Below are 72,089 nucleotides of genomic sequence, written 5' to 3'. Positions count from 1 at the left end.
TTTGCTGGGTAGAGTATCCTAGGGTTGAAGTTATTTTCATTCAGTGCCCAGAAGATCTCACCCCAAGCTCTTCTTGCTTTTAATATTTCTGTTGAGAAGTCTGCTGTGATTTTGATGGGTTTACCTTTGTATGTTACTTGTTTTTTCTCTCTTACAGCCTTCAATATTCTTTCCTTAGTTTCTGAACTTGTTGTTTTAATGATGAAATGTTCTGTAGACATCTACTAGGTCCATTTGATCTATTGCATATTTTAGATCTTGGATTTCTTTATTGAGTTTTTGTTTGGATGACCTATTGATGATAATGGGGTGTTAAAGTCTCCCACAACCACTGTGTTGGTGTTTATATATGCTTTTAGGTCTTTCAGGGTATGTTTGATGAAATTGGGTGCGTTGACATTGGGTGCATACAGATTGATGATTATTATTTCCTTTTGGTCTATTTCCCCTTTTATTAGTATGGAATGTCCTTCTTTATTTCGTTTGATCAATGTAGGTTTGAAGTCTACTTTGTCAGAGATAAGTATTGCTACTCCTGCCTGTTTTCAGGGGCCATTGGCTTGGTAAATCTTCTTCCAGCCTTTCATCCTAAGCATATGCTTATTTCTGTTGGTGAGATGAGTCTCCTGTAAGCAACAAATTGTTGGATCTTCTTTTTTAATCCATTTTGTCAAATGGTGTCTTTTGATGGGTGAATTAAGTCCATTAACATTAAGCGTTAGTACTGATAGGTATGTGGTGATTCCTGCCATTTAATTGTCTTAGTTGTTTGAAGATTTGATTGTGTGTACCTAACTTGATGTTACTCTCTACTGTCTTGCCTTTTCTTATCCTGTGGTTTGGTGATGCCTGCCTTTTCATGGTTAAGTGGGGTGTCACTTTCTGTGTGCAGGATCCCTTGCAGAATCTTTTGTAATGGTGGCTTTGTGGTCACATATTGTTTTAGTTTCTGCTTATCATGGAAGACTTTTATTGCTCCATCTATTTTGAATGATAGCTTTGCTGGGTAGAGTATCCTGGGGTTGAAGTTATTTTCATTCAATGCCCGGAAGATCTCACCCCACACTCTTCTTGCTTTTAATGTTTCTGTTGAGAAGTCTGCTGTGATTTTGATGGGTTTACCTTTGTATGTTATTTGTTTTTTCTCTCTTACAGTCCTCAATATTCTTTCTAGGGTCTCAGTACTTCTTGTTTTAATGATAATATGCTGTGGGGTAGAGCTATTTTGATCTGGTCTGTTTGATGTTCTGGAGGCCTCTTGCATCTGTATGAGAATATATTTCTAGATTTGTGAATTTTTCTGTTATTATTTTGTTGAATATATTACCCATTCCCTTTGCTTGTACCTCTTCTCCTTTTTCAATGCCCATGATTCTCAGGTTTGGTCTTTTGATGTAGTCGGTGAGGTCTTGCATTTTCTTTTCACAGGTCTTGAGTTGTTTAACTAATAGTTCTTTGGTTTTTCCTTTAATTACCATTTCATCTTCAAGCTCTGAGATTCTGTCTTCTGTTTGTTCTATTCTGCTGGATTGGCCTTCCATTTTGTTTTGCAATTCTGTTTCGTTCTTTTTTCTGAGGGTTTCCATATCCTGAGTTGTTTCTCTTCTAATGTTGTCTGTTTTTGTCCTTGTTCTTTTATCTCTTTATTAATTGTGTTCTTTGTTTCACTTTGGTGTTTATACAGTGCTTCTATGATTTCTCTTATTTCTTCTTGTGCTTTTTTCAAATTCTCTATTTTTGTTGTCTTGGAATTTCTTGAGTGTCTCCTGTACATTTTGGTTAACCATATCCAGTATCATCTCTTCAAAATTCTCATTGATTACCTGTACTATTTCTTCTTTTAGATTGTTCTTGTGTGCTTCTTTGGGTTCTTTGGCATAGTTTATCTTTATTTTGTTGGAGTCTGGATATGAGTATCTGTTTTCTTCATTTCCCTCTGGTTCCTGTACCAGTTTTTTGCTGTGGGGAAACTGGTTTCCCTGTTTTTTCTGTCTTCCCGTCATAGCCCTTGGTGTTGTTATTGTCCCTGTACTGTGTGCAATTAAGTATTTTCTAGCTTGTAATAATAACAATGGTGATATTTTGAATGGAAGGGTGAGAGGAGAGCGAAAGCAAAGAAGTTAAAGAAAGAGGAAAAAGCAAATAAACAAGTAAAGAAAACAAACAAACAAAGTTTCAAAGCTATAAACAGGGAGAGATAGTGTAGTAATCAACAGTAAGCTGAACAGGCGTTAGAGATACAGTGAGAGGATTGAGAAAAAAATAAATAAATAACTAAAAAAATAAAAGAATCTCCAAGTTCAAATGCAATAAAGTTTCAGTCTTAATAATTTTGGTGTTAGTCTTTCAGCCTCCAATCCTGGAGATGGTGTCTCAGATGTAGTTCTGTCATCTCATCAAAGGGGAAGAAAACCAAAACAAAAACAACCAGCATAAAGTTTCCCAAGTTCAAATGCAATACAGTTTCAGTAAGTTTTTCAGTATGCAGTTGTAGTTCAGTTGTTGTCTCATCAAAGGAAGGGAGGAAAAAAAGAGTCTGGAGACAGTTCTGTGAATGGCTATCTGAGGCTGTGGCTCACCTGCCCACTGTTGTCACCCTGCTGTTGCTCAAGGCTTTATTTATGCAGATCTCAGGAGTGAGCTTAACACTCACCTGGCCCCTCAGGCTTTGTTTACTTTGAGTTCTCCACCACTGCTACAAGCTTTTCTCTTTCCAAGCACACTTGGGGAGGTGACACTGCACCAGCTTTCTCAGGCCTGCATGTTTATTTACAGTTAATGTGGGAAGTGGGCCTTCCTCCCTCTCCTGTGGAGTTTTCCTCCCACAGCCGCTTTTACAAGCTTTCCTTCTCCTGGTTGCTGGTTGTGTGCCACCACTCCTGCCTTCTCTGGCTGGCTTGTTTATTTACAGTTCCGTGAAGGATTGCCCCTCCCCCCCTTCGGTGCTCAGGGTGCCCACCCTCTTTGCTATGTGGGTTTTTTGTAGTTATTGCTTATTATTGTTTTTTTTTCTTTTTTCCCTGGGTGGGGGTCAGTCTGTCCAGGGGGCTCTGCTGATCTGGCCCAGGGTTGTCTGTGGGAGTTCCGCATGCTGCTAGCTCACCTTGTGGTCTGCGTCTTCCCAAGCCATCTGGGTGCTGCCGTCTGGTGGCGCGGGAGCCCTTCTGGTTTCTCTGTTTAACGTGAAGTAGAGATTCTGTGCACAGGCTGGGGGTGTGGAGGAGTCAAAGTTTTGCCTCTTCTCAGTGGTTTTTCCTGTAATGTGTATCTCCAGTGTCTCTCCAAGATTTTACTTTAGGAAGCACGCTTTCTGCTTCCTCCCTCTAGTCACCATCTTGGAATCTCCTAGGGATATTTGTATTTCCTGAGTTGTATAGGCAGCACCAGTCTGAATTATTTGAAGATTTAATTTGTCAGTTCCTAAAAGTGGATCACTTAAGAGCCAGATATTTTTAAATCAGTTCTGAAGTAAACATTACAACAATAACCCAATCCAAAAGGAAGTTTTACATGAGAGTTACTATTTCCTTAGCCACTTTTGTAAAGAAAGTGTATCAATTCTAGATTGCATAAGTGTACTGATAAGAGAAAACATAAAGATAAAGTTTGTTGGGGGGTGGGAAGGATGTTAGTATTTTATTAAACATTAGAAAGGAGAATATTAGACATCAAAAGAAATGGTCTCTAAACTGAAGAGAACACCCACAGAGTGGGAAAAAATATTTGCCAGCTACACATCAGACAAAGGATTGATAACCAGAATATATAGGGAACTTAAAAAAACTAAATTCTCCCAAAACTTATGAACCCATAAAGAAACGGGCAAGTGAACTAAACAGAACTTTCTCTAAAGAAGAAATTCAAATGGCCAGAAAACACATGAAAAAATGCTCACCATCTCTAGCAATAAAGGAAATGCAAATTAAAACCACACTAAGATTCCACCTCACCCCTGTTAGAATAGCCATCATTAGCAACACCACCAACAACAGGTGTTGGCGAAGATGCGGGGAAAAAGGAACCCTCTTACACTGTTGGTGGGAATGTAAACTAGTACAACTACTCTGGAAAAAAATTTGGAGGCTACTTAAAAAGCTAAACATTGATCTACCATGGGATCTAGCAATACCACTCTTGGGGATATACCCAAAAGACTATGACACAGGTTACTCCAGAGGCACCCGCACACCCATGTTTATTGCGGCACTATTCAAAATAGCCAAGTTATGGAAACAGCCAAGATGCCCCACCACTGATGAATGGATTAAGAAAATGTGGTATGTATACACAATGGAATTTTATACAGCCATGAAGAAGAACGAAATATCATTTGCTGGTAAATGGATGGAACTGGAGAACATCATTCTAGTGAGGTTAGCCTGGCCCAAAAGACCAAAAATCGTATGTTCTCCCTCATATGTGGACATTAGATCAAGTGCAAACACAACAAGGGGATTGGACTTTGAGCACATGATAAAAGCGAGAGCACACAAGGGACGGGTGAGGATAGGTAAGACACCTAAAAAACTAGCTAGCATTTGTTGCCCTCAACGCAGAGAAACTAAAGCAGATACCTTAAAAGCAACTGAGGCCAATAGGAAAAGGGGACCAGGAACTAGAGAAAAGGTTAAATAAAAAAGAATTAACCTAGAAGGCAACACACACGCACAGAAAATTAATGTGAGTCAACTCCCTGTATAGCTATCCTTATCTCAACCAGCAAAAACCCTTGTCCCTTCCTGTTATTGCTTATACTCTCTCTACAACAAAATCAGAGATAAGGGCAAAATAGTTTCTGCTGGGTATTGAAGGGGTGGGGGGGAGAGGGAGAGGGCAGAGTGGGTGGTAAGGGAGGGTATGGGGGCAGGGGGGAGAAATGACCCAAGCCTTGTATGCACATATGAATAATAAAATAAAATGAAAAAAAGAAAGAATATTAGAAATAATCACAATATTGTCAGGTAAGTAAATATAAATCAAATATACTTTGAGGTTTTGCCCTGTCCCATGTAGTACCTTTTGCTCTGTTTACATATGGATTTTATTGCTGGTTAAATGCACGTTATAAAATTGTTAAAAATAAAAAGCAACTAAGACCAATTGAAATTGATGTTTATTTAAACAAGAGGAATTATTTTAGAACCTGGAAGCATTCCAGACTAAAGACAGTTTACAATGCCTTACTCCACCAACTGTGCAGGTTATATTTGTAGCTAAAATAAAGGAAGTGACATAAAGAACCTGGTTGGCTGCAGTCAGCATTTACCATATATGGGCATTGTGTGCTGAGGCCCTTACCTTATATGGACATGGTCTGAGCAGTTAGCAGTTAGTAAGTAAAAGTGGCTACCCATTACCTCTGTCCCAGGCAGGGAGGGAGGGTGTGTGTGTCTGTGTGTGTATCTGAGTCTATAGAACCCACCCTGTCCCTAGGACGGTATGTGGAGGGGTGTGGTGTCTGTCCCTTGAAGGAGGGTGTGTGTGTATGTTTGTGTGTGTGTCTGTGTGTGTTTGTATAGGGCTCACACCTACCTGAAGAGGAAGAGTGAGGGAGTTGTTTAGATTTGTGGGCAGTGTCCATCTTAGGAGAGAGAGTGTGTGTAAGTGTGTAGAACTGGCCAATCTCCAGGAAGAGCATGGTGGCTTATGGATTCTTGTGTGCTTCATCATTCCAGGAAGGAAGAGGGTAGGTGTGTTTCTGTGTGTGTGTCTCCCACTCCTACCTTTTTCATTGGGAAGAAGGGTGTGTGTGTGTGTGTGTGTGTGTGTGTGTGTGTGTGTGTATAGCACTAGCCTTTAACTCCAGCCTTCAAGAGTGTGAGAGGGGTGGATGGTGTATGTAGAGTCATTTTGTCCTGGATTGGAGAGAGTGTGTGTGTTCGTGTTTGCATATGTGTAGAGCACACCCTGTCCTCAGGAGAAAACTTGAGTGGGGGCAAGTACACACTTGTTTTCACAATCTGTACTGGAAAGGAGGGTGTGTGTTTGTGTGTGTGAGTGTTTTAAGATTAGTGTTTTTACAATGCCCACACATGAAATGGAATCTGTGTGTGTGTGTGTGTGTGTGTGTGTGTGTACATAGACTCGGAATTATATCAATGAAAAGTAGCATGGTGACACATGTCAAGGATACCAAAGCAGTTTTTTGTTTTTCAAAAGCAGTTAGTAGTAACTCCATACTCAGGATGGATGTTAGAGTTACTTAATCTTTTAAAAGAAGTACTGTGGCAGGAAGGCAGGGAGGAGGAAGATAGATAATGAGAGACAATGAGGGAGATAATGAAAGATGAGTGCAACAGTGGAACAAAAAAGCCAGATTTGAGGAATGTCAAGTAGCACCTGGGACAAAACCAGAGAAGGGTCACCCCTCCCAAGAGGTTAAAATAGCCAATGAAATAGTATGTCACCATGTATGGGACAAGCTGCACACCCCATCCTATAACCTTCTCAAAATGGTATATAAGGAAAGTCCCCTTTGTTCTTGGGGCTCAGCCTTTCGATACAAATCCACAAATCCACTGCTGACCTGCTTAATAAACTTGCATCAAAAGCTTTGGTGCCCTATCTCTCTGTCTGAGCCTTCCTACATTTCTGGGGGCTCAGTCTGGGATTGAGAAATAGGTGTTTTCACCTCCTAGTCACTGGCTCAGTGTCCCCGGCCAGTTGGGAGGGCCACCCCTGCCAGGCACCATCGTATGTGTTGATCTGGGAGAAGGGAGCCTCTCTCCCAGAGAAATGAGAAGGCGAGTTTCAGTCACACAAAGGAACCTGGAAAGACTTGGGAATCAACTTGTGAGCCCTGGTCATCAGACTGGTAAGAACCCAGGTTCGAATTTAGGCCTCCCTTAAGTGGCAGAAGGGGAGCTTGATCAATTCCCGGCAGAGATCCTAGTAACCACCTTTTGGGGTGAAATCGTGTCTCTCAGGTTCAGGGAGTGGGGTAGAAGTACTGTGCTGTGAGAGTGTGTGAAAGTGTGAGCCTGAGATGCAGGCCCAGCTATGAAGCAAATGTGGAGTCCTGATCTGTGGGTCTGTGGCAAACTCATCTTGTCTAGGGTGAGCCCTAACAGGGCCTCAGGTCCAGGGTTTACCTGGACTCACTATGGTTAAGAGATGCCTAAATACTCACTAGGGGAGTGGCGGGAGGATGATGTGAGTGGTGTTATTTGTTTTCCCCTGTGTGCCAGAAAGGAGGACTCCTTACTTGCTCTCCACAACCCTCATCCCTTCCGTTTTTGTCTCTGTCTGGATGTCTGGAAATGGGAGGAATGGGAGGAAGTCAGAGTAAGAACACCCCCTGGGGTGCATGCTTAAGAACTTTAAAAAGGGATTTAATGGAGATTATGGGGTCAAGTTGACTCCTGACAAGCTTAGGACTTTCTGTGAAATAGACTTTCCTGCTTTTGGTGTAGAATGGCCCTCAGAGGGGTCATTAAATAAGGTCCTAGTCAATAGAGTTTTTGAAGTGGTTGTACGGGAGCCTGGACACCCAGATCAGTTTCTTGAAATTGACTGCTGGCAGGACACAGTCCTCAGTGAGCCTATATGGCTAAAGCCCCACCTAGAGAAAGCATGTAGGATCATGGTAGCCAGGATGGCAGCAGCTTCCAAGTGCAGGGAAAAATGTAAAAAGCCAGAGAAACCCATATTAGCAGGGAACCCCAAGGAGACCCTACCCCCTAATATGCCACTGTACCCCATTTGCCGCTGCCTTTCACCCCTTCACCTCCAACCTCAGAAGGGGAAGCAGCATCAGATGGGGAAGCCCCAGCAGCAAATATGCCTACAAGTCTGGGCCCACCAGTCCTTGAGACTGTAACAACACTACCTTCGTCAGGCCCCATGAAGTTCATGCTCACTCCAGGCCCACCAGTCCTCACTCCACAGCTCCCTATGAGATTGTTTCCTAGGTCCAGCCAGAAACATTTGAACAGTTCCAATATGGGCCTATAACCTCCCCCCCTGAGCACCTTGCAGGTGCCCCTGAGAGAGGTCCAGGGCCCAATATAATATGACCAGCATAGTCAGATACAAGGAGGAAGGTGGACATTTCTCTACCAGCTCTTTACCACCATAGACCTCCTAAATTGCAAGCACCATATCCCTTCCTTCACGGAAAAGCCTCAGGCTCTAGTTGATCTAATGCAGTCCATCATTGAAACTCATAAGCCCACCTGGACAGACTGCCAACAGCTTCTTCTCACTCTGTTTAATACCGAGGAGCAGCACAATATAAACTTGGCAGCTCTAAAGTGGCAGAAAGATCATGCACCTGCAGGCACTTTAAATGCCCAAGCCTATGCTCAGGGCCAGTTCCCTAAAGAGGACCTTGTTGGGACACTAATGAAGACCGAGATTATCAGTGGCTTGAATGGTATCAGGAGGCATTATTAGGAGGCATGAAGCAAGGAGAGGAAAAGGCCATGAATATGTGTAAGACAACAGAAGTCCTCCAAGGGTCAGATGAGAACCCCAGTCAGTTTTACAAGCGGCTATGAGAGGCCTTCTGACTGTACACCCCTTCAACACAGAGGCAGCTGAAAACCAGGGAATGATTAATGCAGCATTTGTCAGCCAGGCACAGTAGGGCAGGGGGACATAAGGCAAAAATTACAAAAACTTGAGGGCTTTGCTTGTATGAATACCAGCTAGCTTCTGGAGGTGGCCACAAAAGTCTTTGTCAATTGAGATCAGGAGGCCAATAGAAAGATGAAAAGGAAGGTCTAGCTGAACAGTCAGGTGGGCCCCAGCATGCAGGCCATGGCAGAGGAAGAGGCAACCCCAGTGGATGGTAGTCAGCACCCCCAGAATGGCCTCACCCTAGAGAGAAATTAAGGTGAAACCAGTGTGCCTACTGGAAAATTGAATGTCCCCAGTGGCCCAGGACTCCAAGTAGGCCCCCCAGACCAGAGGCAAAGTCCAAGTTGTTGAAGGAAAGTATCCACCTGCTCAGGGGAGAAGCAGCCCCTGGGAGGAAGACATTATTGGGTTGGTCACTTTTGAGGATTATGAGGAGGACTAGGGCGGACTGGTCTCCATCTACTGAGCCCCCAGGAGCCTGTGGTCCAAATGAAGATAGGGGGGCCACACCATTGACCTTCTGGTGGACTCTGGTGTGACCCATTCGGTTGTGACCCAATCTGTGGGCCCTCTCTCACAGAGACATATGACCATTATTGGGGCCATGGGAGATCAGACTCGCCACTCCTTCCTCATACCCAGAAAATGCAATCTTGGAAAGCACGAAGTAAGGCATGAGTTCCTCTACCTTCCTGATTGCCCTGTGGCCTTGATGGGCAGAGACTTGTGCAAACTAAGGGCATAGATAACTTTTGACTCTGACAGCATGGCACCTGAGAGGTGCCTGGGGCCAAGATTCTAACTCTCATGATTGTACAGGAGGAGGAATGGGGATTCTGTACCTCTAGAAAGAGATTCCTGAGATGCCTGAGCTTCCCTTTAATATTTCAGGAGTATGGGCTGAGAACACCCCTGCCCCCAAGACTGGCTCAGAACATACCTCCAGTGGTGGTAGAATTAAAGCCAGGAGCCATTTCTGTTAGCTAGAGACAATACTACATTCCTCACAAAGCCTAAATTGGGATCCAAAAGCATCTTGACAGACTACTAAAGTATGGGATCCTTTGGCCTTGTCAGTTTCCTTGGAACATTCCCTTACTGCCTGTCAAAAAACCAGGGACTGAAGACTTTAGGCCAGTTCAGGACCTCAGTGCAGTCAACTCAGGGCATTACTTTACACCTGTGGTCCCAAACCCATACACACTTTTGGGCCTTATCCCAGCTGAGGCAAAGTTAGGGTCCTGCCTGGACCCTAAGAACACATCGTTTTTGCATCTTCCTGGCCCCATAAAGCAAACCCATCTTTGCCTTCCAATGGAAAAGTTCTATACTGAAGAGAGGGGACAGCTGACTTGGACTTGGTTGCCACAAGGCTTCAAAAACTCTCCCACTCTCTTTGGGGCTGCCTTGGTGTCTGACTTAAAGGCTTTTGCAGCTGACCAGCATGGCTGCACACTCCTCAAGTACATAGATGACCTTCTGTTGGCTGAACCAACTCAGGAGGATGGTATGAAAGGAACTTGCCTCCTTCTCTCCCTTTTGAGGAAGGCAGGATATAAGGCTTCCCGAAAGAAGGCTCAGATTTGCCAGGATACTGTCAAATACCTCAGGTTTCATCTGTCACAAGGACAATGTAGACTGTCCCCTGAGAGGAAACAGGCTTTCTGTTCTATTCCAGCCCCCAAGACACATCAACAGATTAGAGAATTTCTAGGGACTGCAGGTTTCTGCCAGATCTGGATCCCCAATTACTCTGTCATAGCAAAACTCCTTTATGAAGCCACAAGGGGGGAAGAACAGGAACCCATGGTATTTGGAGAGGATAAGAAAAGGCCTTTAAAAAGATTAAGAGGGAACTCACAAATGCCCCTGCTCTGTGCTTGCCAGATTTGATGAATCCCTTCTGCCTATATGTACATGGGAGATTGGGGACAGCTGGGTAGTCTTGACCCAGGTGCTAGGATTCTGGCACTGCCAGGTGGCCTATTTATCAAAGCAACTTGATACAGTTTCCCAAGGCTGGCTGCCCTTCCTGTGCCTGGTGGTCACTGCTGTCTTGGTGGCTGAAGCAGACAAACTTACTTTGGGACAAGAACTCACAATCTGATTTCCCCACTCTGTTTTGACTCTTATGGAATATAAAGGACATTATTGGCTGACAAACTCCAAAATGGTCAGATATCAAATCATGTTATGTAAAAACCTGTGTATCCTACTAGAGGTTGTTAAGACTCTAAACCCAGCCACCCTATTGCTGGTTGATTCAGGCCCCCTGGAGCATGACTGTCTAGAGGGTATGGGTGAGGTGTTTCCAGTTGACCAGACTTGACTGATCAGCCTATCAGTCATTTGGATGTTGAGTATCTCACAGATGGCATCAGTTTTGTCTGGGACAGCACACATTTTGCTGGATATGCAGTAGTGACTCTGGATGCTGTCATTGAAGCATGCCCACTGCTGGTTGGGACCTCTACATAAAAATCTGAGCTCATTGCTTTCATGAGGATGGTCCAGCTCACTGCAGGAGTGTGGGTAAACATCTATACAGATTCTAAACATGCCTTTACTACCATTCATGTCCATGGAGCCCTATATTAACTCAGGAGGAAAAAATATTAAGTAGGGACAAGAAATAATGGAATTTCTAGAAGCTGTATAGGCCCCTAAGCAAGTAGGGCAACAGAAGGAGGAGGCAACAGCTGTTCAGGAAAATTGAAAAGCTGGTAGGGAATCCAAGTGAGCAGCTCTCACAGATGGACAAACCTCAGCCTCACTGACAGCTCCCTTGTTCCCATGCCCTTTATCTGAATGGGACCCACAGTACACACCACAAGAACAGGCTTGGTTTAAGACTGAGGTGGGAAATTTTCTACTGGGCAGATGGTGGAAGTTTGCTGATGGCCATATTGCAATTCCAGAATTGCTAGCTCCCACATTTGTCAAGCAGTTCCATGAAGGAACTCAGGGTGAAAGGAACTCAGGGTGAACAGCTCTTAAGACCACCTTGGCCCAGCATTTTTATGTCCCCAAACTCTCCAGTATAAGTAAAACGGCATGTGAAAGGTGCAGTCTGTGTGCCAAAAACAATCCCCGACAAGGGCCAAGAGCATCACTCCATGTTCAAAGTGTTGGAGGAACTCTTTTTGAAAACCTGATTGTGGACTTTACTGAGATGCCAGGGGCCAGAGGATGTAAATATTTGCTGGAGTTTGTCTGCACCTTCTCAGTATGGGTGGAAGCCTTCCCTACTCAGACTGAGAAAGCTTGGGAAGAGGCCAGGTGCCTGTTAAAGGAAATCATCCCTTGGTTCAGAATACCTGTGTCTATTGGATCAGATAATGGGCTGGCCTTCATGGCTGAGGTGTTACAGTTGGTGGCTTAAGGCTTAGGAATAACTTGGAAGCTACACCTTGCTTGCCACCCCCAGAGTCCAGGGAAAGTAGATGTATGAACAGGACTATAAAATTGCAATTGGGAAAACTATGCCACAAGACCCACATACAATGGGATAAGTTACTGCCCATAGCCTTGCTGAGGATTAGGTCGAGCCTCACCAAATGGACATGTCTCCACCCTTTTGAAATTCTTTTTGGGTGCCCAACTACTTTAGACAAGGGCCTGAGAGGGGATCTTAAGCAAATGGGTGACTTCACCCTGAGACAATAGATGCAGACCCTAAAGTTGACTGTCTCAAAAATAAACAGTTGGATAAGAGAGAGATTCCCTGTTAGCTTGAAAACTCCCATCCACCATTATAAACCAGGGGATGCTGTTTGGATAAAGGAACGGAATGTTAAACTGCTAAAGCCCCACTGGAGAGGCTCTTTTGCTTTTATTTTATCCACCTCACTGCAGTTAGGGTAGCAGAGATTGTTCCCTGGATCACCACAGTTGAGTGAAGCCAGATTCTCTCAAGTGGGAGTGCATCCCTGACCCAGGCTCCCCATGCAAGATCACCCTCCAGAATGCCTGTGCCCTTCCCTGGCAGGACCCTCCTTTCCAGGAGATAACAGGAGACCACAAATGACTCAGTCCTGCTCTAGTCATTCCAGAAGCGGACTAGTCTACACACAGCAGAAGCTTGAGGAGTTGCCCATCTCACCTTTGAAGATGAGTCCCTTCCATGTTTTCTTCTTGCTAATCTTGGCCAGTTCTCTACCTGGGGATCCCCTGGCCTTGCACTGTGGCTCACGTATGTGCACTACCCAAGCAGGAAGTGTTGTTACCAAAACGCTGGTTTTCCACACTTATTATTCTTGTGCAGGCACAGTTATTGGGTCATGCACCCACAATTATACCACCTACTCAGTGTGCTCTTATTATGGTCAGTATATCTGTTTTAAACCCATCTATCACTATTGGGAGCAATAGCTAGAGGTCCAAAACTTCACCAGCACTGGGGAGCTTATTAGGTGGACACAGGTTTACAACCCCAAAAGGCCAATATCTGTATACTTTGGTGTGTGCACTGTAATAGCTAAAAATTCCACCTATTGAACTCAAGGTATTGGAAACACCTGTGGAGGCCTAGCCTGTGAGAAACTTATATGTCAAATGGTAAGTATATGTGCTGGGAAGACAACTGCTCAGGTAATGACACTGTGGAAATATAAACCCCTAGATCAAGATGATGCTCTTTGACCCAGAAGTGGGTTCAAACATCAAAGGGGGGAATGTGGCAGGAAGGCAGGGATGGGGAGGGGAAATAATGAGAGATAATGAGTGCAGCAGTGAAACAAACAAACAAAAATCAGATTTGAGGAATATCACATAACACCTGGAGTGAGACCAAAGAAGGGTCACCTTGCCCCAGAGTTTAAAATGGCCAATGAAATAGTATGTGACCATGTATGGGACAAGCTGCAACCCTCATTTCTGTAACCTGCTCTAAATGGTACATAAGGGAATCCCCCTTTATTCTTGGGGCTCAGCCTTTGGATGCAAATCCACTGAGTTACTGCTGGCCTGCTTAATAAACTTGTTTCCCAAAACCTTCGGTGCCCTGTCTCTCTATCTGAGCCTTCCTACAACAGTACCAGGTTTCCAAAATCATCTAGGAATTATGTTCATCTGATAATTTTTTTATCCTAAAAATATCTAGTTCTGCTAGTTAAAATATTTTGAAAATGGTTAGCTTATTTCTAATTTGGCAAGATTTTAAAATACATTGTGTTGCTCAATTGAAATGTCAGTTGAGGGAGGTAGTGATGGGCATATCAAAGTTTGAGAATAGCCAGGCAAAAATTTAGTGAGACTACATCTCAAAAGACAAACCAGATTTGGTGGGACAGATCTATATGACCAGATATGTGGGAGCAGATGTAGAAGAATTAAGGTCAGAAGCAAACCATGAGACAAAGCATGTGACCCTACCTGAAAAATATTGGAAGCAAAAATGGATGGTGTGTGGCTCTTGTGGCAGAGAGCTTGCCTAGAAAATGCAGGGCCCTGAGATCAAATTCCAATATCATCAAAGATAAAAAGAAAAAAATGAAGTGCATAAAGACATTAAAAGAGTCAATAAAGGAACAAATTTCAAAATTTACTTTATATGTATGACAATACTGGCACACAAAGCAGCAAGAAGAGATTTTTTGTAAGGAAAGTTTATTGAGAAAGAAAAGTGTACAGTGGGAGAATAGAGCCCCCAGGGTTGGAGGGGTGGTGGTCCCAAGAGAGGGTGGGAAATGATGTGATCTGAGGTTTTTATCCATTCTGTCCAGGGAATTGTTCAATCTCTATGCTAATTAGGTGTGCAGAAAGCAGCATTTTGCTTGGCTGTGCCTGTAAAGTTCTGGTTGGTTGTTCCTGATCCTCACACCATCTGTCCTGCCTTGCTTTCTTTCCCCCCTTTAAGGTCACAGGGAGGTCATAATGGAGGTTTCCAGGGCATTTCTCTCTCTGAAGAAGTTATCCTAACTGCCATTAAGGAAAAGGGGCAATGGCCATTCTTTGGTTGCTTTGAATAAGAAAGAGGCATTGGTAGGGGACTACAGGCAGGCCTTTTCACAGAGGCCCATCTAAGGGTCCCTGGTATATGGAGGCATTTATTTGAGGTTCCCACTTTTATCTTAAGAGGTGACAAGGAAATTTATTTGACTGGAAATTTAATTGATGAGTTGCCAGGACCAAGACCAGGATGCATCCTGGAGACATCCAGTTATTTTCTTTTTTTTACTAAAAAAGAGTCAATAAAGGATCAAATTTCAAAATTTAATCTCAGTTTATGGCAATATTGGCACACAGTTAAAGCAACAAAAAGATGTTTGCAAAATAAAGTATGTGGAGGCAAAAGTATAAAAACTATAAAATGTACTTTCTCAAGTATTTGAACCAATTTGGGTTATAATTATATACATGGAAATGTCACAAGGCAACTCCTTGCAGAGCTACCTTAAACAAACAAAAATGCTTATTTCAAAAATGGAAGACAGGAAGGTAGAACAGGTCCTGTCTTGGGGTTGATACCAATGTAAGTAGGGAGGATATAAGGAAAGAGTGTAGGAGGGAGAATGTTGTGGAAAAATATGTACTCACATATGAAAATGGAAAAATGGGAACTGTTGAAACAGAAATAGGAGAGAAATAGGGAGAAGGGGATAAAAGGGAATGTTGGAGGGAGTGAATTAAACTATGAAATATTGTAAGAACTTTTGTAAATGTCACAATGTAGCCCCAGTACAACAATAATATGGTAACTTCAAAAAAGAAAGAAAGAAAAAAGAAGTGGAAGCTCAATGGGCTGGAGCACCTCATGTGCAGCAGCCACTGGGTCCTGGAGTCAGAGCTGGCCTTGACTGAGCAATGACCTGAGGGACCTGGCCGATGAGGCACCATTGAGCCCAGCATCTAGATCCCCCAGAGTAGCAAACCGCAAGTGCCATGGCCCTCAATATCCCCAGCCTGGAGCCCATGCATCCTATGCCTTCCTGTTCCTTGCTATATAGTACTGCAAAGACAGCAGGTAAGGGTGGAGTCACATCCTTGTTCCAATGCATCTTTGAGGAAGAGCAATGATAATTGACCTTCTTTCTGGATGATGTTGTCAGGTAGAATGAAGTGTATGAATTAGATAACTATCATGCATTATCAATAGCAGTGAAGAAATTCATAAACTTTTAAGAAATAACTTCACTAATAGTGGTCAAATACAAGAAAAGATAAAGAGATTAGAATGTGATGAAAGATGAAAAAGATTTAGTTAAATGAGTCAAATTCAAGAAAGGCTTATATAAAGGGAATTTAATAGTAAAGCAGATAAAATTTCTAACAAGTAAGATGGCTTGATATTTGAAAAAATTTAAATGCTATACTGTCTGCTTGAAGTATTTTCAATTTCACAGGACTAAGACTTGTTAATATTGATATTCTCCTTTCTTCTTGAAGCAATGTGGCAACATAGTAAGAACACATAAGTGGGAATCAACTAGACCTAACCCTGGGCCCCTGGTCATTCATCAGTTCATCAGTGTTCCCTCAGTCAATTCTTGAGGTATTCGGTCATGAGCCCACTGAGTCTGTGCCGGCACAATAAAGCATTGCTTCCTTGCCTCAGAGTCCCATGTCTCTGTTGGAGTTTCCCATAACATTTCTTGGGGGCTGGCTGCTGGAATTGCAGAGACTGTTTTTTTTTCACCTCCCTTGTTGCTGGATTGTGTTCCCTGGACCACTGGGAGAAGTGATCCTGCCAGGCACCAACAGACAGCTTGATCCAGAGAAAGGACTTGTCCTCCTGGCGAGTCTGGGTGAAGGCCTTGGACACACAATGGAACCCAGTGAAGCATAGGAACCAGCAAGGGAAGCACCGCCTATCAGACTGGTAAGAACCTGGGTTCAAATTCAGGCCTGCCTTAGGAGGCAGAAGTGGAGTTTGATAAACTCCCAGTCAGTGAGACACCCCAGTAACTGCCTTTTGGTGTGAAATTGTGTCTCTCAGGTTCAGGGAGCAGGTTGGAAGTACTGTGCTGTGTGAAAGTGTATGAAAATGAGAGCCTGAGTCACAGCCCAGCTGTGAAGCAAGTGTGAAGTCCCAATTTGTGGGTCTGTGGTGAACTCATATGATCAAGGGTGAGCCCTAATAGGGCCTCTGGTCTGGGATTTATACAAAGTCACTGTGGCCAAGAGATGCCTAAATCCTCACGACAGGGAGTGACCAGAGAAGGACTGAGTGAGGACTCAGTGTAGGTGCAGCTCCTGGCTGGGTAACTGCATCCAGGTTACCAATAAGGGATATGATTGTTCTTCCTTGTGTGTCAGAGAAAAGGATCCCTTACCTCCCCTTCTGTGTCTGTCTTGCTGTCTGGTAATGGGAAGAGATGGGTGGAAATCACAATAAAATCACTCTCTTGGAGTGTATGGTTAAAAACTCTAAAAAGGGATTTAATGGAGACTATGGAGTTAACTCCTAACAAGCTTAAGGTCCTTTGTGAAGTAGACTGGACTGCTCTTGGTGTAGGGTGGATCCCGGAAGGGTCATTAGATAAAACTGTGGTTAATTAAGTTTATAGGGCAATTGTAGGAAGGTCTGGGCACCTAGACCAATTTCCCTATATTGACTGTTGGCAGGAAGCTGTCTTTAGCTGGCCTACAGGACTAAGGCCCTACCTGTCTGGAATGGGCCTGTAGAATTATGGTAGCTAGGGTGGCCACAGCTTCCAAGTGTAGAGAAAAAGCAAAGAAGCCTATACTGTCTGAGGAACCTGAGGAGATACCACTGCACTATGTGCCACTCTATCCTCCTCTGCCACCAGTGCCAGGTTCTGCACCCCTGCAGGGTAGTCAGCCCCTGGGAGGAAAACATTGTTGGTCTGGCAGGCCTGGAAGGCTATAAGGAGAACTGGGATAGACCAGGCTCCATTCTACTGGTTCTCCAGGAGCCTATGGTCAGAATGAAAATAGGGGGCCATCCATTGATCTCATGGTGGACATGGATGCAGAGCATTCAGTTGTGACCCAACAGTGGGTCTTCTTTCCAACAAACAAATTATTGGGGCTACAAGGGACCGGGTCTGCTGCCCCTTCTTAATGGCTAAATGATGCATCCTTGGGCCAGTCATGAAATAAGGCATGAATTCCTTTATCTCCCTGATTGCCCTGTGGGCCTGGTGGGCAGGGACTTGTTATGCAAACTGAGGGCACAGATAACTTTTGATTCAGATGGCACAGTGCCTTAAAGTTGAGAGGACCTGAGGCAAAGGCTCTAATCCTCATGGTTGCACAAGAAGAGGAATGTGACTCTATGCCCCCGAAGGGAGGCCTCTTGAGATTCCTGAGCCTCCCTTCAAGATTCCAAGTGTGACAATAGCCAAGTTATGGAAACAGCCAAGATGCCCCAGCACAGACGAATGGATTAAGAAAATGTGGTATCTATACACAATGGAATTCTATGCAGCCATGAAGAAGAACGAAATGTTATCATTCGCTGGTAAATGGATGGAACTGGAGAACATCATTCTGAGTGAGGTTAGCCTGGCCCAAAAGACCAAAAATCGTATGTTCTCCCTCATACGTGGACATTAGATCAAGGGCAAACACAACAAGGGGATTGGACTATGAGCACATGATAAACGCGAGAGCACACAAGGGAGGGGTGAGGATAGGTAAGACACCTAAAAAACTAGCTAGCATTTGTTGCCCTTAATGCAGAGAAACTAAAGCAGATACCTTAAAAGCAAATGAGGCCAATAGGAAAAGGGGAACAGGTACTAGAGAAAAGGTTAGATCAAAAAGAATTAACCTAGAAGGTAACACCCATGCACAGGAAATCAATGTGAGTCAATGCCCTGTATAGCTATCCTTATCTCAACCAGCAAAACCCCTTGTTCCTTCCTATTAATGCTTATACTCTCTCTACAACAAAATTAGAGATAAGGGGAAAATAGTTTCTGCTGGGTATTGAGGGGGGGGAGCGGGAGGGGGTGGAGTGGGTGGTAAGGGAGGGGGTGGGGGCAGGGGGGAGAAATGAACCAAGCCTTGTATGCACATATGAATAATAAAAGAAAAAATAAAATTTAAAAAAAAAAAAAAGATTCCAAGTGTGTGAACTGAAGATAACCCCCACCCAGGTCTGGCCTGAAATGTGCCCCCAGAAGTGATGGAACTAAAATTAAGAGTCAACCCCATCAAAAACAGTACTTCATTCCTTGCAAGACACAGGTTAGAATTCAAAAACACTTTAACACACTCTTAAAATATGGGATCCTCTGGCCTTGTCAGTCTTCCTGGAACACCCTCTTATTACCAGTCCAGAAATCAGAGACTGAGGATTTAAGGCCAGGTCAGGACCTCTGGGCAGTAAATTCAGCAACTGTCACTTTGCACCCCATAGTCCCAAATCCATACACGCTTTTAGGCCTTGTCCCAGCTGAGGCAAAGTTTTTTACCTGCCTAGATCTTTTTTTTTAAATTGCTTTATTATTCATATGTGCATAAAAGGCTTGGGTCATTTCTCCCCCCTGCCCCTGAACCCCTCCCTTACTACCCACTCCACCCCCTCCATCTCCCCCCACCCCCTTGATAGCTGGAAGAAACTATTTTGCCCTTATCTCTAATTTTGTTGAAGAGAGAGTATAAGCAATAATAGGAAGGAACAAGGGTTTTTGCTGGTTGAGATAAGGATAGCTCTGCAGGGAGTTGACTTACATTAATTTTCTGTGCGTGTGTGTTACCTTCTAGATTAATTCTTTTTGATCTAACCTTTTCTCTAGTTCCTGGTCCCCTTTTCCTATTGGCCTCAGTTGCTTTTAAGGTATCTGCTTTAGTTTCTCTGCGTTAAGGGCAACAAATGCTAGCTAATTTTTTAGGTGTCTTACCTATCCTCACCCCTCCCTTGTGTGCTCTCACTTTTATCATGTGCTCAAAGTCCAATCCCCTTGTTGTGTTTGCCCTTGATCTAATGTCCACATATGAGGGAGAACATACGATTTTTGGTCTTTTCTGCCTAGATCTTAAAGCACATTCTTCTGCATCTTCTTGGCCCCACAGAACTAGCTTATTTTTGCCTTCTGATAGGAAAATCCCAACCCTTGGGAAAAGGGGCAACTAACCTAGACTTGGTTGCCACAAGATTTCAAAAATTCACCATTTTAGGGACTGCTTTGGTATCTGACTTAAAGACCTTCTCAGCTGACCAGAACAGTTGCACACTCCTTTAGTATACAGATGACCTCCTGCTGGCTGGACCCTCAGGAGGACTGTATGGAAGGGACATGCTTTCTCCTTTCTCTTTTATGGGAAGCAGGGTACAAAGGCTCTAGGAAAAGGCCCAGATTTGCCAAAACACTGCCAAATACCTCAGCTTTCACCTGCCCCTGTGGCAGCAAGGGTTGTCCCTGAGAGGAAAAAGGCTGTATGTTCCATCCCAGCCCTTAAGATCTGACAGCAAGTCAGTTTCAAAGCACTCATAGTGTTATGCTTTTGACTTTAGGGGCTTATATAAAGGGAATTTAATAGTAAAGCAGATAAAATTTCTAACAAGTAAGATGGCTTGATATTTGAAAAAATTTAAATGCTATACTGTTTGCTTGAAGTATTTTCAATTTCACAGGACTAAGAATTATTAATATTGATATTCTCCTTTCTTCTTGAAGCAATGTGGCAACATAGTAAGAACACATAAGTGGGAATCAACTAGACCTAACCCTGGGCCCCTGGTCATTCATCAGTTCATCAGTGTTCCCTCAGTCAATTCTTGAGGTATTCGGTCATGAGCCCACTGAGTCTGTGCCGGCACAATAAAGCATTGCTTCCTTGCCTCAGAGTCCCATGTCTCTGTTGGAGTTTCCCATAACATTTCTTGGGGGCTGGCTGCTGGAATTGCAGAGACTGTTGTTTTTTTTTCACCTCCCTTGTTGCCAGGTTGTGTTTCCTGGACCACTAGGAGAAGTGATCCTGCTAGGCTTTGCCCTGCCTGCCCCGCCCTGATTGTAAGTTCTGTCTCCAGCCTCATTGAGGCCACCGCTGAAAGAAAAATGGCCATGTAATGATGCTATGGAAATATAAACCCCTAAACCAAGATGGTGGTCTTTGACCCTGGGTGGGTTGGAGCATCAAGGGGGGAATAATGTAGGAGGGAGGAGGACCAGAAGAGAAACAGACAGGCATGTGTTCTAATAAAGTAGCAGGGGGAAGGGATGGCATAGCAGAGATAAAACCTAAAGAATTCAAATGTGGAGAAGGTGTTACCCCAGGTAGTACTAGGGGTAGAGGGGCACTTAGCACTAGGGTGAAGTAACCTATAGAATTGCATGTAACCATATATGGGTTAAACCTTATTTTTAAAAAAAATTTTATTGCCTCTGCAACCTGCTTGCAAGGGTACATAAGGTAAGACTCTTTGTTCTTGGGGCTCAGCCTTTGGACATGAGTCCGCTGAGTCTGTGCTGGCACAATAAAGCACTTCTTCCTTGCCTCAGAGTCCCATGTCTCTGTTTGAGATTCCCATAACAATTCCAATAAATGTAGAGGCCAGAAAATCTATCTTAAAATGACTGAAGTTTTTTTTTCTTTTCTCTTTTTCTTTTATCTTGTTTACATTTACTTACATGTGTATACATTGTTTGTGCCACCTCCCCTCTTCCTTCTTCCCCTGTCTTCTGGGCAGGACTTGTTCCACCCTCTTCTCTGATTTTGTTGAAGAGAAAACTAAGAGATAATAAGAAAGACATTGTTTTTGCTAGTTTGAGATTAAGATATCTATACAGAGAGATTCCTAGCGTTGCTTCCATGCACTTGTGTATTGCAACCTACTTTGGTTCATCTTTACCATGACTGAAGCTTAATGAGTTGTAAATTCCACTTTTAGTGTTGACAGACTCATTCCAAGTTTTATAATATTTCAGGGGAAAAATACAAATTTAGAGAAAGTACATGAAAGAGGATGTCCACAGTTAGGTGACTATTATTTTTAATTTTAATTTTCCTCTGCACTCACACCACAGAGTCCAGAAAGAAATGCAAAATGATATCCTTGTTGAATTACATATATCTTGCAAGTTGAGTGTTGACATGGGTGAAATGCCTCGAAGTCCTGAAGCCTAGGATATTGTGACAAAGAACTACATTTGAGTCAGCAGAATTGAAAAGTAACGTCAAAACTATAATTTTGGATTTGTTCTATTTGATTATTCCATCATCTGAGTCCTATGTTTATGGCAAAGAGGGAGAGGGAGGAGGGAGAGGATGGAGATAGAGGGAGAGGGGAGGGGAGAGAGAAGGTTTGACTGCTGAATTTGGTCAGATTTCTCCTGACCTGCTATTCCTAAATTCTTACAATACATCCTAGTAAATTACACTTTGTGAACACATGTCATATGTGTAATTGTTACATTCTGAATGTACCAAATTTGATAATTTAAAAAAAATTTCCATTTAAGGTATCTGTTTCAGGTCAGAAAATGAGAAAATGTAATTGTGTAATGCTCTGAAATGTAAAAAAAAAAAAAGCTGTTAATAAAATTGACTAAGTCCAAAAAAGAAAAGAGAGAGAATATGAATGAGAGATAGAAGTAATGAAAGAGAAAGAGAAAGAAGAGTAAAAGAAAAAGAGAGGATGAAAAAAAAGGGAGGAAGAGAGGAAGAAAGAAAATGTGTGCACATGTGTGTGCATGTGCGTGCATGGGGATGGAAGCCCGCAGCTTATGCATGCGAAGCAAGCACTCTACCACAAAACTATATCCCCAGCTCCTAAATCTTCACAGTCCTAACCTACAATAAAAAGAAATGATCCACCTGGCCAATATACTACTTAGTACATAATTATGAATTATATACAAAATTGAAATAGTTTGATACTAGCTAAAGAAAGTTAACTCAATGAGGATTCTGGAAATTGTACAAATTATTTTACTTATTTCAGCAAAAGTGAAGTATACAAGCAGTTACTATTCTCCACAATGATACAGTTTTCAAAAAAGCTATTGGTTACCATTTATACCATAGCTAATATAACAGAAAATTAGTAAGATGAATCTTTCTACTTTTTACATTAATTATATCTAACAATGGTTCATGTCAAAGTGCCATAAACTTTATTTTGTATATTAGCATTAAAACTCAACTCTCACTGAATCAAAACAATGTTTTGCTAACATTTAACACAGAAATGTACAGGTAATTTGTCTGAACATTATACAAACCTACCATTTAAAAATACAGTTGTCTAGAGGCAATCCTTTAATACCTCCTATAATCTGGTTACAACAATTATTACATATTTTATTAGTGAAATACAAAACAAAAAGTAACCAAATTCTATTTGTTCTTTGTCCCTGTGGAAATGATTTAATCACTTGGATTCTAATTGTCTTTCATTATCTGTATGTATAAATTATACATATTTTAATAAATGGAATTCAAATTTGTAGAAAGACAGGGTGCTGTTTTGATATGATTCAAAATTTCTTCCATAGCCAAAAGTTAATGCACTCATCTATTTTGTAAAATCATATAAATTAGAAATTTGTTACCATAATAACACTTTCTTACCTGGTCATCTTTTTAATTTCTGGTTTAGTTTTGATCTTAAATCAATTTTCTGATGTATATACATTCATATAGTTGTTAAAACTGCCCAAGAATGTCAGAGAGAGGGAAAAATTGCTTTCTTTTAGAATGAATAATTTAAAGTAGGCCCAAAACCATTCTGTGAAACCTAAAACATATGGTCTCCCAGCTTATAAAAAATGGAGTTAAAATTAAATGAAGTATTTTGAACCTATTGAGTAGCTTCCCAGTTAACTTTTCAAATCCAAGTTTGTGCTTTGTCTTCAAATGCACTGGGTTTGTCTTCTCTTGAGTTGCATAGGTAATTTGAAAGGCAAGTCAGGTACAGATTTAGCTGTGTGATGGCACATTGGGTCATCAGGGGAAGGCAAGAGAACTAAGTAGGCCTCTCCAAGATCACGGTGGGTGAAAAGAGGGTGTTCCATCAACATGGTGCAAGGCAGAACATGGATTGTGCCAAAATCTACTTCTGGCCCCCAGCATCTTGCTACCTCAGGCATTCCACTTGCCCCCTTGGACTCTATTTCTATAATACATGCACTGATATTACACTGCAGTGCATGCACAGCAGGCACTCAGTAAATACCGTGGGAATGTTGGAGGGCACACACAGCAAACTGGTTAAGAACAAGGTCTTTGGAGGGATGCTTGTCTCTAGTTCCTTATCCTACTACACACCAAGTGAATGACTGATAAGGGGAAAGTTCTTCTTCTTTAAAGCTTTAGATTTCCCAGTTGTAAAATGAAGGTATTAATATTTCAAGTGGCAAAAATATATAAATATATATTTTTTATAGAAATATTTTTACTGAGTCATCAATGTACAGTAAGTGCTCAATAAATTCTACAAATAACATTGCTAATAGCATTTTACACTTCTCTTCACGTGGCCTTACAAACATGTGCAGGGAAATTAATATGCTGGCCCTCTATAGATAGAGTGACTATCTGGCTCAGTTTGCCCAGAAGTGTCCTGGGTTTGCCACTGAGAGTCTTCCCTGTGAGGAAAACTCTTAGTCCTTGACCAACCGAGACCATTGGTTGCTCAACAAATTTTCTAGAAATCACGAAAAACAAACTGTAAGCCCCCCCTTAGCCTGTATGGTCAGCTAAGAATGGCATGTCCCACTACTCATTATCCAGGGAGTGAGCAGTCATGATAACCTAAATTCTCCCATGTGAAGCTCCTAGGAAAGAGGACGAAAGCTCAGAACAGTGGGGTTTCTGTGCTGTGAACTGTCTTCCTTTTTGAGCCAAAACCTGACTCTGAATAACTTTTTGAACTTGCCTCTATCATTTCTAGGCATTGAGAGACACTTTTGGTGGTTGAATCGCCCTACCTTAAATCCCAGAGGAAGGGTGCAACATTCTTTGTTGCTTTGTGTCTTGATAGATGTGTTTTGGGATGTGCTTCTTTGGTTGCTTTCAGTGTCTTTTCTTTGAGGCATAGCTACATACTTTCTCAAAGGAAAACTTTGCAGATTGATGGCACCCCTGAGCTGGGGAGCTGGGATATACTGACAGTATGAATAAAAGGGACAAATTGACATGGTCTCTAGTTAGATCATAAAATGTATACTTCGTGCATACTTTCTGTTATAACAAATGAATTTGTCTTGATTAGTGAATTATAGCTTTTGGTTAATATCCTCTATGAAAGAGCGCTTTTGAAAGAATTAGTGTTTTACTTTTTTCAGAAGTGTCTTATTTTTTATTGGACATGATCCATGTCCAATAAAAAATTAGTCTTTTATCACATAAAAATTTATCTTTCAAATCTAACTAAATTCTTTTGAATTTAAGAACGAATAAATTGGTCATTTTTGTGCTACTAAATCTAAAGTGGTTTTGATACAAATGCAATACTGCCATAAATCTATGCAAATCTAGGAATCTTTAAATCTAGGAATTAAAGTCTTGGAAAACAAGCCTTATTTCTCCAGAGCCTAGCAGTGACTGGTACACATTCAAATACATGAAGTGGATGCAAGTTGTAAATAATCGTGTATGTAATGCTTAGTTAAGGAGAAAAGGACATTACAGCATAAGGATTTCTGACTGCTGTTATTTGAGTTTTTCTTCAGGCAAGTTCATTGCTTGTGAAATTTTGCGAACAGGGATAGTGACACAGAATGCAGACATAATTAGGGACCTTGTGAGTTTTCTGGACATAGGGAAAGTCACGTTTGTCTTGGAGACGTTGAACAAGGGCGCAATATGACAAACCTGGATGCAGGCATGAAAGCTACTCTCCAGTCCTGGCTGACAGCTTTCGGAACCCCAGGCAGGCACTGTGTCACCTCCCACAGCAGCAGCTTTGCAGCCCAGCTCACCAGGCAGGAACCTCGCCCTGCCCATGAGCAGGTGGCCTGCGAAAGACTGGGCTCCGCGGAGGACCCGCCCCGCTCCCTCCGCCCAGGAGTCACAATGCCTTGTGGGCGGGACTCTACGGAGGCTCCGCCCCCCGCGCAGGAGTCATAATGCGTTGCCGGCGGACCTCTGAGAAAGTCCCGTCTCCCTCCCCCTCCCCCGCTCCCGCTCCCGCCCCCGCCCCGCGAGTCACAGTACAGGGCTCCAGCTGCAAGGGCCCAGCGGCCTCAGGCTAGGCTTTGCGGGAGGAGCCGCCGGTTGGGGGCAGTGACGCTATTGGGAGATAGGGAGGGGGGGAGCTTTGCGGCCAGGCTGCTTCCGGTTGCTCCCAACAGCTTCCCGCCTGCGCGTGGAGTCGCACACTGGCGTTGGTTGTCATGGAGCCTGGCAGACCGACGCCTGGCAGAACTCCCTGGAGCTCGCGGAGGCGGAGCGCAGCCAGGGCGGGTGGAGCCCAAGGAGCCCGACGCCACCGCCCCGCGGGCAGGGCGGGAGCTCAAGGGCAGCCGCTGAGTCCACACCAGGTGAGCCGCGCCCGCGCCGCCCCGCCCCGCCCCGCCCCGCCCGCGGAGGGTCGCATTTAGGGGCCGCCCTCGTAACATTAACACTGTCCCATAGCGGCCACCTGAATTGAGTCCTCCAAATTCAGTTCTGTGGAATTCCCGAATGGTATTCTGTTTGAGTGAGAGGCATTGGTTTAGGAATGTAGTAACCAAAAACGAGCTTGCTACGTTTCTAGTAAATATATATTTGAATATATATTCAAAAAGTCTGAGGTTTTATAAATTGAGAATATATTATAATAGCCGTCAGCATTACTACGAAAACAGATCCCTATCAACCATTTTTTTCAAAACGCGAACCTGCATCGCCATAGCTTTAAAAAGTCATGCGTAAAAATACTGCTTTATATTAAGGTAATAATGAACGTGTCACTACGTTTATGGAGTCCCAAACGTTGTTATACAAGCACATGGTGTACTTTAATCATTTCACCCCTTCTATTACTTCTCTTTCCCCCTCCCCATTTTCCCTTCCTTTTCCACTTCTTTAGTAATCCCCCTTTTACCTTCATGACTTTACTTATTTTTGTTTGTTTTGTATTTTTTTCCCTCTAGTATCCACAGATGACTAGGAAAACAGGTAATAGGTGTCTTTATGGGACTGCCTTATTTCACTTAGCATGATCTCCAATTCCATTTATTTTCCAGAGAAGGGCATAATTTCATTCCTCTTTAAGGCTGAATAATAGTTCAGTGTGTGTGTGTGTGTGTGTGTGTGTGTGTGTGTACTTATATGTATATATATATATATATATATATAAACACACACATGTAGCAGGGAGGAGGACCAGAAGAGAAACAGACAGGCTATTGTCTGATAATGAGGCAGGGGGAAGGGATGACAAAGCAGAGAGATAAAATTTGAAGTGAAATATGAAGGAGGTCACCTAGGACTGGGGGAATAAAATGGCCAATGAAGTCACATGCAGCAATACGCGGGTTGAGCTTTGCTTTTTGTTTCTGTAACCTGCTTACAAGGGTATATAAGGTGGGCCTTTGTTCTTGGGGCTCAGCCTTTGGACACGAGTCTGCTGGGTCTGTGATGGCACGATAAAACATTGCTTCCTTCTAAACTGCCTCAGTGTTCTGTATCTCAGTTTGAGATTCCTGCAACATTTCTTGGGGGCTCATTGCCAGGATTGCAGAGATGGTGATTTGTCACTACTCTTGTCACTGGGGTGCATCCCCTGGACTGCTGGAAGAAGATCCCACCAGGCGCCAATGGATAGCTTGATCTGGAGGAGGGACTCATTCTCCAGGTGAGTTGGAGTGAAGGCCTCCAATGCACAATGGAAACTGGTGAGGTGCAGGGACCAGTGAGGGGAGGGGAGCACTGCTTGTGAGACTGTTAAGAACCCGGGTTCGAATTCAGACCTGCCTCAGGAGGCAGAAGGGGAGACTGATCACCTCCCAGAGACCCTCAAATAACCCTATTTGGGGTGAAAACAGGTCTCTCAGGTTAAGCAAGTGGGGCAAAAGAGTGTGAGACACCTCTGAGAGTTGTAGGGAGGGGGTTGAGCTTTTACCGGGAAATAGCCACAACCAAGGTTAAGGGATGGGTAACAAAAATTCAGTTCCAAAGAGGGAGACTCACAAGAGAACAGATGCATCATCCACCATTCCACTGTATAGCCCTCTGGGTATAATTTAAAATTTTTTAATTTTTTTGAGAGTGCACTCTAATTTTGTGTGTGTGTCAATTTGTTTATAGCACTGGGAAAAATTAAATTTGCTCCTGGAATTCCAGCTTACCTTATGCATGCTTAAGTTAACATTTTTTCTGGCATACTTAATTTATAAAACTTTTCTGTGTGTGTGTATATGTGTGTACATGTAAGCATCTTCAAAATGGTTCTTAAACTGCTGTTATAAGGTAAATGTGATGTTCAAGGTAACAACCCCCCTCCCCCAGGGAAAACTGGTTAGCAGTCTGCAAAAAACTGAAACTAGATCCATATTTATCACCCCATACCAATATTAACTCAAAAAGGATCAAGGATCTTATTATTGGACCCCAAACTCTGAAGTTGGTACAGGAAAGAGTAGGAAATACTTTGGAATTAATAGGTATAGGGAAGAACTTTCTCAATGGAACCACAGCAGCTCAGTAACTAAGAGAGCATAGATAAATGGGACTTCATAAAACTAAAAAGCTTCTGCTCAACAAAAGAAATGGTCTCTAAACTGAGGAGACCATCCACAGAGTGGAAGAAAATATTTGCCAGCTACACATCAGACAAAGGACTGATAACCAGAATATATAGGGAACTCAAAAAACTAAATTCTCCCAAAATTAATGAACCAATAAAGAAATGGACAAGTGAACTAAACAGAGCTTTCTCAAAAGAAGAAATTCAAATGGCCAAAAAAACACATGAAAAAATATTCACCATCCCTAGCAATAAAGGAAATGCAAATTAAAACCACACTAAGATTCCACCTCACCCCTGTCAGAATAGCCATCATTAGCAACACTACTAACAACAGGTGTTGTTGAGGATGTGGGGAAAAAGGAACCCTCTTACACTGCTGGTGGGAATGTGAACTAGTACAACCACTCTGGAAAAAAATTTGGAGGCTTCTTAAAAATCTAGACATAGATCTGCCATATGATCCAGCAATCCCACTCCTGGGGATATACCCAAAGAAATGCAATACAGGTTACTCCAGGGGCACCTGCACACCCATGTTTATTGTAGCACTATTCACAATAGCCAAGTTATGGAAACAGCCAAGATGCCCCAGCACTGACGAATGGATTAAGAAAATGTGGTATTTATACACAATGGAATTTTATGCAGCCACGAAGAAGAATGAAATCTTACCATTTGCAAGTAAATGGATGAAACTGGAGAACATCATTCTGAGTGAGGTTAGCTGGACCAAAAGACCAAAAATCGTATGTTCTCCCTCATATGCGGACATTAGATCAAGGGCAAACACAACAAGGGGATTGGACTTTGATCACATGATAAAGCAAGAATTCACAAGGGAGGGGTGAGGATAGGTAAGACACCTAAAAAACTAGATAGCATTTGTTGCCCTCAATGCAGAGAAGCTAAAGCAGATACTTTAAAGCAACTGAGGCCAATAGGAGAAGGGGACCAAGAACTAGAGAAAAGGTTAGTTCGAGAAGAATTAACTTAGAAGGTAACACACATGTACAGGAAAGCAATGTGAGTCAACTCCCTGTATAGCTATCCTTATCTCAACTAGCAAAACCCCTTGGTCCTTCCTATTATTGTTATACTCTCTCTTCAACAAAATTAGAGATAAGGGCAAAATAGTTTCTGCCTGGTAGTGAGGGGTTAGGGTGGGTTGTGGGAGGTAAGGGTGGGGGTGGGGGAAGGGGAGAGAAGTGACCCAAACATCGTATGCACATATGAAGTAAAAATAAATAAACAAAAAAACTCCAGGGTGTTTGTTTTAAAGATCTCTGTTATAAACTGCTTAAGCCTTTTACATGTGAATATGTAAACATCTTGAGGATGCTTATTATAAAGTAAATGTAAAAATTATTACTCTGTTCTGCTACTTTTAAGAAAACAGGTTTTTAAACTTATTTTAATCAGGTCTCACTAGGATGCAGGCATTCAGGGGTTAACACTCTGGCTTAGACCAGAGGAGGAAAAAAAGAAGAAAGAAAAGGGGGCCCACAGCCTGCAACAGGAATCTTAAAATTTGGGTAGTTAAAAATGACCTTAGCCTGTTTCATTCTGTCATAAATAAAATCTGGGATTTAATTTTCTCTTATAATATATGGGTCTATTAACACATGGGCTTTCTATAAATTGTTTTTATACAAAAAATAATTTTAAGGTTGCTTTCTATTTTTTGCATACAAATATAAGACTCTAAAAGGTTTTATGAGTTATTTTCAACAAGTAACATATATATATATACATATATACATATATATGCATACATACATATATATATATACATAAATACATAAGGTTTTTAAAAATAAAAGGTTAAAAAATACTTTTAAATAAAAAAAAAGATGAAGACAGGCTTCCCCAGGGGATACAAAATAAGTTGTCATAAAAAGATGGAGCTTATAGATGCTTATGTAAGTGATTGACTTAACAGAAATCCAGTTAAATTAAATGTTTTGTAAGATCAAAATTTAATGTGCTAATATTAAACTAAAACTTAATTTTCTAAGCTCATAACAATAAGACTATCTTTAAAATATTATACTGTTCTTAATAACATTTACAAAAACTGTCTTAAAATGGTTTTTGTTTTGTCAAGATAACTATTAGAAATTTTTGGTGCTACAAATCTGTAAAGAAATAGAGTTTATTAAAATACAGACAGGCAAGAGGCAACTGAGCACAGGGAGTACTGCTGCACTGATAGGAGCATTGAGACAGATTTACTTACGCAAAGCAAAGTAAAAAACAAAACAAAAACAAAAAAGGAGCACTACACCTTTTACAGAAAAAGTCTAATTGGAGTATGGTATTATAATTTAAGGAGTCCTCTGAAGGCCACTTCTCTTGGTCACCCAAGGGATATTAGGGCCAGGCCTCAGTACAAAGAAAGATGAGCGTTTGTTTTTTTTTCTTGAGATTAGGGTCAAGGTCCTTCCAACATTTCAGTAGACAGGCCAGCAAAGACTGCTTGGGTACTGAGGCTAGAAGACTGGAGGAGGCAGGTCCCATCTAGAAAAACTTCTCAGACTCCCCTTTCATCAGCGTCCTGACTGGGGATTGACCTGATGAGCGCAGCATCCCTGTTTCATGATTTCCTTCTGACACCTTTGGCCAGGACCAAGGGAAATGTTGTGATTGGTCAGATTGGGTCATCCTCCTGATGCAGTGAAAACCTCTAGGATCCTGCCTTTTAGCCTTGTATCACCCAAAGCAGGCAGCCAAATGGAAGGCTACCTCTTTAACAAAGGGATGAATCACCTGGAGAAGTGCCTGTAAAGTTAGAGAAGGGCATTTAGAGGGAGTCCCAGGGCAATCATAGTGTCACAAAGTGATGACTAGTGTCAATATTTGGAGGAAACTTTTTATGCTGAGGTCAAAAGTGTCAGAAGTTCTAAATGAGAGGTCCTGAGATCAGGGCAATGCCCATTTCTTTGGCTGTTTCTGGAAGATTACATTAGCAGTTCTTGGGGACCATAACTTTAAGATAAGAATTGGCTCTAAGGACTGGGTTTGTCTGTTGGGGCAGCTTGGCTATTTTTTGAGAATTTACTGTGTATGGTATTTACCTTGGTTTTCCCACTCTGCGTCTACAGCATCTTTCTGTTAGCTCTGTAAAGTTGTAAGCCTCCAGCTAGCTCTGTAATGTTTCCTATAACTGTGACTGTATTCTATAGGGGGTGAAGGGCAGACTGTGAAGTATTTAACCCAGCTCCTGACACAGATCATGGCTCAGGGCTTTGAGAAATTATTTCCCCTGAGTCCACTAGCATAATAAACTCCCTGCTTCCTGTGAAAATGGTTTCAGTGACTGTTTCCCTTGTCATTTCCCGCAACAGGTCGGGCTTGGGTGTGAAGCGGGGGTTGGGTGTGTGCCATGGCTGGGTGAGGCACCACCACCCTCCCGCACACCTGGGACAAGAGACCCCCCTCTGCCCAGACATGCCCCTGCTGCCTGCTGCTTTTCATTCCGTGTGTTTGTTCCTCCTCTCATCCTTTTTTGGGGGAGTGGCAGTGGGTCGCAGTTTGTCACAGTGCACAGCCGGCAATGGCAACTCTGGATGCTAGCTGGGTCCTTTCCATGGATTGCCCTAGCTACGGCAGGCAGCGCTGCTCTGTGGGATAGGCTGGTGTCCCTGTGTACACAAGTGCTTCCCCTCCTCCCCTTGTGGGGGTGGGGTGGGGTTAGTGTGTGTGTGTGGTGTATGAGTCTTGCATCAGTCCTTACCCCAACTGGGTTTGCCCCCTGTGCCGCCATTCTGTGTGGTGCCCTTGCCTCGGCTGGTGCCCAGCAGCTGACTCAGAATTGGTGTGGACCATGGGGCATGACAAACTAGGTGTGGGAGTAACTTAAGAAAGTCATAAGAAACTATGGTATGAGCTTCCCATGGGAAGCCAGGGTCCCAGTAAACACAGGGATGGGAAGGTGGACAGAGACAAGGCAGCAAGACGACTCAGAGAGCGGCTGTTCCCAAAGGTCTGGGAAGAATGTTTGCCATCTCTGGTGAGGACAGAAGGGTGACCTGACATCCTAGGTGAGGGAAGGGGAATAGAGCTGAGAAATACATGACACACACTCAAGGGATTAACAATTAGGTGTGCTTTCAGGTCGCTCCCACTGAGTGGTAGTGGAACACTGTCAAACACACAAAATTTCCACTCTTGGGTCGCTGCCTCTGGCAGAAGCGGTTACTGACAGGTGAGAGAAGAAGAACACCAAGTGCTGAAACCAAACAGGCCTCCTCCAATGTAGCATAAGGTGTACCCAAATCAACCCCATGCTTGGTCTTGACTTGCAGGAAGGGAGCAGAGAGCACTCCCAGAGCCGGAATTGCCATGAAGCCAAAGTTGGCTTGGAGCTGTTGGTCTGATACCATGATGGGAAAGTCCCTCAGGAAGACAGGAACAGAGAGACAGGGGGAGTGGCACAGGGAAGTCTCATTCTCAGCAGGGGGTTTCCTGAGCAGGAGTATCCATCAGGGTGCTGGAAGGCCACAGTTGTACCTTAGGCAAACTCCTGCTGGTTTGGCACTCATTCGTACCGACCTTGGTCCAAGAGAGGTGTCTATTTGTGCAGTCATCAGAAATGTTGTGGGCCGGTGTTGAGAGTTCTTGCCTCCATGGATCAAAGAATTGGCTAATGAGGCAGCCTCAAAAAGAGGCTCAAAAAGAAACATTCAACTCAAAAAGAAACACTACACCAGAAGTCAAGACCTCAAGTTTTTTTTTAATTTATTTTTTTATTCATATGTACGTAAAATGCTTGGGTCATTTCTCCCCCCTGCCCCCACACCCTCCCTTACCACCCACTCCACCCCTCCCTCTCCCCCCCCCATACCCGGCAGAAACTATTTTGCCCTTATCCCTAATTTTGTTGAAGAGAGAGTATAAGCAATAATAGGAAGGAACAAGGCTTTTTGCTAGTTGAGATAAGGATAGCTATACAGGGAGTTGACTCACATTAATTTCCTGTGCATGTGTGTTACCTTCTAGGTTAATTCTTTTTGATCTAACCTTTTCTCTAGTTCTTGGTCCCCTTCTCCTATTGGCCTCAGTTGCTTTTAAGGTATCTGCTTTAGTTTCTCTGCGTTGAGGGCAACAAATGCTATCTAGTTTTTTAGGTGTCTTACCTATCCTCATATCTCCCTTGTGTGCTCTCGTTTTTATCTTGTGATCACCGTTCAATCCCCTTGTTGTGTTTGCCCTTGATCTAATGTCCACATATGAGGGAGAACATGTGATATTTGGTCTTTTGGGCCAGGCTAACCTTACTCAGACTGATGTTCTCCAATTCCATCCATTTACCAGCGAATGATAACATTTCATTCTTCTTCATGGCTGCATAAAATTCCATTGTGTATGTATACCATATTTTCTTGATCCATTCATCAGTAGTGGGGCATCTTGGCTGTTTCCATAACTTGGCTATTGTGAATAGTGCTGCAATAAACATGGGTGTGCAGGCGCCTCTGGAGTAACCTGTAAGACCTCCAGTTTTTATTGGAGTCAACAGAGTGGAGATGTTAGTCCTACTCCTTCCACATGTCAGGCGGAGGGAATTTTTGGCCTGGGATGGCCAGATTTTGCCTGTTATTTTAGAGGGGCTCCATTGATTACAGGTTGGTGGAATCCTGCTGTATGTCATGAGCTATCTGTTAATGTCAACAACCTGGGATATAATCTATCAACATCTGAGCCATGATTCTTGGCCATTAGGTTTCCTAACTCCACACTTAGTCCCCATAAATATTTACGTGTGTTCTCTGGTGATTTTTGTCAGGGTTTTAACTACTAAGGTAACTGAGTCATGTTCATTTAAGGCTTGGTTTATTTTGGGGTTGACAGTGAAGACAGCCATGTTAGGACCAGACAACCTCCCCTCATTGTAGATGGCTTACTAGAAACTCCCCACCCAACCCCAATGACTGACAAAGGGACAGTTTTAACCTTTATCTCCCTGGATGGGTGCCAAGGACAGTTGAACATACAGTGACCTAAATACAACTTGTCTTTCTTGGTTTCCCAGCAACGGTATCCCTTAATGACCTTTCTGGTACTTTTCCACTAGCCCCCCTATATCTAGTCCACGTGTGTGTGTGGCAGTGGTCTCTAGCTCTCTTGCTGGTGTCCCCCTTCACAGGAATCCTGCCTGAACAATAAACACTGTGATAGTGTTTGATCTGTCTCTGTGCCTTTTCCATGCCTCTTATTTTCTAGCAGTTTATGTAAAATTTTCTAGATGACCTCATGGTTAAACAACTGTTGTCTTGCGTGATTCTAATGCAGTCAGTACCCTATATGTGTCTGTGACTGGGCTATTTCAGTTTACTAAAACTGTTCTTTCCCCGCCAACTGATGAAAAGAATCTAAGATTTTACTTCAAGAACAACTGAACTAGTATGTATATATAACCTCTATAGAGTGATGATGCTATTGGTGGTTCCTTCTACTAAATATATTTATGTTTTTCAAGTATATTAAGACTTATAAAACACAAAATTTAGATAAACATGGTAACAAAAAGTTAGTGGTACTGATATACTGTTCTGTTAGTTGCTACATTATCCACCAAAATTTTAACCATGGATCTTTTTAAGTTTTTGTCATTACAGTTTGGATCCTTCTGGGGCATTTACAATCAAGTCCATAAAAATGATTCTAAGTGCTTATGTGTCAGCCAGGTTAGCTTTTTAGACATCTGCTTTTTTAATGTATTATCCTTTTCTAAAAGCCCACTGCCTAAAAGCCACTCCTTCTAAGCCTCTTTGTTGCCTAAATTTATCCAGAAATGTCTAGTTGGTACTGACTCCCACCTCATCTGCTCGTTATCCCCCCCACCACATGGGACAAAAACCACCCAACCAAACAAAATCCAGGAAAGAATAAATCCTCATGATGAGGAAAGAAAATGACCAATCAAGAAAGATTTTCAGTCTATGGCCATATCACCCTGAATGTGCCCAATCTTCTTTGGTCTCAGAAGCCAAGCAGGGTCGGTCCTGGTTAGTACTTGGATGTGTTGTGGGGTGGTGTCAAGAGTTCTTGCCTTCACAGGCCAAAGAATTGGCTCATGAGGCAGCAGATTGACTTGTGGGACAACAAGTTTGGCACACAAAGTAGGATTTATTAGAGAGATAGGAAAAGCTGCCCCTAGAGATGGACAGGGAACCTGGAAAATCGGTAGCTTCCTGTTGTTTACATATAGGGGTTTTTTATTTGGTCCTTTTTGTTGGGGAGGGGAGTCAGGATCAGGACTGGAGTGCTCTTTTAACATATCTCTGCAGGAACATATACACAGTCCTGTGAAAGCCTCCTGTTTATTGGCCTTGTGACATTTTTGAGGCATCCCCAAGGGGCCATGACCTATGAAATCTTTACAGGATGTAGGGCTCACAGTGCTGTCATGGGGGATGGGGGCACTGGCTCATTTTTGTCTTCTGATCCCCCAGAACCAAGAGGTGGGAAACAAATCTTCAGAAGAGACTGCTCAGAGACAAGCAGTGTGGAGACAAGGGTGGAATGCTGTCAAAGTTCAAATGGAGTCACTCATGCTAGACCTCTCAAAAATAACCAAGGTTGAGAGGATTGAGGAAATGGTTCTTGTACACATATGGCCATCTGGCGTTAAAGCCCTTCTAGACACAAACTCATATTTTTAGACAGGGTATTCTACTTAGAGACAAAATGACTATTTTTACTGGCTCTGAGCATGTCCTTTGATGCTTAAAGATGGTAGTTTTAATTTTTGTAAGCAATGAGTTTTCTTGGACTTATATACTGATAGTATATTGTTGCCATGGCAATTCTACTCAGTTAAAAGAAAAGAGATACTGTCTTTTTTTTTTCATTTTTCTTTTATTATTCATATGTGCATACAAGGCTTGGTTCATTTCTCCCCCCTGCCCCCACCCCCTCCCTTACCACCCACTCCACCCCCTCCCTCTCAATACCCAGCAGAAACTATTTTGCCCTTATTTCTAATTTTGTTGTAGAGAGAGTATAAGCAATAATAGGAAGGAACAAGGGTTTTTGCTGGTTGAGATAAGGATAGCTATACAGGGAGTTGACTCACATTGATTTCCTGTACGTGGGTGTTACCTTCTAGGTTAATTCTTTTTGATCTAACCTTTTCTCTAGTACCTGTTCCCCTTTTCCTATTGGCCTCGGTTGCTTTTAAGGTATCTGCTTTAGTTTCTGTGCGTTAAGGGCAACAAATGCTAGCTAGTTTTTTAGGTGTCTTACCTATCCTCACCCCTCCCTTGTGTGCTCTCGCTTTTATCATGTGCTCATAGTCCAATCCCCTTGTTGTGTTTGCCCTTGATCTAATGTCCACATATGAGGGAGAACATACGATTTTTGGTTTTTTGAGCCAGGCTAACCTCACTAAGAATGATGTTCTCCAATTCCATCCATTTACCAGCGAATGATAACATTTCGTTCTTCTTCATGGCTGCATAACATTCCATTGTGTATAGATACCACATTTTCTTAATCCATTCGTCAGTGCTGGGGCATCTTGGCTGTTTCCATAACTTGGCTATTGTGAATAGTGCTGCAATAAACATGGATGTGCAGGTGCCTCTGGAGTAACAGTCTTTTGGGTATATCCCCAAGAGTGGTATTGCTGGATCAAATGGTAGATCGATGTCTAGCTTTTTAAGTAGCCTCCAAATTTTTTTCCAGAGTGGTTGTACTAGTCTACATTCCCACCAACAGTGTAAGAGGGTTCCTTTTTCCCCGCATCTTCGCCAACACCTGTTGGTGGTGGTGTTGCTGATGATGGATATTCTAACAGGGGTGAGGTGGAATCATAGCGTGGTTTTAATTTGCATTTCCTTTATTGCTAGAGATGGTGAGCATTTTTTCATGTGTTTTCTGGCCATTTGAATTTCTTCTTTTGAGAAAGTTCTGTTTAGTTCACGTGCCCATTTCTTTATTGGTTCATTAGTTTTGGGAGAATTTAGTTTTTTAAGTTCCCTGTATATTCTGGTTATCAGTCCTTTGTCTGATGTATAGTTGGCAAATATTTTCTCCCACTCTGTGGGTGTTCTCTTCAGTTTAGAGACCATTTCTTTTGATGAACAGAAGCTTTTTAGTTTTATGAGGTCCCATTTATCTATGCTATCTCTTAGTTGCTGTGCTGCTGGGGTTTCATTGAGAAAGTTCTTACCTATACCTACTAACTCCAGAGTATTTCCTACTCTTTCTTGTATCAACTTAAGAGTTTGTGGTCTGATATTAAGATCCTTGATCCATTTTGAGTTAATCTTGGTATAGGGTGATATACATGGATCTAGTTTCAGTTTTTTGCAGACTGCTAACCAGTTTTCCCAGCAGTTTTTGTTGAAGAGGCTGCTATTTCTCCATCGTATATTTTTAGCTCCTTTGTCAAAGACAAGTTGGTTATAGTTTTGTGGCTCCATATCTGGGTCCTCTATTCTGTTGCAGTGGTCTTCATGTCTGTTTTTGTGGCAGTACCATGCTGTTTTTATTGTTATTGCTTTGTAATATAGTTTGAAGTCAGGTATTGTGATACCTCTTGCATTGTTCTTTTGACTGAGTATTGCCTTGGCTATTTGTGGCCTCTTGTGTTTCCATATAAATTTAACAGTAGATTTTTCAATCTCTTTGATGAATGTCATTGGAATTTTGATGGGAATTGCATTAAACATGTAGATTACTTTGGGGAGTATTGACATTTTTACTATGTTGATTCTACCAATCCATGAGCATGGGAGATGTCTCCACTTTCTATAGTCTTCCTCAATCTCTTTCTTCAGAAGTGTATAGTTTTCCTTGTAGAGGTCTTTCACATCTTTTGATAGGTTTACACCTAGGCATTTGATTTTGTTTGAGGCTATTGTAAATGGAATTGTTTTCATACATTCTTTTTCCGTTTGCTCATTGTTAGTGTATAGAAATGCTAATGATTTTTCTATGTTGATTTTATATCCTGCTACCTTGCTATAGCTATTGATGATGTCTAGAAGCTTCTGAGTAGAGTTTTTTGGGTCTTTAAGGTATAGGATCATGTCGTCTGCAAATAGGGATATTTTGACAGCTTCTTTACCTATTTGTATTCCTTTTATTCCTTCTTCTTGCCTAATTGCTCTGTCTAGGAATTCCAGTACTATGTTGAATAGGAGTGGAGATAGTGGGCATCCTTGTCTGGTTCCTGATTTTAGAGGGAATGGTTTTAATTTTTCTCTGTTAAGTATAATGCTGGCTGTAGGTTTGTCATATATAGCTTTTATAATGTTGAGGAACTTTCCTTCTATTCCTAGTTTTCTTAGAGCTTTTATCATGAAATGATGTTGGATCTTATCAAAGGCTTTTTCTGCATCTGTTGAGATGATCAAGTGGTTTTTGTCTTTGCTTCTGTTAATGTGGTTTATTACGTTTATTGATTTTCGTATGTTGAACCACCCCTGCATCCCTGGGATGAAGCCTACTTGGTCGTGGTGAATGATCTTTTTGATGTGTTGCTGAATTCGGTTTGCCATTATTTTGTTGAGGATTTTTGCATCAATGTTCATTAAGGAGATTGGCCTATAGTTCTCCTTTTTGGAGGTGTCTTTGCCTGGTTTGGGATGCGTGTAATACTGGCTTCATAAAATGTGTTCGGCAGTTTTCCTTCTCTTTCTATTTCGTGCAACAGTTTAAGGAGGGTTGGTATCAGTTCTTCTTTAAAGGTCTGATAGAATTCAGCAGAGAATCCATCAGGTCCTGGACTTTTCTTTTTGGGGAGACTCTTGATTGCTGCTTCAATTTCATTTTGTGTTATAGGTCTATTCAGGTGATTAATTTCCTCTTGGTTCAGTTTTGGATGATCATATGTATCTAGAAATCTGTCCATTTCTTTTAGATTTTCAAATTTATTTGAATATAGGTTCTCAAAGTAGTCTCTGATGATTTCCTGGACTTCCATGGTGTTTGTTGTTATCTCCCCTTTTGCATTCCTGATTCTACTAATTTGGGTTTTTTCTCTCCTCATTTTAGTCAGGTTTGCCAGGGGTCTATCGATCTTGTTTATTTTTTCAAAGAACCAACTTTTTGTTTCATTAATTCTTTGTATGGTTTTTTTGGTTTCTGTTTCGTTGATTTCAGCTCTTATTTTTATTATTTCTCTCCTATTTGTTTTGGGATTTGCTCGTTCTTGTTTTTCTAGGAGTTTGAGATGTATCATTATGTCATTGATTTGGGATCTATCAATCTTTTTAATATATGCACTCATGGCTATAAACTTTCCTCTCAAGACTGCCTTAGCTGTGTCCCATAGGTTCCGGTAGGTTGTGTTTTCATTTTCATTGACTTCCAGGAACTTTTTAATTTCCTCTTTTATTGCATCGATGATCCACTCTTCATTAAGTAATGAGTTATTTAGTTTCCATCTGTTTACATGTTTTTTGTCTTTACTTTTGTTGTTGAGTTCTACTTTTACTGCATTGTGGTCAGATAGTGTGCATGGTATTATTTCTATTTTCTTATATTTGCTGAGGCTTGCTTTGTGCCCTAGGATATGATCTATTTTGGAGAAGGTTCCATGGGCTGCTGAGAAGAATGTATATTGTGTAGAGGTTGGATGAAATGTTCTGTAGACATCAACTAGGTCCACTTGATCTATTGCATATTTTAGATCTTGGATTTCTTTATTGAGTTTTTGTTTGGATGACCTATCTATTGATGATAATGGGGTGTTAAAGTCTCCCACAACCACTGTGTTGGCGTTTATATATGCTTTTAGGTCTTTCAGGGTATGTTTGATGAAATTGGGTGCGTTGACATTGGGTGCGTACAGATTGATGATTATTATTTCCTTTTGGTCTATTTCCCCTTTTATTAGTATGGAATGTCCTTCTTTATCTCATTTGACCAATGTAGGTTTGAAGTCTACTTTGTCAGAGATAAGTATTGCTACTCCTGCTTGTTTTTGGGGGCCATTGGCTTGGTAAATCTTCTTCCAGCCTTTCATCCTAAGCATATGCTTATTTCTGTTGGTGAGATGAGTCTCCTGTAAGGAACAAATTGCTGGATCTTCTTTTTTAATCCATTTTGTCAAACGGTGTCTTTTGATGGGTGAATTAAGTCCATTAACCTTAAGCGTTAGTACTGATAGGTATGTGGTGATTCCTGCCATTTAGTTGTGTTAGTTGTTTGAAGATTTGATTGTGTGTACCTAAGTTGATGTTACTCTCTACTGTCTTGCTTTTTCTTATCCTGTGGTTTGGTGCTGCCTGCCTTTTCATGGTTAAGTTGGGTGTCACTTTCTGTGTGCAGAATCCCTTGCAGAATCTTTTGTAATGGTGGCTTTGTGGTCACATATTGTTTTAGTTTCTGCTTATCATGGAAGACTTTTATTGCTCCATCTATTTTGTATGATAGCTTTGCTGGATAGAGTATCCTGGGGTTGAAGTTATTTTCATTCAGTGCCCGGAAGATCTCACCCCACGCTCTTCTTGCTTTTAATGTTTCTGTTGAGAAGTCTGCTGTGATTTTGATCGGTTTACCTTTGTATGTTACTTTTTTTTTCTCTCTTACAGCCTTCAATATTCTTTCCTTAGTTTCTGAACCTGTTGTTTTAATGATGATATGTCGTGGAGTAGTTCTATTTTGATCTGGTCTGTTTGGTGTCCTGGAGGCCTCTTGCATTTGTATGGGAATATCTTTCTCTAGATTTGGGAAATTTTCCGTTATTATTTTGTGGAATATATTACACATTCCCTTCACTTGCACCTCTTGTCCTTCTTCGATTCCCATGATTCTCAAGTTTGGTCTTTTGCTGGAGTCAGTGAGTTCTTGCATTTTCTTTTCACAGGTCTTGAGTTGTTTAATTAATAGTTCTTCAGTTTTTCCTTTAATTACCATTTCATCTTCAAGTTCTGAGATTGTGTCTTCTGTTTGTTCTATTTTGCTGGATTGGCCTTCTGTTTTGTTTTGCAGTTCTGTTTCGTTCTTTTTTCTGAGGTTTTCCATATCCTGGCTGTTTTCTTCTTTATTGTTGTCTATTTTTGTCCTGAGTTCATTTATCCATTTATTCATTGTGTTCTCTCTTTCACTTTGGTGTTTATACAGTGCTTCTATGGTTTCCTTTATTTCTTCTTTTGCTTTTTCAAATTCTCTATTTTTATTGTCTTGGAATTTCTTGAGTGTCTCCTGTACATTTTGGTTGACCCTATCCAGTATCATCTCTATAAAATTCTCATTGAGTACTTGTATTATGTCTTCTTTTAAATTATTCTTGTGGGCTTCATTGGGTCCTTTGGCATAGTTTATCTTCATTTTGTTGGAGTCTGGCTCTGAGTTTCTGTTCTCTTCATTCCCCTCTGGTTCCTGTACTAATTTTTTGCTGTGGGGAAACTGGTTTCCTTGTTTTTTCTGTCTTCCCATCATTGTCCTTGGTGTTGTTACTGTCCCTGTACTGTGTGTAATTAAGTATTTTCTAGCTTGTAATAATAACAATGGTAATATTGAGAATGGAAGAGTGAGCTGAGATGGAAAGCAAGAAGTTAAAGAAAAGGGGAAAACAAATATACAGACAAGAGGGAGAAAGCAGAACAAGGTATCAGACAAGAGAGTTTCAAAGGTATAAACAGGGAGTGTTAGTGTACTAATCGACAGTAAGCTGAACAGACATTAGAGAGACAGAGAGAGGATTGAAAATCAAAGATAAAAAAATAAAAAATAATTAAATGAAAGTAATATCTATATATAAAAATGAATTAAAACAAAATGGAAAATAGAAAATTAAAAAAAAAAACAAAAAACTTCCAAGTTTATATGCAATGCAGTTTCAGTCTTAATAATTTGGGTGTCCGTCTCAATCTCCAGTCCTAGAGTTGGTGCCTCAGATGTTGTTCTGTAGTTGTCTCATCAAAGGGGCTGCATAAAGTAGAACAAAACTACACACACACACACACACACACAAAAAAAGCCCCACCAAGTGTCCGCAGTTCAAATGCAATACAGTTTCAGTAAGTTTTTCGGCTTGCAGGTGTAATTCGGTTGTTCTCTCATCAAAGGTAGGGAGAAAAAGAAAAAAAAGTGTCTGGAGACGGTTCTGAGAGTGGTGTCTGCAACTGTGGCTTGCCTGCCTGCTGCTCTCAGCCTGTAGCTGGCGGCATTATTTATGCAGATCTCTGGGGTGAGCTAGCACTCACCTGGTCCCACAGGCTTTGTTTGCTCAGAGTTCTCCTGTGCGGGAGCCTCTGCTACAGGCTTTCCCCTTTCCAAGCACTGGGAAAGGTGACACTGCCCCCTCGTTGTCAGGCCTGCATGTTTATTTACAGTTCATGTGGGAGGTGGGTCTTCCCCCCTCTCCTCTGAAGTTTTCCTCCCACTGCCACTTTCAGAAGCTTTCCTGCTCCTGCTTACTGGGCGGTGCTGCTGCTCCTGCCTGCCATGTTTGTTTACAGTTCACGTGGGAAGTTGGTCTTCCCTCCTCTCACAAGCTTCCCCACTCCTGGTTGCTGGGCACGCGCCCTGCTCCCACCAGAGGCTCTCTGGCCCACCTGGCTTGTTTATTTACAGTCCCGGGAAGGATTCCCTTCCCCCAATCTTCAGCTCTCAGGGCGCCCCACCCTCTTTCCAGCGTGTCTTAACTGTTCTTATTGCTTATTACTCAGTTTCTCTTTTTTTTCCCGGGTGGAGGTCAGTCTGTCCAGGCGGCTATGCTGCTCTGGCCCAGGCTTGTCTATGGGGGTACCGCGGTACCACGAAGCTCACCTGGTCCGCATCTTCCCAAGCAGTATGGGCGCCGGCCACTGGCGGCCCCGGGGGCCCTCCTCGTTTCTCTGTTTAACGTGAAGTGGAGATTCTCTGCACCGGCTGGAGATGTGGAGGGGTCAAAGTTATGCCTTTTCTCAGTGATTATGCCTGCAAAGTGTGTCTCCAGCGTCTCTCCAAGATTTCACTATAGGAGGGTCGCTTTCTGCTTCCTACCTCTAGCCGCCATCTTGGAATCCTCCCCCGAGATACTGTCTTGGTAAAAAAACAAAAATGTCCAACCATTAAAACCCCATTAGTGGGGATCTTTTGTTGTTGTCTATGCCCACCTCAGTTAAAGTAATAAATATTGCTGCCTGGATCCACCACAGCCAAGTAAAGCCAGCCTCTCCTGAGTGGGAGTGTGTCCCTGACCCAGCCTCACCTTCCAAGATCACCTCTGGAACACCTGCGCCCTTCCTTGGCAGGACTCCACTTCCCAGGAGACAACAGGGGACCACAAACAATGGGACATCAGGCCTGCTCTAGTCACTCCAAAAGCTGACTAGTCTACACACGGAGAAATCTCAAACATGGGACATACCCCTGCTCTCCTCTACACACTTGGACTCTTAGCTTTTGGGTTGGCCCTTACAAGGTTTTTCCCATGTACTAAATGTTATAAGAAAGTCATTGTTGGGACCTCCACACAGCCATACTTTGTATCATGTACCCACCAACAGGTCAGATGTTACATCGGCTCATATACTCCTAGGTTAGCGAGGTTGCTGGTAAGTGATACTAAAAGTCCCAGGGTAAAGAAAACAATGCAGACTACATTTGTCATAAAAAGCAGGGCAATGGGTCTTATCCTAGGAGCAGGGTTAATATTACCCTGACTGGTCCCCCTGGCATTGTGGTCTATCAGAACCATTATGGAGGCCACTATAAAAAGGAAAATGGCCACGCATGTAATGATGCTGTGAAAATACAAACCCCTAGATGAAGATGATGCTTTTTGACTCTAAGTGGGTTCCAAGCATCAAAGTGTGTCTGTGTGTGGAGGTGATGTAGCAGGGAGGAAGACCAGAAGAGAAACAGGCTGTGTTCTGATAATGAGGCAGGGGGAAGGGACGGCAAAGCAGAGAGATAAAACTTAAAGAACTGAGACATGAAGAAGGTCACAAAGTACTAGGGGAATGAAATAGCTAATGAAGTCATATGTAGCCATTTGTGGGTTGAGCTTTGGTTTTTGCTTCTGTAACCTGCTTGCAAGGGTATATAAGGTGAGACAGATCTCTTTGTTCTCAGGGCTCAGTCTTTGGACACGAATCTGCTGGGTCTATGCTGGCACAATAAAACATTGCTTCCTGCTAAACTGCCTCAATGCCCTGTATCTCAGCTTGAGATTCCCACAACACATACAAATGTAGATGTATGTATATGATAATTTTTATCCATTCATCCCTTGTTGAGCAAGAACTACAATTTTGTAAAGCAATGTTAAATAAAGATCCATAGTAGAATGAATAGAGATATATCAGCCTATAAAAATGATCCTTTTCTATTAGAAGTGCTGGTAGGAACAACATTCATAGAGCTGGAGGCAAAACTTGACAAACTTCCAGATCTTTTGTGAACATAAATTGTCAGATCTCTGGGTCATGGTATCATCCATGTTTCACGTTTTGAGATACTGCCATACTATTTTCCCAAGAAGCTGTACAACAATGAATGAGGGATTCAATTCTTCATTTTTTGTCAGTACTTGTTATTTGTCTTTTTGGTTAATAGCCTTCATGGTGCACTTGAAATGAAATGGTAACTCATGGTTTCTCTAAATCTAACTCAAAATTATCAAACTAGCTTGATACTTTCAATGACTCCCTTTGATTATGTGGATTTGTACTACTCCATAAAAGTGCTTCCAAGATAGAAATTTCTTGGGACTACATAGTTCTTAACAAGTTAGCATAATTAATAGTAGCATATTTAGCTATTATTATAAATTTAGTGTCTTTCTAGGGTGAAAGAAACAGAGATTTTGTATACTGGTTTAAAAGACTGTTTTTAAACATACAACAGAACTACCAGCTTCAGTTTTAACTTCCAAGCAATGTTAGAAAATTTACACAGAAACTTAAGGCTTCACTTTAAAAGGCTTTACTTTTAGTGTATCTAAGACATTTTCTCAAATGCTGTGAAATTTTATGTAGCATGTATACACACACGTAAACACTTAACAACAAGATTTTCTATTGTCTGCCCCCTAGGTTTTTTTCTATTTTTAGGTGCCACCAGAATTTGAACTCAGGTCCTCACACTTCCTAGGCACTTACTCTAACACTTGAGTATACCACCATGCCCAGTTGAGATGGGCCTCACAATAATGCCCAGTCTGGTCTTGAAGCATGATCCTCCTGATCTCCACCCTACCAGTAGCTAGGATTATAGGCATGAAAACCCATACCTGGACAGAAGTTACACCTTTATGCTTCGTTTTGTAATTATCTGTAATTATTCTTTGCTTTTTGTTAGGAACCAAAAGCCACAGCCTGACAAGGTTGCTGTGGCTTAGCAGCATTCCAACAAGGTCGGAATCTGCAGGTGCACCATACCTCTATCATGGTGGGAAGGAACACTGAGTGGCTTCTCTTGACTAAAAAGAAGTTTATACTTAGTCAAGGACACTGGCAGTAAAAATGCAGGGTGGAAAACAGAAAGGTTGTAACTAGGTCAGGGTGTTTTTGATGTTTAAGTCTCTTCCTCTTTTGTATAAAGCTGGCTGAGAAAAATAAAATTTTGCCAGTTGGTCATCAGCCTCCTGGCCCTCTTGATATGTGGCTTGTCTTGTCTTGTTCATTCCTGCCCTGAGCCCTTTCAGGTTAAGGACCTCTGTGATCCCGGCAGGTGGCGCTCCCAAACAGGGTCACGAACAGAGACTTAAGGTAAGGAAGGCTCCGGAGTTGCACATAAATATGATTTTAGTTTCAGTTCAAGGATACAGAGCAACATTGAGAGAGAAATGGGTCAACAAGTAAGTAAGGAGCAGGCTCTCTTTACAGAAATTTTATGTTCGATGTGTAATAGAGGTTGTAAAGTGTCTAAAAGTCAGCTTAGATGGTTTTTGTCTTATGTCCAAGAGTGCACTTGAAGTTGTTATAATTGCCTAGAAGGTAACACCCACGCACAGGAAATCAATGTGAGTCAATGCCCTGTATAGCTATCCTTATCTCAACCAGCAAAAACCCTTGTTCCTTCCTATTATTGCTGATACTCTCTCTACAACAAAATTAGAAATAAGGGCAAAATAGTTTCTGCTGGGTATTGAGGGGGGGGAGAGGGAGCGGGCGGAGTGGGTGGTAAGGGAGGGGGTGGGGGCAGTGGGGAGAAATGAACCAATCCTTGTATGCACATATGAATAATAAAAGAAAAATGAAAAAAAAAAAAGAAGTTGTTATAATTGTTATAACAACTATTATAACAACTGGTATAACAATTGTTATAGTTGTTATAATTGTGTTTCATTGTGTAAGTTTTGTGTATGTCTATGGTATAATTAATTTATTAGAGACAAAAATGTAATAGCTATGATAACAATCTTATTAAAAACTGGGGCTGACTCAAAACACTGTTCCTAAAATTGACTCTTACTTCAGCTATCAATCTACCCAAAATGAGTCCAAAAAAAAAAAAAAATAGAATGGGACACGTCTTAATCTACTCGTAAAAGTTTTTAAAAATAATTTATCAATGTACTTGTGGCCACTTAGTTAATTTTTACATGTTCTTGAGCTCTTGAATCTATGCGTGCTTAAATTGACATTTATGGCATGCCTAATTTAAAACTTTTTTACACATGCATGTATTTAAACATCTTTAGGATGGTTCTTATTATAAAATTAATGTAAAGAAATACAAAGCTTCTGTTCTCTTCTCTCCCTGACCTCTTCTGCCACTAATTTTAGGAAAAAATTTTTAAAGGTTATATCAGTCAGGTCTAACTAAATTATAGGCATTATTTTATGGATAGTAATCTTAGTCTGCTTCATTTCATCATAAGTAATTTAAATTCAATTCCTTTATTATTATATCTGTATATTTAGTTATAAATATAATATATAATAAATGTTATATTTATTAATATACCTTTTAACAAATGGTGTCTTTATAGGTTACTTATTGTATAAAAACAACTTAAACTTGCCTTTCTATATAGGTCTATCTAATAAAAATAAGGCTAATTAAAAAAATTTTATTTAAATTTAAATTTAAAATTCTTATAAAGGTTATTTTAAAATACAAGTTACAAAGTGATAAAGTTGACTATAACCTAAGAGTTGCCTAAAAGATTTTTTGGGGTCATATCAAACTAAAGTCTAATTCCCTATGTCCATAAAATAATAAGGCTATCTTAATATTGTTCTGCTCTGAGTAACATCTACAAAAACCTGTTATAAAAAAAGATTTTATCAAAGAAATTACTTGTGTTTTCTGTTGATCTTGTCAAGTTTTGAGGACTACTAAATCAGAGTTCATTTAGGTATTCACTCATACAAAGGTCTCTTAAATGACCACCTTATAACTGTGTTCTGTGTCTATACTTTAAATATGATACGAACATTTACAAAGTTAAAAGTGTCAATTTATGTAAAATGATGAGCTAAAGCTCTCTTTTATTCAAAAGTGTTACATTTAACCTGCATCCTGACAGTCAGCCCCTGTTTGCCTTTAAAGATTCCACAAACCCTTCATGGCAACTAACAAACAGTTTTACCACAGGGTTTAGAGACAGCAGGCTTACTCCCTGAGTCACCTACTTAGGTGAGGTCTTAAAGGGACAGGCTCACATTCTGAGTCATAAACAAATTGCCCAGTCCTCCATTTCCCACTCCCCCATACCATAAAGAAGATTAGAGCTTTCTTGGGAGTTACAGGATTTTAAAGAATCTGGATCCCGGCACCCTGTGATATTAAGGACTTACTCTATTAAAAAAAGAAATGACAGTCCATTTTTCAGCAGTCTTATTTCATACCATTGCCTTATGGATGTGTTCCAAGTCCATATTACAGTTACAAAGTGCCTAACAAAAACATCTGTAAATCAACATGTGTATATTCTTAAATCTTGAGGTTGGGACAACATAAAAGACTCAGCCCTAAAACTATTCTACCATTTAGAGTATATCATTTTTTCACTGCAAAAAAATTATTAAATTTAGCATTCTCATAAGAGTGCTTGTTTACTCTCTTAAAAAAATGTTAGAGCAACTCTCACACTTAGGCCATTTCTAGAAAGTGAACTACAAAATGTTAGAACTGGCATGAATCTTAGATGTGATTTAGTTAATCAGAGGAAATACATTCCCCTCCACTACTCTTAGAAAAACCCAAGATGCAAATAAATAAGAGACAGGAGATTGATTCTCCTGTCAACTTTCCTCATATTTGAGAAACCAAAAATAAACCGTCATTTTTAGGCCTGGACTCTAAATGCAAGTGAGACAAAACCATAATACACCTCCTATCTCTAATTTTTAAGATCATAAATTCTTCTACAATGCTCCACTCTTCTATTTACCCCAGGCCAATAACTCTCATTGTTAGCAAGTCTATTAGGACCATGAGATGAAACAAAAAAGTATGTTGACATCCATAGGATACTATAACCATAAATCACTGTAAACAGTTTTATCATCTGCAAAATATTTAAAGATAGTTTGAGAAATTTAATGTACTAATCCATGAAATATATAAACAAAAAATGTAAATAAATATTAAACATTAATATTACATTTAACCACAATGTCACTTAAAATATGTATAAAAGTAAAGATGGATGGTTAATGTGTAGTTTATTGCTTCTCAGAAGTCAGTAATATAGGATTTTTATTTAAAATTAAAAATTTTAAGGTCTGGGGTACAGCTCAGTGATAGTGTTTGCCTGGCATGTTAGAGACCTTGGTTTGGTTCCCAGTACCATAAATAAACAAACAAATAAATAAATAAATGTATATGTGTGTGTATATATATATATATACACACACATATATAAAACATATCATTCAGAGGGAAACCTTCCATTTTTGATCACATAAACATGTAAATTTATTATGCTAGATAAAATTAGCCACACACCTACTGTGTCATAAGGCTTGTATAAAAAATTTTAAAATCGAATCATAAAAAGAGAAAACAAAATGGTAGGTACTTACCAGGACTTGAGTTGGAGTAAAAAATAAATAAAGAGATGCTGGTTAATGGGTAAACATTTTCACTTATGAGGTGGGTATACTCTGGTAATCAGATGTGCAGCATGGTGACTATGGTTAATACTATATTATTTTTTATTATTCATTTATTCACATATGCATATATTGTTTGGGTCATTTCTCCCCCGTCCCCCTCCTGCATACTCTCCCCCCTTCCCCCTCACTTCCAGGCAGAACCTGTTCTCCCCTTATCTCTAATTTTCTTGAAGAAAAGACATAAGCATAGTAAGGAAGACAAAGCATTTTTGCTAGTTGAGTTAAGGATAGCTATACAGAAAGATTCCTAGCATTGCTTTCATGTACAAATGTGTTACAACACATGTTGATTCATCTCTAACTGACCTTTATACTGGTTCCTCATCCCTTTCTCATGTTGACTTCTGTTGCTGCAAGGTTTCTGTATTAGTTCCTCTGGAGTGGGGACATCAAATGCTTTCATGTTTTGCGTTTTCTACCTATTCCTATATCTCTCTTATGTGCTCTCCCCTTGTCATGTGATGCAAGTCCCATCACATTGCTGCATTTGCCCTAGATCTAAAGTCCACATATGAGGGAGAACACATGATTTTTGGTCCTCAGAGCCTGGCTACAGTTGCTCAGAATGATGTTCTTCAGTTCAACCCATTTACCTTCAAATGATAAGATTTCATTCTTCTTCATGACTGAGTAAAATTCCATTGTGTATAAATACCACATTTTCTTGATCCACTCAACAGTAGTGGGGCATCTTGGTTATTTCCATAACTTGGCTATTGTGAATAGTGCTGCAATAAACATGGGTGTGCAGGTGTCTCTGGAGTAACCTGTATTGCATTCCATTGGGCATATCACCAGCAGTGGGATTGCTGGATCATATGGCAGATCTATGTCTAGATTTTTAAGAAGCCTCCAAATTTTTTTCCAGAGTGGTCACACCAGCTTGCATTCCCACCAGCAGTGTACGAGGGTTCCTTTTTCCTCACATCCCCACCAACACCTGTTGTTGGTGGTGTTTTTGATGATGGCTATTCTAACAGGAGTGAGATGGAATTTTAGCATGGTTTTGATTTGCATTTCCTTTATGGCTAGAGATGGTGAGCATTTTTTCATGTGTTTTGGCCATTTGAATTTCTTCTTTTGAGAAAGTTCTGTTTAGTTCAGTTGCCCATTTCTTAATTGGTTCATTGATTTTAGGAGAGTTTACTTTAAGTTACCTGTATATTCTGGTTATCAGTCCCTTGTCTGATGTATAGCTGGCAAATATTTTCTCCCACTCTGTGGGTGGTCTCTTCAGTTTACAGACCATTTCTTTTGTTGTGCAGAAGTTTTTAATTTTATGAAGCCCCATTTGTCCATTCTTTCTCTTAGTTGCTGGGCTGCTGGGGTTCTACTGAGGAAGTCTTTGCCTATACCTATTAATTCCAGAGTGTTTCCTGCTCCTTCCTGTAGTAACTACAGGGTTTTAGGTCTTATATTAAGGTCCTTATCCATTTGAGTTGATACTAGTACAGGGCAATAGACATGGGTCTAATTTCAGTTTCTTGCAGATGGATAACCACTTTTCCCAACAACATTTCTCGAAGAGACTGTCTTTCTCCATCATATATTTTTGGTGCCTTTATCAAAAGAGGTGGGTATAGTTGTGTGGGTTCATAGCTGGATCCTCTATTCTGTTCCACTGTTCTTCATGTCTGTTTTTGTGCCAGTACCATGCTGTTTTTATTGCTACTGCTTTGTAATATAGTTTGAAGTCAGGTGTTGTGATACCTCCAGCATTGCTCTTTTTGCTGAGTATTGTCTTGGCTATTCACAGTCTCTTGTGTTTCTGTTTCTTTATTTTTTCTGAGGTTTTCCATATCATGGGTTACTTCCTCTTTAATATTGTCAGTTTTTGCCCTTAATTCATTTATCTCTCTGTTTATGGTGTTCTTTGTTTCAGTTTGGTGTTTATTTAGGTCTCCTATTATTTCATTTATTTAATTCTGTGTTTTCTTATATTCTTTATTTTTATTGTCTTGGAATTTTTTGAGTGCCTCCTGTATGTTTTGGTTGACCATGTCTAGTAACATCTCTATGAAATTCTCATTAATTACTTGCATGATTTCTTCTTTCAGAATGTTCTTATGGACTTTATTGGGTTCCTTGGTATAGTTTATCTTTGTTTTGTTGGAGTCTGGATCTGGGTATCCATTTTCTTCATTTCGCTCTAAATCCTGTACTGCTTTATTTTTGGGGAGAGTATCGTTTCCATCCCTTTTTTGTCTACCTATATTTCCACTAGGTACTGTTTCTGTCCTGGACTATGTGTAATTTAGTATTAGCTGGATTACACTATTAATACTAAGAAAACCAACAGAGAAGGAGAAAAAAGAGAAAGAGAAGGAAAGATGAAAATAAAGTGAAATAATGGGAAAATGTTGGGTGATCAAACAGCAAACCAGATAGCCAAACCCTTAAAGAAGGAAAAAACAGTTCTGGAACAGTAGAATTGTAGTCTTAGTTGTTCAGTTTTTACTCCTTCAGCATCCAGTCCTGTCTGTCTGTGCCTCTTAGGCAGGTTTGGAGCCCTCCTATGGCCCCCTGATGAGCAGGAGACTGGTGGGGCAGCTATCTGGCCAGCCTGTAAAGCTGGGGCCAGCGGGGCATGGATCTGGTGGTCCCATGTGGATTTGGAGTTTGGCAGGGCCTGAGGAATGGGAGGCCCGAGGATCAGTGATCCCTGTGGGGCAGGAATACAGCAGTTCCATGTAGAGCTGGGGCCCAGCAGGGCCCAAAGGGCAGGGATCCTGGTGGAGTGTGGTCCGGTGGGTCCCGAGGGACAGGGTACCCAAGGGGCGGTGAACCTGCTGAGGTGTGGATCCGTGTGGTCTCATGAGGAGCTGGGGCCTGGCGAGGACCGAGGGGCAGAAAACCTGGTGGCGCATGGGTCCACACAGTCCCATGTGGAGCAGGGGCCTGGCAGGACTGGAGGGCCAGGGAGCAGTGGCTCTGTGGGCCTATTGGGCTGGGACTTGGCAGGCCGGCTGTTCTTTTAGTAGACTGTGGTGTGGAGAAGCCTTCCACGATCTAGGGGTTTAGAGTGCCATACTTTCAGCTATCCCTTGTGCTTTACCCCAGCCAAGTGGGTCTCCAGCATCTCAGCAAAGTCCCTGGTTTACGGAGCTCATGCAGTCTGTGACTGTGTCTCAGTCACCATCTTGGATGGTAATTAAAATTGCTAAAGAGAGTAAGGGAATTACAAACTCCTGAAGAACGAGATCAAGGAAGACTACAGAAGATGGAAAGATCTCCTGTGCTCATGGATTGGTAGAACCAACATAGTAAAAATGATTACACTACCAAAAGCAATCTACATGTTTAATGCAATTCCCATCAAAATCCCAATGACATTCATCACAGAGATTGAGAAATCTACTCTAAAGTTCATTTGGAAACACAAGAGACTGTGAATAGCCAAGACAATACTCAGCAAAAAGAGCAATGCTGGAGGTATCACAATACCTGATTTCAAACTGTATTACAAAGCAATAGCAATAAAAACAGCATGGTACTGGCACAAAAACAGACATGAAGAACAGTGGAACAGAATAGAGGATCCAGCTATGAACCCACACAACTATACCCACCTCTTTTGACAAAGGCACCAAAAATATATGATGGAGAAAAGACAGCCTGTTCAACAAATGTTGCTGGGAAAAGTGTTTATCCATCTGCAAGAAACTGAAATTAGATCCATGTCTATCACCCTGTACTAGTATCAACTCAAATGGATCAAGGACCTTAATATCAGACCCATAACTCTGAAGTTACTACAGGAAGGAGCAGGAAACACTCTGGAATTAATAGGTATAGGCAAAGACTTCCTTAATAGAACCCCAGCAGCTCAGCACTAAGAGAAAGAATGGGCAAATGGGATATCATGAAATTAAAAACTTCTGCACAACAAAATAAATGGTCTGTAAACTGAATATTTTCTCCCACTCTGTGGGAGAAATATTTGCCAGCTATACATTAGACAAAAGACTGATAACCAGAATATACAGGGAACTTAAGAAACTAAGTGCTCCTAAAATCAATGAACCAATTAAGAAATGGGCAACTGACCTAAATAGAACTTTCTCAAAAGAAGAAATTCAAATAGCCAAAAAACACATGAAAAAATGTTCACCATCTCTAGCCATAAAGGAAATGCAAATCAAAACCATGCTAAAATTCCATCTCACTCCTGTTAGAATAGCCATCATCAAAAACACCACCAACAACAGGTGTTGGTGAGGATGTGGGGAAAAAGGAACCCTCGTACACTGCTGGTGGGAATGCAAGCTGGTGTGACCACTCTGGAAAAAAATTTGGAGGCTTCTTAAAAATCTAGACATAGATTTGCCATATGATCCAACAATACCACTCCTGGTGATGTACCCAAAGGAATGCAATACAGGTTACTCCAGAGACACCTGCAAACCCATGTTTATTGCAGCACTATTCACAATAGCCAAGTTATGGAAACAACCAAGATGTCTTACTACTGATGAATGGATCAAGAAAATGTGGTATTTATACACAATGGTATTTTACTCAGCCATGAAGAAGAATGAAATCTTATCATTTGCAGGTAAATGGATGGAACTGGAGAACATCAGTTTGAGCGATGTTAGCCAGGCTCAGAAGACCAAAAATCATATGTTCTCCCTCATATGCAGACTTTAGATCTAGGGCAAATGCAGCAATGTGATTGGACTTGGATCACATGACAAGGGGACAGCACATACAGGAGATATGGGAATAGGTAGAAAACCCAAAACATGAAAGCATTTGATGTCCCGACTCCAGAGGAACTAGTACAGAAACCTTAAAGCAACAGAGGTGAACATGAGAAGGGGATCAGGAACCAGTGTGAAGATCAGTTAGAGATGAATCAACATGTGTTGTAACACATTTGTACATGAAAGCAATGCTAGGAATCTTTCTGTATAGCTATCCTTAACTAGCAAAAATGCTTTGTCTTATTATGCTTATGTCTTTTCTTCAAGAAAATTAGAGATAAGGGCAGAACAGGTTCTGCCTGGAACCGAGCGGAGGAGTGAGGTAGAGGGTGGGGGAGGGGAGAAATGACCCAAACAATGAATGCACATGTGAATAAATGAATAATAAAAAATAAATAAATAAAACAAGTTGCCCATGTAAGAGTTCACTGTGAACATTGGACCCCAACAAAATATGTTATGTTTTATGAATAATAATAAAAAAAGAGAGTAACTATAAGTGTTTTAAACACACACACACACCAACTATGTGAGGTGATGGTTGTGTTAATTAAGTTGACCATGGTAAACATTGTGGTAATACAATAAATGATCACCTTGTATACCTTAAGTATATACAATTTTCTTTGTAAATTATATCTCAATAAAACTGGACAAAAAAAAGTCAGTACAGTTTTACCAGACAAAAATCCAGAGGTTTACAGCCTGTGTTTTAAAAGCCTTATGAGAGCAACTGTTTCCTGCATTCTGCCAATTACAAGACTTTGTCAAGTTTTAGTTTTACGATTTTGTAGGCATCATAAAGTTACTTTATGTTTAAAATGCTATTTCTCTTTCTATTGTCTAAAAATATTTCTAAGAGATATAGACCAATTCAAAATATCCTTTTCTAAGTGCACCAGCTTTGGTAAATTGTTGTTTTCAAAGAGTTTGCTATTTCATGTTCATTTTAAAATTTATAGACATCAAGTTATGTCTTTTTATTTTTTGTAAAATGTATTATGGGGTCACTTAATTTTGTTCCTGGTATTAGTATTCTGTATCTTTTCTCTTTTATTTTTAACCACACTTGCTAAATTTTACTAATTTTATTACATTTTTGTAAACCAACTTTTGGCTTGATTTTCACTCTTTGCTTTTTAATTAGTATTAGTAATTTATTAATTACACTTTCTTTAACCAGGTGTTCATTTTTTAATTTTAACATTTAGACAGTTATTTTTCAGCCTTTCTTCTTTTGTCATGTATGGCAAGATTATCAATTCCCCTATGAAGTGTTGTGTCATATTATACTGTATTTTATTTCAAAAGATTTAAAATTTCTGTTGTGTTTCTTTTTTGACCCACAAATAATTCATATTATTTTACATAATTTAAGGTAGCTAAGACCTTCATTTTTAAAACCAATGATTCCTAATCTAATACCACTGTTGTCAAAAAATATATTCTCTAATATGTTCTTTGATATTTGTCAAAACTTAGTAACTAAAAAAAAAATGTTGCTTTAACTGTCACTTAAAAAATACATATTCTATCTTTGTTGTATCCATTGTTCTATATAGATATGTATATAGATATAGACATGTTTATAGACATATTTATTTAGATATGTCAATTAGGTTAAGGCATTGTTAAATGTACACACCAAATGCTTAAAACTCAATTATTAAAATAAAAAGGGGGAATACAGTATGCCACTCCTGCAAATAGACTTAATCACACTCTTTTTTGTTTAAAAATTTTAAAATGTAGATAAACAGGGATGGTCAGCAGCAAAAGATTTTGGGGCCCTTCTAAACAGACTCATCCTCTAGTCATGTGGATGGATCCACTGACAAATCAATGGATAGGCCCCAACCCTGTGTTAATGTGGGGTAGAGGCTTTCTTTGTATTTCCCCAGGGATGCTGATTCTCCTCATTGGATTCCAGAAAGATTGGGGAGACATCATGAGTTCTCCGGTGATTCCCAAAGTGGTGGACAAGATCAACCGAGGAGTAAAAAGGATAAAAATAACTCAGAGATTGCTCCCTCATCCAGTAAAGAAGGCATGTAATACCCATGCCTCTCCTCTGCCTACATGGGGTCAAATCAAAAAGTTGGCTGCAGAGGGCGAGGAGTTGTTGTGACATACATCACAACCTCAGACATCAGAGGCCTTGTTTTTGACCATGGTCGTCATACTCTCCTGTCAGAACGATGGCATTGAATGTTTGGATATTCAGTGACTACTCAAATTTCCAGTGCCTTGGGCTCGCAAGATGATTTTACTGAATTACATTGGCATACTGTTATTAAGATGGGATTTCCCAGTCATTATTCTCTTGATCAACAAGGCCACCTAGGGGCCTTCCTCCTTGTCCTGATCTGCATAAAAAGTTTTATGGAACTCCTCTTTGGTTGAATTGTTAAGCAACCCTTGGATAGGTACAGGACAAATGAACATCTCTGGGACTGGTCTCAAAGACTACCTGTGTCTACCCATGAGGGGGATTGGGTCACAACTGCAGAATGGATCTCACCCATATTGGTTACATTTTTTGGAGTGATGCAAAAGATATTTGGCAGCTGGTAGCAGCTGTGTGTCCTGTGACGGTGTCATCAACACAGCACTATCAGATTGTGTATCATAATATAACTGCATGTATCTCTCCACCTTATCTTTTACTAACAGGTCATGTCATGATAGCTAAACATAGTAATAGAACCCCTTACCTTTACTACAACATCACCTGTGAACATTGTATTTTAACTGATTGTATTAATACTCAAGACCTTTAGATCAAAAAAGGATACTGATAGTGAATCAGCCTGCTTTTGTTATGCTCCCTGTGCAGATAAATAGTACTTTATATGACAATCCAGGAGTACAGGCTTTACTAGAAATTGAAAAAGCTTTAACCAGGCACAAAAGAGTTGTTGGCCTTATTATTGCTGGAGTTTTTGCTCTGATGTCACTTATTGCTTCTGCTGTGGCATGCACTGTAGCCTTGTCACAAAGTATCCAAACAGCTCATTATGTTAATCATTTGGCTAAGAATGTGTCTTTAACATTAATATCTCAAGAAGCTATTGACAAAAAGGTGAGACATGACTTGATGCCTTAAAATCAGTAGTTGTGTTGCTTGGGGATGAGGTACAAGCCATAAAGACCCGTGTGTCCCTGCACTGTCACTCTTCCTACCAATGGATTTATATCACAGCTAAACCTTATAATGAGTCTCAACGGAGCTGGGAATGTATTAAACAGCATTTAAAAGGAGTCTGGTCTCATACTAACCTGAGTTTAGATTTAGTTGCTCTGCATCAAGAAATATGAAACATACAAAACAGTAATTTGTCTATCATTCAACCCTCAGATGTGGCCACCTGGGTGTTAGATGCTTGAAATATGTTAGATGTTTTAATATATTAAGACACTCATTTTAGATTATGCTTGGAATGGCTTTTCTAATTTTACTTATTCTGTGTTTATTTCCAGTCATCTGCCAAATTGGCATGTACCAGCTCTTCAAATCAAAAGCAGACCTTCACCATGTTCAATTAAAAAATATAAAAGAGAGGAGATGTTGGAAACCAAAAGTCACAGTCTGACAAGGTTGCTGTGGCTTAGCAGCATTCCAACAAGGTCAGAATCTGCAGCTGCACCATGCCTCTATCACAGTGGGAAGGAACTCTGAATGGTTTCCCTTGACTAAAAAGAAGTTTATACTTAGTCAAGGATACTGGCAGTAAAAATGCAGGGTGGAAAACACAGACAGGTTGTAACTAGGTCAGAGTGTTTTTGATGTTTAAATCTCTTCCTCTTTTGTATAAAGCTGGCTGAGAAAAATAAAATTTTGCCAATTGTTCATCAGCCTGCTGGCCCTCTTGATATGTGGCTTGCCTTGTCTTGTTCACTCCTTCCCTGAGCCCTTTCAGGTTAAGGACCTCTGTGATCCTGGTACTTTTTATTTGTATTCTTATTACTGTTCTTATTGTATGCCCAACTTCAATAACTTCCTTTAATATTTGTTTAAGGTGGCTCTTCTAGTGATGAATGCTATCAGGCTTGTTTGTCTTGAAATGTCTTTTTAATTTCCTTTGTGATGAATAGCTTTGCTGGATATAAGAGTTTTTGTTGACAGTTTTTTTTTCTTTTACACATTGAATATGTAAAGTCAACTCATGGCTTTATGGTCTCCATTGTTTTAGATGAGATACCAGCTGGTATTTTTTTTTTATCAGAAGTGTCTTATACAAAGTCTATTTTCTCATGTTGGTTTTAAGAATTTCTCTGAATTTCATCATTTTCATCATTGAGATTATATGCTTATGTCTGGGTTTGGATTTTTGTGTGCTGATACCAGTTTTGTTATTTTTATTTTTTATATTATTGTTGCATTGGAGATACATTGTGACATTTATAAAAGTTCTCACAGTATATCACAGTTGTATTTACCCTTCCAATTCTGAGTTGGTTTGGTCCTTGTGCAGGGTCATGTGAAGAATGACAAGCCCTGACAATGAGTGGTAAGCAGAAAAGAAGTTTTATTGGAGACAGAATCTCCTGATGCATGGGAGGGGCCCAGAAAGACTGAGCCATGGTGACTTGTGTATAAAAGTTTTGTTTAGTTTTTGGTATGCTTTTGGGAAAGACCTGGAAGTCCCTGGATGCAACTTTCTGATAAGTGTGTCCAGATTTTTCTCCTTCTAGTGTCTTGGTGTGCTTTTTCTTCCCTTCTCCCTGACAGCCATTTGTCTTTAAATTTTAGCTGTTTTTATCTCTCTGCCTATCCTAGGCACACTTTGAGGTTCACTGCTCACTTAAAGCTCAATCCATTCTTTATGTAAGAGTAATTTATATCTTAAACATCAGCTTGACCTGGCTCTGGGAGTTATGCAGGGCTATTTAGCAAGACAATGACCCAAACCCAGGAAACCATCCCAGGGACCAAATAAACTGCAAGCTAAAACTTGTTTAATAAACATTCCAACCTTAAGGTCTAAGTTGTCCTTCTCTCTCTTGAGGTGACCTGCCCTCAGCCTGTATTCCTTTCTTAATAAAGACTACTCTCACTTTCTTTTTATTAATCTTTGTGCCTTGCTCGAATTCTTCTCCTGCCAGATGCAAAAACCAACCAGTCACTTCCTTCAGTCCTCATCACAGATGGTAGAAAGAAGACACAAAATAGGGACACCTGCTCTTGTTAGTTAGGTCTGATCCCCAGTTGGGATGCAGTGAGAGAAAAACCTTACTGTGAGCTACTGTTTTCCAGGCTCCATTGCACTGCTCTAATAAATCCTACTTCATATACCGGCTTTGGCTCACAAGTCAATCAGTTGCCTCACAAGCCAGTTCTCTGGTCTGTGAAGCCAAGGACCGTAGACACTGGCCTGCAACAGTTCAAATCAGCATGTAACAAAATAAGACTGTTAGGATCTAACTTGATCTCAGGCAGTTAGGGCTAGGGGCTATAAAGGAGCAATTAAAGTCACCAAGTATGTTACCTGAAAAACAGCAATGATAAATACCTTGGGATGCTGACAAAAGGGGAGTCTGACAAGTTCTTGAAGATGGGACCTGCCCCATCCAGTCTTCTAGCCTTGGTACCCAAGCAGTCTCCACTGTCCTGTCTACTGAAACGCTGGGAGGACCTTCACTCTATTAATCTCAAGAAAATAAAGCCCCTCATTTTTCTGATGCAGTGAGAGAAAAACTCTAGGATCCTGCCTTTTAGCCTCTTTAACAAAGGCTACCTCTTTAACAAAGGGATGCATCACCTGGAGAGGTGCCTTTAAGGTTAGAGAAGTGTACTCAGAGGGGGTCCCAGGGCAATCACAGTGCCACAAGGAGACAACTAGTATTAATATTTGGAAGAAAAATTTTTTATGCTGAGGCAAACAGTATAGGAAAGTTTAAATGTGAAGTTTTGATACCATAGCAACACCCATTTTTTGCTGTTCCCAGAAGGTTACATTAGTGCTTTTTGGGACTATAACCTTGAGATAAGAATTATCTTCCAAGGGCTGGGTCAGTCAGACCCCAGGTATGTGGTGGAGGTGGAATGAGGCCTGTGCAAAGAACCACTGCCCCAACCCCTGTGCCCTGGATGAGCGACCCTGTCTGCCCAGGCTGCCCCTGCGGCCCATCACCCCTCCCCCATGTGTGCACACCTGTATGCATTTATTTTTCCTCTCATCCCTTTTAGGTGGACTGACAGCAGGTTGCAGTTGTTGCCATGTATGGCTGGCAGCTTTGAATGTGTGCCGGGCCCCCTCTATGGATTGCCTTAGCCATGACAGGCTTTACTGCTGTACCCAGGGGCTGGCATCCCTGGGCACATGTGTGCCTATTTGTTTTCCCTCCTCCCCCTGTGGGGGTGGAGTTAGGGCATGTGTGTGGTGTGGCTGCAGTTTTCTGCTGTCACCTTTTGCCTCTGCTAGTGCCTAGCAGCTGATTTAAAGTTGCTGTGGACCCAGGGGCATGACAAACTCGGTGTGGAGCAACTTTAGAAAGTCATAAGGTACCATGGTAAGAGTTTTCCATGGAAGGCCTGGGTCCCAGTAAGCACAGGGAGGAAAAGGCAGATAGAGATGAAGGATAAGGCAGCGGGACCAAAGAGGGAGCATGTGAGTAAAAGTATGACTGTTGCTTCTACTGGGGATGTTAGGGGTGACCTGACATCTTAGGTAAGGGAGGGAAAGGCAGAACCTGGAGGCAGGATGCACACCTGAGGGATTAATGATTAAGTGTGCTTCCAGGTCGCTCCCACTAGGTGGTACTGGAACACTGTCAGCCACATGAAATCTCCACTCTGGGGTCACTGAGTCTGGCAGAAGGGGTATTTGACAGGTGGGAAAAGACAAAAAAAATCATCAGGTACCAAAATCAATCAACTCTTTTCCAATGTAGCATAAGCCATACCCAAATAAACCCTGGGCTCAGTCTTGGCCCACAGGGAGGGAGCAAAAGCATCCCCAGAACCAGAATTGCCATGAGGCCAAAGTTGGCTGGTAGCTGTTGGTTTGATGCCATGACAGGAAAGTCTCTCAAGAAGATAGGAACAGAGACAGACAGGGTGAACAGCACAAGGAAGTCTGCTTTTGCCTAATCCTTAGCAGGGGGTTTCCCCAAGCAGGAGCATCCAGCAGGGTGCTGGACACTCATGGTTGCACCTTAGGCATGCCCCTGTTAGTTTGGTGCTCAAGTCATACCAAACTTGGTTCAGGAGAAATGTCCCTTCATGATTCCCAAAATGTTACATGCAGATTTGAAGTGTTGTGGGCCATGTCAAGGGTTCTTGTCTTCATAAGCCAGAGGACTGGCTCATGAGGCAGCTGATTGACTTGTGAGCCAAAGCCAGTATATAAAGTAGGATTTATTAGAAATGAAAAGCTACAGCTAGAGCAGTGCAGTGGAACCCAGAAACCGGTAGCTCGCTGCTCAGGTGAAGGCTGGAGCTTTTATGGACATTTTAACTCTGGGTTAGGTGGGCTCTTTTCATTGGCTGTGGATCCATGGCTTTCTTAGAAGAACTGGTTCGTTTGCCCCTTGTTGAGGGGGGGAAAGTGAAACAATCTTGAGAGCATTTTGCTTATCAGCCCTGTGGCAGATCTATCAGACCCTGTATTTCCTCTTTAGGATGCAGGAATGCAGGTTTATAACTCCTTCTCAGGATGCAGGAATGGAGATTTATAACTCCTTCTCAGGATGCAGGCATCATCATCCTGATGATGGAATGGGATACTCACTCATTTGCCTTAGGTCTCTAGACCCAAAAATTTCTAATTGGAGTCTGATCAATCTTTTTACATCAAATATGGGAAGACTTCAGCCATTGTAACAATTCTGGACTTGCTGCTGTCCCTACCCTTGGGGATGGCTTTTGTTTGCTTTAGGTTGAGCCTTTTCACTGTAGTCTGTTTTTCCTGCAGTGTTCAGCCTCTGATGTTACTGCTCACGAACAGAGCTTTGGGCTATGCACATCATTCTGACCTAGTTCTCTCAGTGAAAACAGGGTTTTTCTAGCTAGCATTTGTTGCCCTTAATGCAGAGAAACTAAAGCAGATACCTTAAAGCAACTGAGGCCAATAGGAAAAGGGGACCAGGAACTAGAGAAAAGGTTAGATTAAAAAGAATTAACCTAGAAGGTAACACCCACGCACAGGAAATCAATGTGAGTCAATGCCCTGTATAGCTATCCTTACCTCAACCAGCAAAACCCCTTGTTCCTTCCTATTATTGCTTATACTCTCTCTACAACAAAATTAGAGATAAGGGCAAAATAGTTTCTGCTGGGTATTGAGGGGGGGAGCGGGAGGGGGTGGAGTGGGTGGTAAGGGAGGGGGTGGGGGCAGGGGGGAGAAATAAACCAAGACTTGTATGCACATATGAATAATAAAAGAAAAATGAAAAAAAAACCACACATACATACAATGCCCCCCAGCAAAACAAATAAAAACAGACATTATAGTGAAAAACATTTTCTATAACAGTTAAAATACAAAGTGAAGCCTGAAAAAAAAAAAAAACAGGGTTTTTAAATGAGGCTTTCTTTTAGTGTCTTTCTCTCTACACCCCCCCCCCCCCCGTTAATGTTCTATCTTCTCTGACTTTATTGGTACCACACCAGCTGTTAGCATCCACTAATTGCTTTGATATTCCTACGTTATTATAAATAATATTCCAAATACTTTTGGTCCTCTTTGCAGAGATAATCTTTGAACAAGTCTTAAAAGCCTGCTCCAATTCCATGATCCTCTGAGCTGGCTCTCTCCCTAGTTTTGTCTGTTAAACATCTAACTTGTCAGCTCTTTTTCTTCTTGTTTTCATGGAACTATCAGCCTCCTCTTAAATGATCACCAACAAAATCTACATTCTTTTTGGTAGTTGTGAACAGGAAAATTGCCTCAAAGCAGGTTACAGGAAATTGCTAGTTAAGCCATAAAATGAGTCAAGATAAAAGGCCCCATTCCCACCTTTCTTTGTCTTCTTCTGCAAACAGACTTCCTGCTATAGATCCCTTGCTGCCCATTTTGGCCTTTGTCTCCTTCTGTAAGCAGACTTTCCAAAATAGGTCCCCCTGCTGCTCCTACCTAAACAATTCCAGGTCCCTAACCCCAGTGTGAGCCCACCTATTAGCATCTAGTATATTCCCTGTAATCTGATCCCCTGCACTGCCCTTTAAGAATCCTGTAATTTCACTGCTGGAGGTCCAGAATTTTGAGTATGAGCTCATTTGGACTGCTGGCATAAAATAAAATAAAATAAAATAAAAATCCAAGGTTTCCTACTTCTCTGAGGATCTCATCTGACAATATGTCCACAACAGTTGTACTCTGCCTAAAATTTCCAATAACCTCTCTTCTGAAATAAAGAGAGTCTCCTTAGGGAAGGTTAGAGAGCTTTCTCTTCATATGACCTGTCTCTCCTCCTTGTTAGAACCTTTCCATTGCATCAGGAAAATAATATGTAATAATATTTCAGTCAAATTACAACCTTAGTCTTTTCAGTAAATTCAATATGCTGGTGATGCATTCCAACATGCTTGTTGATCAATTCAATATAAAAGTAATTCAGTATTTAAGGAAAATCAGTTGCATTCAGTAACTAAGCTCATTTCTGTTTTACCAAGCAGTCATGAAAATTATGATAACAAAAAGCAAAGTGCATTTAGTTAGTTATTCAAGGTTGTAAAAATTTTATCATGATTATGTTAAATTTTCTGGTTGATATAAAATATATAATAAATCTTTTTTTACCCAAAATGTGTTATTTAATAAATTCAGCTTAAATGTGTATATGCACATGTGTGTTTTTAAACTGTATTGATTAATCATAATTTTATGAAATTTTATATTTTTGCATTTTTATTATCCTATTTTTCTTGCTCTGGGGTTACATTGTGAAATTTACAAAAGTCCTTACAATATATCATAGTTGAATTCACCCCTCCATCATTCTCCTTACCTCCTCATTCCTGAAATAGTTTCATAAATTCTCATTTTTCCATTGTCATGCACGAGTATAGAATGTTTCCACCACACTGACCATTCTACACCCTTTGCTTGTATCTTCCAAACTCCTACTGGTACAGACTCCTGAACAGGACCAGTTTTATCTTCCTGTTTCCTATTTCTGAAAAAAAAATTTATTTAAGACAGCTATACAGGAAATTTCATTGTGACTTTTCCATGTATGTATGTATTATAACTTCAGTTGATTCATCTACTATATTTATCTTCTCTCTACCTTAGTCCCTTCTTATGGTGATTTCAACAGTTTTAACAATTCTATAGTCATTCTTGCATAGGAAGTAAATGAACCATATTCACCATCTTGAATACAGTCTTTTAACCTCCCTCTTCCATGAGCAAACTCCTCTTAGTGGGATCTGTTTTTCATAGTACTGCTTGCATTTGTATTGGGCCTATAATCCATATATGAGAAAACATATGGCTTTGGGCTTTTTGAACCTGAGTTCACTTAAGATGATGTTCTCCACTTCCACCCATTTACTTGCATATGACAAAATTTCATTCTTCTTTATGGCTGAATAAAATTCCATTGTATATAAATATGATATTCTCTTAAACCATCTACTAGTGGGGCACCATGACTACTAGTGGGGCATCTTGGCTGTTTTCATAGCTTAGCTATTGTGAATAATGCCGCAATAAACATGTGTGTGCAGGTGACTTTATAGTAACCTCACTTACATTTCTTCAGGCATATTCCTAGAAGTGGAATTGCTGGATCATATGGAAGATCTATTTTTAGTTTTTTTAGGAGCCTCCATACTGTTTTTCATCCTGGTTGTACTAATTTACATTCTCAACAAAGTTGCATATGGGTTCCTTTTCCCCCACATCCTTGCCAACATTTGTTGTTGTTTGTGTTCTTGAATACTCAATGGGGAACACATAGGTTGACATGCAGTATGTACTCAGATGATATTTGTGAAATGTGCTATTTTATCTTTATTCTTAGCCCAAATAAATTCTTTCTCTTTGTCTTGACACCTCCATCTCTCACTGCATCAAATGGCTTATTAATAAAATCCATGAATTGTTAGGGTGCTTTGAGGCTTGCAGCCCACTCAGCCTGAAACCAGCCATGGCTAACATGACCCAAGCTGCCACTTACTGGAACAAAGGGAGGTGGGACAGTTTCTGGGAACAGGGACTGTTTCTGGTTAATCTTGCTAAACAGTACGTGAGTCAATGAGTTAAGACACCTGGTGTTTATCAAGTTCCTGATAAATAATCTTCAAGTAATCTTGCCCCACAACCAGGATGTGGGTTATATCAGAAATATGTGACTCCAGGGGCCATAAAAATTGCTGTGTGACCATGACTAATGTTTAAAAAAATATAAAAGCAGTCTGAACTTTGCATTCGGGGTCCTCGTTGAAACCCGCTGAGTCGGGCGGATATCCGGACCCCAGCTGGCTGGAAATAAACCTTGCTTTGTGGCTTACATTATCGTGAGTGTCTTTTGTTCCTCTGAGGGGTGGTCGACCTCGGACCCCAACAGAATGAGGCTAGACCCCAGTTGCTGCAATAATCATCTATACACTAAATGTGGAAATGATATTAAAATATCAAACAAAATTTTTGAAGCAATTTAAACTAGTGCAGCAGAGAGTAGGGCCAAAAAAAAGAAACAAGTCTGTGTTCTGATAATGTAGCAAGGGGGAGGAGATGGCATAGCAGGGAGATAAAGCTTAAAAGTGTACATATGAAGAAAGTCATGTAGCACTGGGGGTGATGTAGCCAATAGAGTAACAAGCAGCCATTCATGTGTTAAACCTTGCTTTTTGCTTCTGTAACCTGCCTGCAAGGGTAGATAGGGTAAGACTCCTTTGTTCTCGGAGCTCAGCATTTGGATGTGAATCCACTGAGCTGCTGCCGGCATGCTAATAAATATTGCTTCCTGAAAAGCCTTGGTGTTCTATGTCTCTGTTCGAGATTCCTGTAACACTAGTGCTTGGTGTTATATCAAGAAAAGATTCATGGAAGATGCCTTTTGATTGTTACTCTATCATAAACACATAAACACACAAAATAATTTATGATATGTTCATTTTTAATTAGTATTACATTTTACAAACTTTTTGACATAGTATGTCAAATATCAAATGAAATCTTGGAGTAATTTTTCTTGAAAAATTTGAAATTGAAAATTGAAAAATTGAAATTGAAAACATTGAAATTCTTTTAAAAAGGAAAATATTTTGGATTGTAGAAGCACCTTGTTGAACCACAGTGACTTACTCATTGGTGAAGTAAATTATTTTGATGACTGGAGAAAAATGAGGAAATAGTTTATCTTGACAAAATTTAGTAAGTGTAAGAGAATCAAACATAGATATATATTTTAATTTTTATTTTTTTATTATTCATATGTGCATACAATGCTTGGGACATTTCTCCCCCCTGCCCCCACACCCTTACCACCCACTCTGCCCCCTCCATCTCCCCCCCACCCCCTTGATAGTCAGCAGAAACTATTTTGCCCTTATCTCTAATTTTGTTGAAGAGAGAGTATAAGCAATAATAGGAAGGAACAAGGCTTTTTGCTGGTTGAGATAAGGATAGCTATACAGGGAGTTGACTCACATTAATTTCCTGTGCATGTGTGTTACCTTCTAGGTTAATTCTTTTTTATCTAACCTTTTCTCTAGTTCCTGGTCCCCTTCTCCTATTGGCCTCCATTGCTTTTAAGGTATCTGCTTTAGTTTCTCTGCATTGAGGGCAACAAATGCTAGCTAAATTTTTAGGTGTCTTACCTATACTTGTGTGCTCTCGCTTTTATCTTATGATCAAAATTCAATCCCCTTGTTGTATTTGCCCTTGATCTAATGTCCGCATATGAGGGAGAACATACGATTTTTGGTCTTTTGGATTAGGCTAACCTCACTCAGACTGATGTTCTCCAATTCCATCCATTTACCAGCGAATGATAACATTTTGTTCTTCTTCATGGCTGCATAAAATTCCATTGTGAATTTTCAATAATTCCATTATTGAAAATACCACATTTTCTTGATCCATTCGTCAGTAGTGGGGCATCTTGGCTGTTTCCATAACTTGGCTATTGTGAATAGTGCTGCAATAAACAATGGGGGTGCAGGTGCCTCTGGAGTAACCTGTGTCACAGTCTTTTGGGTATATCCCCAAGAGTGGTATTGCTGGATCAAATGGTAGATCAATGTTTAGCTTTTTAAGTAGCCTCCAAATTTTTTTCCAGGGTGGTTGTACTAGTTTATATTCCCACAAACAGTGTACGAGGGTTCCTTTTTCCCCACATCCTCGCCAACACCTGTTGGTGGTGGTGTTGCTAATGATGGATATTCTAACAGGGGTGAAGTGGAATCTTAGTGTGGTTTTAATTTGCATTTCCTTTATTGCTAGAGATGGTGAGCATTTTTTCATGTGTTTTTTGACCATTTGAATTTCTTCTTTTGAGAAAGTTCTGTTTAGTTCACGTGCCCATTTCTTTATTGGTTCATTAGTTTTGGGAGAATTTAGTTTTTTAAGTTCCCTATATATTCTGGTTATCAGTCCTTTGTCTGATGTGTAGCCGGCAAATATTTTCTCCCACTCTGTGGGTGTTCTCTTCAGTTTAGAGACCATTTCTTTTGATGAGAAGAAGCTTTTTAGTTTTATGAAGTCCCATTTATGTATGCTATCTCTTAGTTGCTGTGCTGCTGGGGTTCCATTGAGAATGTTCTTACCTATACCTACTAACTCCAGACTATTTCCTACTCTTTCCTGTATCAACTTTAGAGTTTGTGGTCTGATATTAAGATCCTTGATCCATTTTGAGGTAATATTGGTATAGGGTAATATACATGGATCTATTCTCAGTTTTTTGCAGACTGCTAACCAGTTTTCCCAGCAGTTTTTGTTGAAGAGGCTGCTTTTTCTCCATCATATATTTTTAGCGCCTTTGTCAAAGACAAGTTGGTTATAGTTGTGTGGCTTCATATCTGGGTCCTCTATTCTGTTCCACTGGTCTTCATGTCTGTTTTTGTGCCAGTACCATGCTGTTTTTATTGTTATTGCTTTGTAATATAGTTTGAAGTCAGGTATCGTGATACCTCCAGCATTGTTCTTTTGATTGAGTACTGCCTTGGCTATTCATGGCCTCTTGTCAAACATATATTTTTATAATTTGTTTTTAAACTAGTGTATCATTTGAAAATTTTTTGCAAATAGTTTCCAACATGCATTATTTCATGTTGTTTATCCAACTGTAAGACATGCTAGTCATTAAAGATATAAATTTTTATAGGTAGAGATGAGCAGTGAGGCCAGAACACCTTAGTAATTTTCTGTACATCCAAATGTTAGTACTATGTTGGTGAAAATCAAAGGCATCTTCCTGACAGCTTTGACTTTTAAAATAAGATCATTTTGTTAGTATCTTCTGAGACAAATTCTCATTATAAAAGTGCCTATTCTAAATAAAACAGATTTAAAAGGAAATACTAAATATCATATTTAATTAGCACTTTGTGAACTTTGAATGAATGAATGAATGAGCAACTACATTCATGGCTGTTTTCTGTACATTTTCTCGGGTAAGTTATTTTTAGAAATTCCAGTGTTTAAAACTGTAAAAACACAATTTGTGAATTTTAGCATGTCTTTTACCTAAAACAAAACCACTGAAAGTTTTCTAAACTGTTGTATGGAGCTGTCTCATCAATTCTATGACCTCTGGCTTTGCCTTCTCCACACTATTCAGATTACATTATTTGTGAGCAATGTTCAGTCCTCTTCTTCCTCATGTAAGTTCTAGGAGATATGCTATTAGGACAAAATAAAGAGAAGCTTCAAGAAAGACCTTCTGTTTAGTCATGTCCAACTAGAAAGCAACCTTAGTGCCAAATGGCACATGCATGATGAATGGAAGCAGACATGGATTTTAATGTTTTGGAACATTTGTTCAAGTTTTCCAGGATTCTAGCATTTATAATTCATCTCCTGGTCTTTATTGCCAATTGGAATGTATTACTTTGTTTTAATTCATAATTTTGGCAGATATTTGTTGAAAGTCAAGTACTTATAGGCACTGAATTTTGTCAGCTATACTGAAGTAACACCTACTGAAAAAGTAGGGTATGATTAGAAACTGTTTCATCCCTTATTTCAGTTTTTACTTTTTTTTAAATAAAGAAAATAATTTTAGAATTCTGTGACCCAAGTGCATCATGTATGCAGCATTTTGCCATCTTTTATAAGTCACTTAAATCTACAGTGTCAAGTTGAAATTTACAAACTGATTAAATTTGTTACATATATTTTCATCTGTCTTTTAAAAAAAATCTCATCAGTTCTCTAGAAGAAAGTATTTATCCGTATTGAGGTTTCAGGTTAATGCACTAGAAAATATTAGAGTAAATATAATACTATATGCCTAAATAATAGATTGTTTTTGGTGACTTTCAAGTCTTTTTTTGCATGAGTTATTTGTTTTTGTTTCAGGAAGATAAAACTCTGTGATTTACTATGTAAATTTTTTTGTGGCAAACAGCTAATCTCCAGCTCCTCTCTCAAATTGTAAGATTATTGTCATTTACCCTGCTGTAGGATCATTCATATTCATTGTTTTCTTTATTAAGATTTTTTTGTTGTTGGGCAGTACTTGGTTTGAACTCAGGGCTTTGTGTTCATTAGGCAAGTTCTCTGGCACTTGAGCCAGGCCTCTAGCCCTTCTTGTACTTTTCAGTTATTTTTTAGATGGGGTCTAACTTTTTACCCATGCTTACCTGGTCCTCCTACCTATGCTTCCTGATAGCTGTGATAATAGGTATGTACCACCACACCTGGTTTGTTAGCTTAGATGGGGGTCTGGGATGGTCTCTAACCCCAATCCTCCCAGTTTCTACCCCCTACAATAGTTGGGATTACAGTTTATGAGCCACCATATTTGGACCTAAGATGCTTTCTTTTGAATCTGCTTTTATCTTGCCTTGCATTTACAGAAAGCCTCAAATATGATGTTATCTTTGAAATGTTTCACTCTAAATCATCATACAAATATAAATGCATGTATAACATTTTCAGATGGTAGAATATGGCTAGTAAGTGCTGTCCTTCATAACAATATTAATATGTAATTGCTCTATAGTTCTGCTTGGGAACTGTTTACATCTTTTTCTACCCATGCTTAATGGAAATTTCTTATAATAGTGAAGATGGTTACAGAGGTAGTTTGCATGAGAGTAAGGACCATTGGAGTCAGCATAGCAAGGTTGGATTAAGGAACAGTACAACTCATCTTCTAAGAAATGGCTACTCACTTGAACTATCTTTATCTCAAGTCTTGTGCAAAGGGTTGATCAGTACCAAAGACCAGTCCCCTTACTGCTTGGCTTCAACTGTGGAGATCCTTGTTAGATTGAGAACAAGTCATCAAGATGTATAAACACAAATGTTCAGGGATGGAATGTCACATCAGACAATAATTCTGGATGGAGTTCAAGATGTGATCAAAGGAAAATGAATGAAAACTAGAGCAAGAGACCATTGTCAGAACCCAAGAAAACTGTCAGTAGACTGAAGAAAGCCTTCCAGTGTATTATTACATTTGATGTAACACTGGATATATTTCCAAGAATTTGTGACAGCATGGCTTATTTGATCAACCCCCCATCCAATTACAGTTAAGTAATTAGTTAATATTTTGAATACCACCCTCCAGTGGTAAATAAATGTTTCTTTGCCAAGCACCACATAGCAAATCATTTAAGCTTTGTGGATCTCTCTCACAACTCCTTCAATCTTCCTTTATTGTATCAAAGTAGCCACAGAAAATACAAATAGATGTGGCTATGGATCAAATCCAACTTTCATTATGAATACTGAAATTTTATAAAATTTTCATGCATTTTGAAATAATATATTTTTAAATTTCTCTTCTGATCAGTTATTTATTTATTTTTTGGCAGCACAGGGGTTTGAACTCAAAGCCTCATCCTTGTTAGGCAGGTGCCCTTACCACTTGAGCCACTCTAGCAGCTCTTATCACCATTACTAGATTATATATTTGAAAACTGATTTTTTTTTGCTGGGACTCTAATTTGAACTCAGGGCTTCATACTTGCTAGGCAGGTACTCTAGGGTTTGAGCCGCACCTCCATCCCTGATTTTTTAGATGTGGATGTGCAAAGGTATAAACTTTTCTTTTTGCACTGCCTTTGCTGTGTCCCTAAGTTTCTGATAAGTTGTGTTGTGTTTTCATTTTCACTTGATTTTAGGAATATTTTATTTCCTCTAATTTCTTCAGTGATTCACTGTTCAAAAGCTAATTGTTCAGTCTCTATGCATTAGAAATTTTCTGTAATGTCTCTTATTATTTATTTTTAGTTTCATTCCATTGTAGTCTGATAAAATACAGAAAGGTATTTCAGTTTCCTTGTATTTGTTTATGACTTGCATTATTTACTAATATTTGATTTTGGAGAAAGTTCCATGAAGTACTGAGAAGAATATGTATTCTGTGACTGTTGGGTGGAATATTTGGTAGATGTCAAATAATTTTGAGGTTTCCTTGTTAATTTGTATCTGGATGACCTATCAATTGGTAATTGATAAATTAGTACAGGACCAGAGGGAAATGAAGAAATCAGATACCCAGATCCAGACTCCAGCAAAATGAAGATAAACTATGCCAAAGAACCCAATGAAGCCCACAAGAACACCCTGAAAAAAGAAAGTCTGCAAGTAATCAATGAGAATTATACAGAGATGATAACGGATATGGCCAACCAAAATGTACAGGAGACACTCATGAAATTCCAAGACAACAAAAATAGAGAATTTGGGAAAGCATAAGAACAAATAAAAGAAACTACAGAAGCACTGTATAAACACCAAAGTGAAACAAAAAACAAGATAAAGAGATAAATGAACTCAGGATGAAAATAGACAATATTAAAGAGGAAGTGACTCAGGATATGGAAAATCTCAGAAAAAACAAAACAAAACAGAAATGCAAAACAAAATGGAAGGCCAATCCAGCAGAATAGAACAAGTAGAAGACAGAATCTGAGAACTCAAAGATGAAATGGTAATTAAAGGAAAAACCAAAGAACTATTAGTCAAACAACTCAAGACCTGTGAAAAGAAAATGCAAGAACTTACTGACTCCATCAAAAGACCAAACCTGAGAATCATAAGCATTGAAAAAGGAGAAGAGGTGCAAGAA

At 40.4% G+C, this 72,089-nt stretch overlaps 1 long non-coding RNA gene across 1 annotated transcript; it reads left to right on the top strand.

Annotated features, from left to right (window-relative positions):
* Positions 1 to 25,799: 25,799 nt before the first annotated feature.
* Positions 25,800 to 57,738, top strand: LOC141416854 (uncharacterized). The gene is made up of 5 exons (XR_012441428.1): positions 25,800 to 25,976; positions 26,571 to 26,595; positions 27,153 to 27,278; positions 43,272 to 45,822; positions 57,369 to 57,738. It is a non-coding gene; the product is annotated as an uncharacterized lncRNA (long non-coding RNA).
* Positions 57,739 to 72,089: the final 14,351 nt, after the last annotated feature.

Source organism: Castor canadensis, chromosome 14 (genome assembly GCF_047511655.1).
Source record: "Castor canadensis chromosome 14, mCasCan1.hap1v2, whole genome shotgun sequence".
NCBI lineage: Eukaryota > Metazoa > Chordata > Mammalia > Rodentia > Castoridae > Castor > Castor canadensis.
Note: the sequence above shows the minus strand (reverse complement) of the source record. Positions and strands in the feature narration are given on the sequence as shown.